Source organism: Microchirus variegatus (genome assembly GCF_963457635.1).
Source record: "Microchirus variegatus genome assembly, chromosome: 19".
NCBI lineage: Eukaryota > Metazoa > Chordata > Actinopteri > Pleuronectiformes > Soleidae > Microchirus > Microchirus variegatus.
Window position 1 is genome coordinate 3279657 of NC_139820.1, and position 71273 is coordinate 3350929.

The window sequence follows — 71273 nt, forward strand, 5'->3', positions numbered from 1 at the left end:
AACCCTTTATTCGGGAAAGGTGTTTTAAAGGGTTCTCTGGATCAAAATGGTTCTTACTGGAACCATTAGTGTGACCAAGAACCCTTGAAAAACCCTTTCTTTGGCAGTAAAGGTTCGGTGTTTTATTTGACATACTTCCTCTACACTCTAATAAATAAAAGTGCTAAGGAGAACCGCGTAAGGTTCCTCGGCTTGTCCTCATAGAAGAACCCTTTTTGGCTCCAGGTAGAACCTTTATAAAAAAGTTCTACCTGGAATCCTTTTAAAACCCTTTATTCAGGAAGGGGGTTTTTAAAGGGTTCTTTGGATCAAAATGGTTCTTACTGGAATCATTAGTGTTACCAAGAACCCTTGAAAACCCCTTTTCAGAAGCAAAAGGTTCCAGGTAGAACCTCAGCCCTTGTAGAAGAACCCTTATTCCTAAGAGTGTACCAGAGTGAATCATTGCGTTTTAACTGTGACACATTTCACTTTTGAGGTCATTCACCGTCTCACTTTACCACCACAACCCTTCGTTCTCTTAACATTTCTTTCCTCCCGATCCCTTCTCTCTGACAGCGCCCCCCCCCCCCCCCTCTCCCCCCCGCCCGCCCTTTTTTTCCCACAATCCCTTGCACCAACACAAAGTCAACACAGGAACCTCTTGACTTCTTCTCCTCGCTGTAATTCCTCACCATCAGCGGAGCAACAAAATCCCACCCCCTCGCCGCCGTCGTAAGACGTCTTGTTACGGTTAAAAGTTAAAGTTAAAAGAGGAAGGAGGACAAGGCCAAGATCAGAGCATGGAGTCAAACTTTCTTTCTTTCTTTCTTTCTTTCTTTCTTTCTTTCTTTCTTTACAGCCCTCTTTCATTCCCTCAGCTCTGTCATCCAGACCTAAAACACACAAACACATGCGCTTCACATTCCTACGTGCAGAGCAGATTCACCCAATTTGTTTCCACTCTCTCTCTCTCTCTCTGTGTGTGTGTGTGTGCGTGTGCGTGTGCGTGTGCGTGTGCGTGTGTGTGTGTGCGTGTGTGTGTGCGTGCACGCCAAGTCAGTAAATAATAACCAATCCCAGCTGGACCGTAGGCCGGTTCCTCTCATTCTCCGTGTGGAGAAACAAAGAGGGAAAAGAAACAGAGAAAAAAAAGACCTCCATCAAATGACTGTAGAGTAATGAGCTGGAAAAAAAGCCAGAGGAGAATCAGTGACAATTACAACAACAACAACAACAACAACAACAACAACAACAATAATAATGCACGTGATCAATGCATCACTCACTTGTGAGGACGCACGATATTGGACTTTTTGACCATATCGGATATTTAAGGAGCGCTTGACAGAGTTGTTATATTTAGTGAACTGAAATAAAAAATAAGACAATTTAAGAAATAAAAAATAATAATAACAGAGATAAATTCAGCTTCGTGTTCCCTTTTTTTTCCAAAATTTGAAGTTTTACTTTTGAGTTTAAAGAACAAAATGAAAGGATTTGATAATCCAACCTTCTGAAAATGTAATACCTTCAGCAAACATACGGTAAATTTAAAACATTTTAAGACGTTTGAGCGGAACCCACTCGAACGTTCAGTGGGTGGATGGATAGATGGGTACCGATATTTTACCCGAATATAGGCCCCCACGCCAAGTAGAACCATATAAGGTTCTTGTCCTCACACACTCTTAGAATGAAGGGTTCAAAAAGGGTCCTTCTACAAGGGCTGAGGTTCTACCTTTGCTTCTGAAAAAGCCTTTTCCCAAAGAAAAGGGTTTTTCAAGGGTTCTTGGTAACACTAAGGGTTCCAGTAAGAACCATTTTTCATCCAGAGAACCCTTTAAAACCCCTTTCATGGATAACGGATGGCTGAATGGTTCCAGGTAGAACCTCAGCCCTTGTAGAAGAACCCTTATTTGTAAGAGTGTAAACTCTACACACGTGTGTGTGTGTGTGTGTGTGTGTGTGTGTGTGTGTGTGTGTGTGTGTGTGTGTGTGTGTGTGTGTGTGTGTGTGTGTGTGTGTGTGTGTGTGACGCAGAGAGAGTGGAAGCATATATGGCTAGGTTAACTAGGTGCTTACTAGCATTTATAAGTTGCATACTAGCCCTTTATCAGTAACCATTAAGCGCCTTATTTTTACACAACCCTATTCTACCTCTATTACAACTTGAATTAAGATTTTACCTAGATAAGGTGTGAATACGTGCTTAATATTTACTTTTTTAAAAAAGGGCTAGCATGCTATGCTAGTACATACATAATTAATTAAAGTAAAGGAAAAATAATTTCTTTGCCTGTTTTATTCACTTGATGATAGCAATAACGACAATCAAAATTATATATTTTTTTAAATTAGACCCTACAATACTTTACCAAAACCGTTTGGTACAGTCCTCTACCAAACGGTTGAGATGTCTCTTCATAATAAAAGTGCGACATTCGGAGAAGTCGCATTAAGTGCAATTTCTCAATCAATAAATTAATCATTTTAACAACACTAACCCTTTTCCCGCTAATTTTAGCAACATAAGCTAGCTTCGCTACCTTTTACCATAACATGACAAGTCAACCGTTTGGTAGAGCATGTTTTGGAAACATGATTTGACCTTTATATAAGACTTGTTTTTGTTGAATTAAGTTACAAAATTATGTACAACAACTCCTCCGGAACGATAATACGTCATCGTAAAGTCGGTAAAGTGTTAGCGAGATGTTTAGCCAAACAAAATGTTTACATCATTTTTTTTGCTATAGAACAACAACAACAAATCAGATTTGATTAAAGGTGCAACAACGGTACAGCCAAAATATTTGCATAAAAAATATATTTTGCAGACTGCAAATCATGTTTTATGTTTTTGAAATCATGTTTTTGGCATCAGGTGGCGCCACCTACCGCCGTCTACCAATCATTGCAGTCAGTAGAGTCTCAGCTGCCGAGCAACCCGCGGGTTGCCAGTTACGTCATAAAAAACGAAATTTGAATTTTGATGTAGTAACCGTTTTTGGCCACATTCGTACATATGGCGCCCTTTAAATGACAGACCCGAGCTATTCTCTCTCTCTCACATACGCAGTTGATTCAGGGTTAATATAAAAACACTGATTCAGCTTTAAAATATGTTAATGCTTTTCGTCCCTCCCAATAAAGGGGGGGGTTGGTTTGATTTATGATTAAAACCAGATTAAAACCTCATGCTCCTCCTGAAACGGCCGTGGTTTCAACCGCAGAGAGAGACAACTGTAAACGTGCTTTTCAAACGGGGTTTTTGATATACTGTGACTATACGTGGTCGACTTCAGCCTGCAGCTACGCAGGGATAAAGTGGTATGAGGTGGGTTTATCCTTTATTACAGTCACGGACGATCTTGTTTCCATCTGATTTCCAAATATTCCGTCTCCTGTCCTCTGTTTCTCTGGACTTCCCTCTATTATCATCGACGTCCAAAACACTCTTAAAGGTCATTTTCATCTCCATTTACTCAGTTAATTACGGTAACCGGTGTTTTTTATATATATACACAAAACGGCGCTGTTTGCCAATTTCTGTCGACTGGCCTCATGTGCGCTGCAGCTCAGTTTCCCAACATTTTCCAACATGGCACTGAGAGTTGTGTCTGAACTCGTTCCACTCTGAAACTCTGGAGAAGAAATAGTTTTGGGGTTTTTTTTTTTTTTTTTTTGCAGAAAGCTCGGACTCTAATTGCAAATCGAGCCTGCGGAGCTTCTCCTTCTTCTCGGACAAAGACAAACGAGACAAGGAGATTGAAAAATTGGCGTGTTAACCATGCTAACTAGTAGTATGCTCAAGGGACTGGGCGATAGCACGCTAATGCTATATATATCGCGATATATCGTTGATGCAAAAACAAGGCGCGCTCGATAAAACTTTGATTATTTTTTAGTGCCGGGCGCTCACGCTAACAGCGTGACGCGTTTCCGCGACGACTGACCGGGAAAAAGACGCGCGTGATGTCATGTTTGCGTGACTCCCGATTTGTTAAAATGAGTCTCTAAAGCTAACGCTAAAAACAGAGGCACACATACGCAGTACACAGGTGCGCTGGTTATTTGTAGCGCTGCTCTTTTTCGTTTAATAAACGGACCCCTCCCAGTTCGACTGTAGGCTCGCTAACCGGCGCTAAAGGAGCTAACGCAGCTAACGGGGCTAACCGGTAAACGGTGCCTGGACTCTGGTGCCACAGCACTTAAAAACACATACGCTGGCTATTTGTAGCGCTGCTCTTTCTTTTTTTTTAATAAACAGACCGCTCCAGTTCGGCTGCAGGCGCGCTAACCGGCGCTAAAGGTGCTAACGGAGCTAACTGGTAAACGGTGCCTGGACTCCGGTGCCACTGCAGGTAAAAACATGGCGGTTGCGCGCGGCTTTTTTCGGTCAGTCGTCATGGAAACGTGTCATGCGTTGACGTTAGCGCCGTCGACGTTAACGCGTGGCGCGTTTCCATGACGACAAAGCGGAAAAAGACGCTCAACGCCGCCGTGTTTACCTGACTCCAGCTTGTTTAAATGAGTCTTTAAAGTTATTGGTTATGGTTATTTGTAGCACTGCTCTTTTTTCTGTTTCATAAACAGACCGCTCCAGTTCGACTGTAGGCGCGCTAACCAGGGCTAAAGGAGCTAACGCAGCCAACAGAGCTAACTAGTAAACAGGTAAAAACATGACGTTTTTACCTACCGTCAACGTTAACGCGTGGCGGCGCGTTTCCATGACGACTGAGCGGAAAAAGACGCGCAACGCCTCCATGTTTGCCTGACTCCAGATTGTAAGCAGTACACAGGTGCGCTGGCTATTTGTAGCGCTGCTCTTTTTCGTTTCATAAACAGACCGCTCCAATTCGACTGTAGGCACGCTAACCGGCGCTAACGGGGCTAACTGGTAAACGGGGCCTGGACTCGTAACATGAAGTCACGGCACGTGTCATGCATTAACGTCGATGCCGCTAACGTTGACCGTTAGCGCCTTGCCCAGCACTAATTATTGAGTTTTAGTAGTTGTTTTTTTTGCTAATAATTAAAGCTAGCTTTCTGGTTTTTCTGGTTTCGTGGCTTCGTTTTGACGAAGAAATCATTAAAACTTTTTATGGACCAAACGAAAATTATGTTGCCGTGTGTGTGATGGCGCGCCATCCTAAATGTTTTACATTTTTAAACTTAGCCTCCACAGAAACATCCATACATTTTTACGCCGTTTTGTCGCGAACGCTACCGTTAAGAGACCCTTCAAAGTCGTCTGAGGATGTGAAATGAGTTTAATGATGTACAGAGTCTGGAAAGAACCCTTCTCTTGCAAGTAAAAGAGTGAAATAATCCCCGTTCTGAGAGATTACTCGCCCACTCCTCCTCCCCTGACAGCTGCCACCACTCCCCTCCTAAGTGGTTAAGACGCCAGTGTTTTTCGGTGCAGGAGGCGCTGCAGGCTCGGGCTGTGCAGCCAGATTGCAGCCGCGCGCTGCAGAGTTGCATCACTTTGCGTCGCGAGAATAATTGAGAATAAGTGCTCGTTCGTTTCACCGCCTCCTCGTATGATGCCATTCTTTTCTTCTTGTTTGTTCCACCCGAGGAGGGGAAACGACGATGCTGACACGGATCACAGCCGACGTCGTGTAAAACAGTGTTTTTTCGACGATGAATCCCCCCTTTTGCGGTGACGGAAAAGTGCGGCGGTCGAAACGCGATAGATGTCAATAGGGACGGAGAGGAACTCTGGAAGAATCCGATCCCGTGTCCTCAGGATCCCTGGATGTGTTTTCCCCCTCTCTCTCTCTCTCGAGGAGGTGTCCACTTTCAGCCGATTCCAGACGTTTTCCCACGAATGCACCTCAACCCCCCCCCCCCCACCCCCCCTCGCACTTATACAGTACAAGCTTCTTTACGTTAAAAAAAAAAAGGCCATCTTCTCCACCAGGAGTATTATTGCGTGACCAGAGGCGCAGGCAACTGTTTGGGGGCCCCCCCGAGCCGATAGGGCCCCCCCCCCCCCCCCCCGAAACTCGGAGCCTGAGGGCTGTTTTTTACTGAAATGTGCAGTGACCAGCCGCCCTTAAAAAACAATGGGCGATTTGCAATGACATCTCAGTAGGAAACCCCCCCCTTAAGGGGCCCCACCGCAAATGGAGAGGATTATTTACAGTGTAATGCATCTTTTTTTGCGCAGTTTATATATGGTTTCTTTTTCAGTTGTTCTATATATTTATATTGTTTTATAATGTGGGTTTCTTTACCGTGTAATTTTTTTACTAAGTTTACATCGTTTTTTAAAAGCTATCTACTGTATTTTATCGTTCTTCACATTTATATTTTCACATACTTTTTAATTACAAGGTTTCTCCACGTTATTTCATTCATTTTGAAAATTTGAAAATTTTTCGTTGATGAACACTGGTTGGAAGGAAGGCCCCCCCCCCGGGGGATTTTTGCTCAGGGCCCCTACAGACTCTAGAACCGCCTCTGGGCGTGATGCCTTATAAGGAACGATGGGAAGATCAAAGCATCGTAACCCCTTAAAAAACAAGGAGTGATGGAGTGCCTTGTCTCGCTCCTCCCTTCCTTTAGATGTTTTATTTTCTTGCTCACTTACACCATACAATACAGACTTTTTTTTTAAAAGCATCTCCAGTTTCTGCGTTTATTTCGCTTCGCGCCGCGCGCAAATCTCCTGACATGGATAAGGAAAAACAGAAGAAGAAGTAAAGGGGGGAGGAGTTTGAGGCAGAGGAGAGCGGGAGAGGTATGCTCTGCTGGAGGACTGGGAGAGGAAAACCACAGGAAGGAGTGAGAGGGAGTTTTAAAAAATAATAATAATGACGAAAATACAGGGAGAAAGAGGCCAGATCAGGGCGCTGTGGACGTTTATATACAGTATATTAAACTATATATGCTTAGATTTAGTTCTTTTCTTTTTTGAGTATTTGGTGCCAGGTGCAAAAAAAACCAATCATTGCAGTCGGTAGAGTCTCAGCTGCCGAGCAACCACGGGGTTGCCATTTACGTCAGACAACGAAACCTTAAAAGACCTCGGTATTTTGAATTTAAAGTGCAGTAACCGTTTATGGCCACATTCTTACATACGGCGCCTTTAATTAAAGGCAAACCTAAAAGACAAAATGAATAAAATATCGTAAGCCTAATAGCATAATTGCCTAAATCTTTTTTTTTAACACGTAATGTATCAGTAAACATGGGTCAAAGGTCAAAAATTCTTTAACTTTCGTTGTAGCGCCGGGCACGTTAGCGCGCGGCGCGTTTCCGTGACGAGGCGCGTGACTTCACGTTTACGCGATTTGTTAAAATGTGTCTCTAAAGTAACGCTAAACTTTTTAAAACAGAGGCACACATACGCAGTAACACAGGTACGCCGGTTATTTGTAGCGCTGCTCTTTTTCGTTTCATAAACAGACCGCTCCGGTTCGACTGTAGGTGCGCTAACCGACGCTAACGCTAGCTAATGGAGCTAACTGGTAAACGGTGCCGCGGCCAAGAATAGAAGTTTTCGCAGACTTCGAAACGCAAATATGGTCGTTTGGGTTTTGAACGCGAGCCTCGCTCACATTCTGTCAATAAGGACGAAGAGGAACTCTAGAAGAATTTGTAGAAGTTTGTGTAGCACTCTGTGCTGCACTGTGGAGCCAAGAATAGAACTTTTCGCAGACTTCGAAACGCGATACGGTCGCCATACAGGCTCTAGCAGGCACATTGCCGTCATATGTGACATGTATCCAACTGGACAGATAAATCCTCTGAGGCTGGAAGTTTGTGTAGCACTCTGTGCTGCACTGTGGAGCCAAGAATATAACTTTTCGCTCACGGCTCTGGTTTTCGGATACCGCTATACCCTCGCCAGCACTCACGCGTTTTTTTACAGACAAAGCGGAGTGCATTGTGACCTGATGTCCTGTACTTAGAGCGAGGGCGGACCACAAAAACGAGGATTGAAATGATTAAAAAAGTCGATTTTGCATCATATGTCCCCTTTCAGTAATGCATTTACTGCGCTCACAAACAGAGAAAACGTGAGTCTATGCACGTCTGCGTGTGCACAAAGCACATATCTTGGTGCGTAAAGTGTGTGAAAAGTCAGGGTAAATGTGTTGTTTTAGGCAGGAGGGGGGGGGGGGGGATCCATACGAGGGTCTGGGAACCCGGCCAAAAACTCAGGTCATCGAGGGAAAAGCAGCTCCTGGAGGGGAGGCTCACGTGTGGTTACGAGTTCCTGACTCCGTGCCTCCGATGCATATGGTCCAGTGTGTGCATGCCTTCACAATACCTCCAAATAGCAGAGTGTGTGTGTGTGTGTGTGTGTGTGTGTGTGTGTGTGTGTGTGTGTGTGTGTGTGTGTGTGTGTGTGTGTGTGAGAGAAGTCAATGGGTTTGCTGTGGAATGTGAAACCAGTGTGGTGAGGTAGCTGGCAGCGTGGCAGAGGGACCTAAACACTGACTTCATTGTGGTTTTAGCTTCTGCCTCATATTATGTCGAGGGATCCTGACGGTGACGGCGGAAGAATTTGTGGCGACAGCAAGTTTAGAACCGTCGAGGAGGTGTACGTGCAGCTGGAAGGCTGCCGGGGGTTTGAATCCCAGTCAGTGCGAGTCAATTAAGAATTTCTTTTTTTTCCCCTGTCAGCTATCATTAAAGGGCAAAGCGGCGTAGAGATTCTGCAGTCGTCACAAAATCGACTCGCAGCCCACGCCCGGCGCCGTTTCGGAAGTCTAAATACGTCACTGTTTGTTTTTATAAAATACTTAAAAAACACCTGAGGATGTGGTTTGTACCTCACGTGTGAAAAATCTCCAAGACTTTAGATTTATTTCTGGACTTGAGTCAAACAAATAGTCAGACATTTTTGGTCGGAAATGTGTTTGTCTGCTTTGTGTCCGAGATTCACAGCTGCACCAAGCAGACAACTAGCATAGCTTAGCTTATAGCTGCACAAAGGAGAAACTATCTTAGCTTAGCTCATAACGGCACCAAGGAGACAACTAGCTTAGCTTAGTTTATAACTACACCAAGGAGACGACTATCTTAGCTTATCTCATAACGGCACCAAGTAGACACTAGTTTAGCTTGGCTGATAACGGCACCACGGAGACAACTAGCTTAGCTAAGCTCACGACGGCACCAAGGAGACAACCAGCCTAGCTTAGTTCATAACTGCACCAAGGGGACAACTAGCTTAGCTCATAACTGCACCAAGGGGACAACTATCTTAGCTTAGCTCAGCTCACAACAGCACCAAGGAGACAACTAGCCTAGCTTAGTTCATAACTGCACCAAGGAGACAACTAGCTTAGCTCACAACGGCACCAAGGAGACAACTGGCTTAGCATATGACTGCACCAAGCAGACAACTAGCTAAGCTTAGCTTATAGCTGCACAAAGGAGACAACTATCTTAGCTTAGCTCATAACGGCACTAAGGAGACAATTAGCATTGCTTAGCTCATAACGGCACCAAGGAGACAATTAGCTAAGCTTAGCTTATAACTGCACCAAGGAGACAACTATCTTAGCTTATCTCATAATGGCACTAAGCAGACAATTAGCTTAGCTTAGATCATAACGGCACCAAGGACACAACTATCTTAGCTTATCTCATAATGGCACTATGGAGACATTTAGCTTAGCTTAGCTCATAACGGCACCAAGGAGACAATTAGCTAAGCTTAGCTTATAACGGCACCAAGGAGACAACTATCTTAGCTTATCTCATAATGGCACTAAGCAGACAATTAGCTTAGCTTAGATCATAACGGCACCAAGGAGACAACTATCTTAGCTTATCTCATTATGGCACTAAGGAGACAATTAGCTTAGCTTAGCTCATAAATGCTCATAAATTGTGAACCTGTCAGTCCAACTTCTAATTGTTGCAGATCTGACAAATGCAAATTCAAGAATCTAGATGTTCCAGGCAGCTTTCAGATGTTAAAAAATACAATATTTTTTTATTTTCCCTCTTTTCATGTGCGTCTTGAGTGACTCCGTCTAACAAGAACTCTGTGGAGTGGAGTCAGAGACCTGAGTAGCTTCATCCTAGAGTACGGTTATCGCTATGGGTGGAAAACTACTGCAGAAAAGCTTGGTCAGGCCCCGCGGTGCACGCAGACCACAGAAATGTAGAGGATCACAATAACAAGCCCACACCATAATGCTTCTCAGAGGGTTTTTTTTTTCCCTCAGGAACAGAGCGAGCAACCGAAACTGGAATTCACGGCACAGCATTCGACGATCCCATTATTCTCAAATTGGCTAAATGGGTTTCTTTGTATATTGGATTTCAGCGGAATCTAAGTCGACATTTTTATATATTATTTTTTTTTCATGTGTATTTCAATCGATATGTTCACCGAAAGGAAAATGTGCACGTGGTGGAAAGTCGTTTGAGGGCTGTGTGTCCATGTGATTTGATAGAATATGTCACAGTTTGGGCTTTTTCATGGTCGGAAAAGCACATATGTTACTAATAATGCGAGGGTTCCAGTAAGACATGACAGTGAGCCAGCGCGATCAACGCCAGGACCCTGGAACTGTAGGGAATTCGGCCGTCATCTGTTTTATTATTAGCACTTGTCCTTTTTTTCCCTACAGGAACATACATTCCTGACATTTAACTGCATAACGTTGATGAACATTGTGTATTTTTTGGTGGACGCTGAAACAATTACTCGATTTTCCGAAGAATTACGTTCCTTGAAATGTGAATATTTTCCGTATTCGCTGCTCCGTGTTTACAAAGAAACCGTTCAAACTGAGTCGTTTCCAGATTTGAGATACATTGATACAGGTTTTGCGTTCAAAATTTTGGGGTCACCTATACAATTTTTTGGTGTTTTCCATTAAAAGTCACACTTTTATTCATCAAAAGTAGTGCTGTGCAATAGGTTAACGTTAGCGCTAACGCACAACACATAACTGCACCACGGAGACAACTAGCTTAGCTTAGCTCACAACTGCACCAAGGGGACAACTAGCTTAGCTTAGCTCACAATGGCACCAAGGAGACGACTAGCTTAGCACATAACTGCACTAAGGGGACAACTAGCTTAGCTTAGCTCACAACAGCACCAAGGAGACAACTAGCTTAGCTCACAACAGCACCAAGGAGACAACTAGCTTAGCTCACAACAGCACCAAGGAGACAACTAGCTTAGCACATAACTGCACCAAGGGGACAACTAGCTTAGCTTAGCTCACAACGGCACCAAGGAGACAACTAGCTTAGCTCACAACAGCACCAAGGAGATAACTAGCTTAGCACATAACTGCACCAAGGAGACAACTAGCTTAGCTTAGCTCATAGCTGCACAAAGGAGACAACTATCTTAGCTTAGCTCACAGCGGCACCAAGGAGACAACTAGCTAGTTTGACAGCAATAATCAAAAGAGTTGCAAAATAGATAGAAAATATCGTTAAGACATTGACAAGATTAGAAATAATGTTTTTTATTCCAAATAAAACTGTTTTCAGCTGTGCTAACATCATTGCACAAGGGTTTTCTAATCAACCAATAGCCTGCTAACGCCATTAGCAAACACAATGTAACCAGATGTTTGGTAGCGTACTTAAAAACCAATGCCATAGAATGGGATATTCTCTTAGCAATTAGCTTTAGCTGGGCAAAAAGCTTTTAAAATAAATGTCACAGTTTTGTTTGCTTACGAACCTGCTTCTCTTCCCCCAGGTGGGCAGCGGTCGCCAGCAACCATGCTGTCATTGGACGAGCCACTCGACCTGAAGCTTCCCTCCGGGCGGCCAGATGGTCCAGTCCGGTTAGGAAAGAGGGCGTGTCCTTCCTCCATCTGTGCCCCTCTCAGCGCCATTCGGCCACGCCTCCTTTACGCAACCTTTCCTTCACCACCCTCCTCCCCAGGTAAAGAATGAACTCGCTTCCTCTTAAACACGAGCACGCGCTTCCACGTCGCCATAACTGTGCTAATGCAATAGCATCATAAGTGGGTTAACCGCTCTCACTTTCCCAGTAACTTAATATTGTGAATCCAATGAATGAATGAATGAATGAGTGACTGGTGGCTCTTTTCTCTCCTCAAACATAGACATACATTGTCCCAGTGTGTCCGATAACAAGAGTAGTGTGACGGTGACACAAAGTCAAGCACAAAAACAAGCGCAACGCGGCCCCTGTGACTGTGTCCTCCTGCGTCGACCGTCATATTTTTTAAGTAAAAAAAAAGTTGTGAAAGACAACGTTCAGTCCTTGTCCTCACATGCGAGAGCACTTGGGTGCAGCTAACAGCTAAGCTAATGGATTTTTTTAGTATAACATCACTTGTCTTATTTTGCACAAGTAGACCTAAGGCCGCGCTGCGCTCGCGGCGCCCTCTGCTGAAACTTGCGGAGCTAATTTCAGACCGTCTGCTGCGCTTCTAGGCTGTGAATATTTCAACTCAAACATGTTATTATCCCGTTAGTTCAAACAGATATCCGTACTTCAGATCACCTACTGCTACGGGGTAACATGAATGGAGGCTAACATACGGTGGCACTGAGGTGCAAAACACAACACAAACGCAAAAAACACATACATTTTGCGCTTGTGATTTGCGTTTGTGTTTTTTGTTTTGCGCTTGTGTTTTTTGTTTTGCATTTGTGTTATTTGTTTTGTTTGTGTTTTTTATTTGTGTTTGTGATTTGCGTGTTTTTTTTGCTTTTGCGCTTGTGTTTTGTGATTTGCATTTGCGTTTTTTGTTTTGCGTTCGTGTTTTTTGATTTGTGTCTCTTGATTTGCGTTTGTATTTTTTGTTTTGCGTTTTTTGTTTTGCGTTTGTGTTTCTTGATTTGCGTTTGTTTTTTGTTTTGCATTTGTGTTTTTTGTTTTGCGTTTGTGTTGTTTGATTTGCGTTTGTGTTTTTTGTTTTGCGCTTGTGTTTTTTGTTTTGCGTTTTTTGTTTTTTGATTTGCGCTTGTGTTTTTTGTTTTGCGCTTGTGTTTTTTGATTTGCGTTCTTTGTTTTGCGTTTGTGTTTCTTGATTTGCGTTTGTGTTTTTTGATTTGCGTTTGTGTTCTTTGTTTTGCATTTGTGTTTTTGTTGTTAAGGACACCCGAACCTTAAGTCACGACAAATTTCTCCGTCTCTCGTGCAGATTCCCGGTCTCCCTCTCAAGAACGACCCAGGTCCTGCTTCACTCCTCCGGCCATGGACCTCAGCCTGTCCCCGTCCTCCCGCCACGCCTCCTCCCTCTCCCCGTCCCCTTCGTCCCGCTCCTCCCCGTCTCCTTCCTCGCCTCTGGAGTCCCCGCGCAGCAGCCGCAGCCCGCAGCCGCACATCTTCTCTCGGGTGAGTCGGATTTCAACCATGTGGGAAACTGTGTCCAATGATGTCTCTGTTTCTGTGATTGTGTACAACGTAGTGTATATACTAGAGATCTGCATTGACAGAAATCAACGCTGACCGCCACAAATTAACGTTAATAGGGTCACACTGCCGTTCAAAAGTTTGGGGTCACTTAGAAATGTCCTTATTCTTGAAGGAAAAGCACTTTTTTTTCAATCAATATAACATTAAATGAATCATAAATACACTCTATACATTGTTAATGTGACTATTCCTGCTGCAAACGTCTGGTTTTTAATGGAATATGTACATAGGTGTATAGAGGCCCATTTCAAGTGTTCTAATGGAACATTGTGTTTGCTAATGGCGTTAGAAGGCTATTGGATGATGAGAAAACCCTTGTTAGCACAGCTGAGAACAGTTTTATTTGGAATAAAAATCATTATTTCTAATCTTGGCAATATTTTCTATTTATTTTGCAACTCTTTTGAGGAATAAAAGTCTGACTTTTAATGGAAAACACGACAAAAATTGTATAGGTGAGCCCGAACTTTTGAACTGTAGTGTAGTTCGTTATCACTAGATTGTTTTTGTGTTTTACACAATGGCAGTTTAAGTTTTTCAGATTTTATCTCAAAAATCTCTTAGAATTACCAAGTCTCGTAGACAATTTGTACATAAAAACGTTGCTGCGGTTGTCGTCGAACCCCGTGTGTCGCTTTCACTTTCATATAACTTGCGTTTTTTTTTCTTAAAATCACCAAAACGTCTTCATTAAAACCGTCAATTCTCTGTCTATTCACAGCCGTTTCTCACAAATGTAAACGTGGGAGTTCCTGAAAGCCTCCCGGCGCTGACAAACCAGAAATTTTTGGAAGTGAGGGGGGGGGGGGGGGCTCGTACAACCCGTAAAAAAAAGTTAGTCTGTTAGGCCTGCTCGGGATTAGACCAACGCCACGTCACGATGCGATGGGAATTTCCAGTATCTCCGATTCTCGTTGTGCAATCGCTTCATCTTTTGTGTCGGCTATGGCGGCAGACTCTCTCCGAATAATCCGCCCAGGGAGCCTCCTCTTCTGCGGCGCTGAATTGAATTGGGATTGCGGGATTGAGCGGGATCTGATTCCGCTCAATCGCGGCCAGATCAAATCGAAGCCACGATTAAACGGTAAAACATCAAACACACAGGCCTCTTTGTCGGAGCGCAAACCATTTCCTCCTCGCCCAGACTCATCTTTTAGCTCTTAAGCGTTAAACGTGGGCTGCGAGGCACATTTTCTTTTTTATCATCCTTCACATTTATAGTTATTCAGACGTGTCTTTACAACTGCGGCCTTTTAAATTGGGCTGATGTATAACTGAGCGACAATTGTCGTCACCAAAATCACATCGATTTGACTTGAAGAGAGTTTCGGACTTTATTGGGGGGGGGGCTTCCTGTTATTCTGTCTCGGAAACTGGGAACGCGCTATTCCAAGAATGTTCTCCGGGAATGCCTGTGGTCGCAATTATCCCGGACAACATTTTAGTTGTGGTTCTTGTTGTTTTTCGCGCATACTTGCAGCGGTTAAATTACAAGCAAAAATCAGATGCAAAGACCGACCGCGTGTGGGGGGGGGTCGGTCTTTGTCGGGTTAGGGTTTTTCGGTCCTGGAGACGCACGTAATTTCCCGAGGCGGTGTCGTCATCAGAGTCATCTGTATGTCTGTCTGTATTTCTAAATCATTTAACACAACATATAGGCCCCGTCCCAAGACCCCCCCCCCCCCCCCCTTAAAATTTCCACTTGGTTTGGACTGCCCTCGTTGGGGGAAGTGGCTTCCCTATGGAATTGGGACACCACTATAGCCAAAATTAGCGTAGCACACATGTAGCGCTACATGACGGGCATACTCTCTCGAAGCACTCGGCAAATAGCCGCTAGTTGGCTAGTTAGCTAGTTAGCTAGTTAGCTAGCTGCTTTCATAAATCGTCAGTTATTTTCTGACATTAGAGTTCAAAGCTCTATTCCAACACATTTCGACATTGTAACGTGCTTATTCGAGACAATATATTACAACGAAATTGTTCCTCGTCAGATTTGGCCGCCATCTTTGTTGGAAAAAAATCAGCCGGCTCGCTGAATTCGTAAAGCATCATGGGTAATTTCATCTTCCACTTCGCTTTAAGCCCGCATCAGAGCTCACTACATGTTGAGGGTTGATTATAAGGGCAAAATCGCACTCCGCCTTGGTGACACTAATGGTTCCAGTAAGAACCATTTTTGATCCAGAGAACCCTTTAAAACCCCTTTAAATGGTTTTTACAAGGGTTCTTGGTGGAACCTTCCAAAAGGGTTCCAGGTGGAACCTTTATAAAAAAAGGTTCTACCCGGAGCAATTGATTTTTTTTAATTCAGAAATCATTCACGCCGGCACTTTCTAACGACACCCCGTTTTTCCCCCGTCCCTCGTCGGCTCTCCCAGGAAGCGGCTCGTCACCTGGGCGTGGAGGGCGGGGCGTCGCCGCAGGGTTTCCCCTTCTATTTGCCGATGGCGAGTCCGCCGAGGGCCTACAGCTTCCCGTCGTCCATGTTCATCGGCCACGGCCGGGAGAAGCAAGCGTCGCCCGAGCCCTCGCTGGACGGTCAGCTGGCCTGCCGGTGGATGAAGGTGAACACGGATTATATATTTGTTTTATAGTTTGACTGATGTGCATTATTAGTATTACTACTATGTTTAGTACAGTATTGTTGTGACATAGTGGGTGACCTCGCCCTCCTTCTCCCGTCCTGCAGTGCCACCTGCTGTTCGACTCGCTGCAGGACTTGGTGGATCACATCAACGACTTTCACGTCAAACCTGAAAAGGATTCTGGGTACTGCTGCCAGTGGGAGGGCTGCGCTCGGAACGGACGAGGCTTTAACGCCAGGTATGAGGTTTGACGCGCCGACTGTGGGTCTCCGTGGGGACTTTTGACCGTTTTTTTGTTGTTGTCGTGTTGCTTTTGTCTCTCACGAATGAAACGCACAAACTGACTCGATCGTGTCCTTGTGTCTCAGATATAAAATGCTGATCCACATCCGCACGCACACCAACGAGAAGCCGCATCACTGTCCCACCTGCAACAAGAGCTTCTCGCGCCTGGAGAACCTGAAGATTCACACTCGCTCGCACACAGGTGAGGTCGTTTTGCTTCTACAGTGTTCTTACATTTGAGCTTACCCATGGCGGCACCATTGGATCAATGAGTCCTTGTTGTGAAAATGCTGATTTCCTGTTGTTCTCCAGGAGAGAAACCCTACGTCTGCCCGTACGAAGGCTGCAGCAAGCGCTACTCCAACTCCAGCGACCGCTTCAAGCACACGCGCACCCACTACGTCGACAAGCCGTACTACTGCAAGATGGCGGGCTGCTTGAAGCGCTACACCGATCCCAGCTCGCTGCGCAAGCACATCAAGGCGCACGGGCACTTTGTCGCGCAGGAGCAAAGTGGCGCTCCGAGCCGACTGGGCGTGCCCGGGCAACAGAAGGCCCCAGAGCTGCCCCCCGCAGGCGGCGCCCACATCATCATCCCCGGCGCTGCCGCGGCTCTTCTTGGGGGTCTTGGGGCGTCTTTGCCGCTCTCCGCTTTCTGCCATGCCAGAGCCCTGGGCCACCACGGGGCCCCGCTGTTCTCCGCCGGAGGAGGCGGCGGCGGCGGCATGGGGCCACTCGGCCTCTCAGACTCCCCTCTGTTACACTTTGGACTGTCCGCCGCTTCCGTGTTGGGGTTGGGAGCTCTGGGAGGTCTGCGGCGGTTGGTGGGGATGGAGACGGAGGGCGAGGACGAGGAGGAAGAAGGCGCTGAGGGCGGGGCGTTGAACCTGTCGGCAGGGGTGGCGCCCAGACGCAGCGACCACCCCGTGTCCTGGGTGGTCGTTCCCCCGAGGGCGCTCCTCCTCAAGCCGGCTGTCGTCAGCTAGGCCGCGCACTTTGGCGGAGCGGAGAGACGATGGTTTTTTTGTTGTTTTCTTTGTCTGTGTTTGCGGAGATCACAGCGTGGCAGTGTAATAGGGCGTGTGTGCATATATGCACAAGAGCAACAATAATCACACGCGGTTTGTCATTCCAGTTTGAGACGTCAGCTGGATCTTTTAAATGTTTGCTAGCACCACGATCTGAAAATATAAAGGGCGACTTCAGCCAAGATGAATATAAACATGTGTGCAGTTTGCAGCAGATGCATTGAGCCATGCATTTATATCTGATGAGGTTTTGAGAAAAATTCTACTTCCTCTGTTTAGTAATAATTAGCATAATGTTAGCACGCTAACATGCTGCATAACCGTCACTGTATGCAATCTGATTTAAAGGGATAGTTGGGAATTTTGGACATAAGACCTATTTTCCAACTCAGCCGGTGCAATGGAGACGTCTGGAGACCTTTTCAAGAAATTTCATTCAGTTCTTCTAGTTGCCGAGCTCGCTGTTGCTATGGCTAGCGCAAGTCAATGGTACACGCTAGCATGGCATTGGGAACACTCAGGTTGGTTTTATTTCAAACATTCTATCAACATATGTACATCGATAGTCTGCCGTTACAATTGATTTGCCTCGGGTGCACTGTGGAGTCGGTATGAGTGTTTCTAATGCCATGCTAGCTCGTACCATTGACTTGCGCTAGCCATAGCACCAGCAAACTCGGCAACTAGAAGAACTGAATGAAATTTCTTGAAAAGATCTCCAGACGTCTCCATCGCACCGGCTGAATTGGAAAATAGGTTTTATGTTCAAAATTCCCCAACTATCCCTTTAAGTTAGCATTTAGCTCAAAGTAGCTTCTATGTCTGCAGTCTTTGTTTGTTCTTAAATCAAACAAACGACCTGCATCTGTTGACTTGAACGATTCTCTGGAAGGGATTTTTTCCCGCTCGCCAACAGCTAACGACTGAAGACGACCGTAAAAAAACTACGACAACTCAATTACTCATAAACTTCAGCTTTTTGCGGCGTTTTTTTTTTCCCCCAAACAAGCCCTAAACGCCAATTTGGAAGTTAAGATATCTCAAAACCTCAGAGGAGAAATAATATCTCCATGCATGGCTTGATGAGTATGTTTGTTTGGGCTGAACCGACCCGTCTATATTCCCGGTCACCCCTCGCCCTTTTATCTACACGTCTGACCTCTGGGTCAGTTTACGGCAAGACAATCGCCTGGAGTCTGGACCAGGGGTCACGAAAGAGAGCAGATGCACTTCTGGTTTTTTGCTGTTGACAACCCCCGCCGACTGCTTCCGCACGCCCACGCTGAAGCAGAAACGACGGCGGGGCGCCATGGGGAATACAGTCCCTGCCAAGCCAAGTTCACCGATACACGAATACGTTAAAAACGTCGTCGCGATCTGTGTAATGCTACTTACTCCCGTTTTCTATTATTGTGCAATCATTGAGGAGCTGAATGTCAAATGAGACAATTTGACATTTTGTGAGGATAACGACAGAGTTTCTGTCTGTTTACAGAGATTCAAGCACTTAACCCTTTAAGGTACGCACCAAGGAAAAAGGAAAAGGAAAAATTTTTTCTTTGCATTTTTTTTTTTTTTTCACTTACAATAACAATAATGACAATCAATACATATATATATATATATATTTTTTTTTTTCTTTTTTTTTTTTAAATAGACCCTACAGCACACGTGTCAAACTCAAGGCCCGGGGGCCAGATGTGGCCCGCCACCTCATTTTATGTGGCCCCGCGAGTGATTAATTGGTCTTAAAAATCCTTGTTAAAACAGGTCTATGCTGCTTGAAGACGTGCTTCGACCATAAACTACATTTCCCACAATGCATGGCGATTGCGTCACCCGCAAAGTGGCGGCATCCCGCCACTCGATTGGAAATTGAATAAGAAGTAATAAATACAGAAAGGTATTTTGCAATATTTTACGGAGCAGTTACCTTTATTTGACATTATATTTGGTTACATTTAGTTACATCTGGCCCTTTGAGGGTAACATTATGCTGATGTGACACCCCTGTCCTACAGTATATCAGATACAGGCCTCTACCAAACGGTTGAGACGTCTGTTCCTAACAAACCTGGTTTGCATAATTCATAAGGTACAACATTCCGAACGAGTCACGTTCATTTAGTGTTGGCTTGAGTTCAGCCTCGATGCGTTTTTCAATGAGATACAGTGACTTAAAGCGCGCTCGACCAAACGGTTGAGCCGTACCTTAAAGGGTTAACGTCGTTTTCGCTTACTTTGACGCGGAACTGTCCAGGGTTCTGAACCTCGTTTTTTGCGCAACGCTACGACGTGTGACATAATGATTGTGCACACAGAGATAAACGTTTGACCATGTGATTTTCTTCAAGTCGCAAGAACAACAACAACAACAACAACAACAACAAAAAAGACTGTATTGACGTAACTGAATGTAGGTTTGACTTTGGTCTTTCTCTCGCGGTTTATTTTTGTTATGCTTTTGTTTGCTCTGTTTTTTTTATCAGTTCCGATGACAAAGATCTCGATCAGATCGGCCACGTGCTTTACAAACGAGTGTGTATTCGCAGTACTGCGCACACGTCGGCTATGACGATATTTGTACACAAACAATGTTGGGAGAGGTGACGATTGTTTTTATTTGTTTGTTTGTTTGTCTTTCCAAAGAGGAAAAATGCTTGACAATGGCCACACCATGGGCCTGTATCTGTGTCGTTGTGTCTTGTACTCTTGTTTGCACAGTGATTAGTATTTTTTTTTCGAAAAAAAAAAAGTGCCTTTCAAATGAAATGTATCACCCACTTTATATATATACATATATATATATATATGTATATATATATAAATATTTACGCAAATGTAAATTGTATAAATCTACCTTTTATTAAGATTTTAGAAAGCAGAATTTCAATAACTCGACAACAGGTGTGATTTGCACATCGAGGCCACGGCGAACACAATCTGAGGACGTCACTATTGTTGACCAGGACTCTGAAAATAAACACAAATATTTAAAAAACAACACAACTTCTCTGCTTTGTGTGTCCTTTTTATTATTATTTTGTTGGAGGATTTACTCCAGTTCATCCAGTTAGTTAGTTTAGGGTTAGTTTGGGTGGTTGGTGCAGGAGTTGTGGTCCTATCTATCTATCTATCTATCTATCTATCTATCTATCTATCTATCTATCTATCTATCTATCTATCTATCTATCTATCTATCTATCTATCTATCTATCTATCTATCTATCTATCTATCTATCTATCTATCTATCTATCTATCCATCCATCCATCCATCCATCCATCCATCCATCCATCCAGGGCCGGCATAAGCGAACTTAGGGTCCCGTGACCACTAGGGGGCCCCCAAGAGTAATTAATTAAAAATAAATAAATAAATAAACGTTTGGATTGCTGTAGTTTATTTAGAATTTTCTCCCCATTTTTACCAAAGCTTTTTCACAGTTTTTTACATAGTTGTCAGATGTGATTATTTAACTTACCTTTATTTTATTTATAAACCATTTTTATTACCTTGTTCCAGATTTACATTATTATTGAAATATCTGTTTGATATATATTTGTTTATTTTATTTAATGCTGTGGGGGGGTTTTTTTACATATAAAAGTCAAATCTTTATATTACAGGAGTGTATTTTGTCTATTTTCAGACCTTAACAATCTTAATATTTTATGTATTGTTTCTATGTGTCGCCAGTAGGGGGAGTTGCTGGGCTTGCCAAATATTAATCGAAATATTTTTCTTTAAGTTTGCAAATCTGGTGTCAAATAAATCTAAAATAAAAAAAATTAAAAAATAAATAAAAAAAATCTATCGCCACACTTCTTACCGCCCGGTGGCGCTAGTGATCAAAACGCCGTTTGCCATCTGCGAACAAAGCTTCTCACGAGCAAGAGAAGAAAGGGGGCGGGGGCATGAGGGAAATAAGCCGCACGAACGTGACGTCACTGCCTGTACGGGTGTAACCACTGCTGCTGAGCAGAGACGATCACATTTGTCCGAACACAGCATTGAACGATCATGCATCGAGGCTACGGCTCTGGTAAATACTCCCTGGAAAACTGATAAATGTGCCTGCGTTGCGGACATGGTTTTGCCCGCCCCCCCCCTGTGTTTGTCATTAGCCATGAGCGTAGTTTCCGCTGTTAGCTAACCTGCTTTGTCCAACGTTGGTTCAACAATGTACGTTAGCTCTTGTTAGCGTGTTCACATTTAGCTCACAGCGACACCGTGTCGAAAAACAACCAAAAGACGCGTAATGTTTCCAGTGTTTAGTGTTCATATTTAAATATATATACAAATTAATTGAACTAGCGTTGACGTAACGTGGCTTGCTAGGCTAGCACATTTTTTTTTTGCTAGCATGATGCTAACATAGCGAGTTGAGTGGCCCGTTCCATTGTTGCTCTTTGCTAAGGCTAGCTAGCGCGCTAATTCTGTTAAAATGGACTCTTGCAATACGATATTTGTAAAATGATAGTCGTGAAAATGGCCTCCTCGGTATATAGATGTCTTTATCATATATATTTCTGACATTATCGTCAGACAGTGATTTTGCTGTGGTGTGGCTGCTTCGCCATTGTCACAGAGACAGTGAAAGGGCTTAATTCTCTATTTTTTTTTCCACCGTCAAATTATTCTGATCTAGTCATTGTTTGGCGATTTATTTACTTCTTACGTATGCTTGTTAAATTCTTCTCCAGGGAACTCGAGTTGGGGAGGTGGAGGAGGAGGAGGAGGAGGATCAGGCAACAGAGGTATGGAAATACGTCCCTGCATTGTGTATATTTTTTTTAATTCTGTTTATCATCAAAAAATGTAGGGCTTATATCTAATTTGTATGAGTGTTTTTAATTAACTCAATCAAATTCTCTGATTTCTCAGCTTCGTTTTCAGTTTAAGTGTGTTTAAATGCAATGCTATATTGACCATTCAGTTTGGGAACGCACCCAGAGGATAGGGGAAATGCCTATGCTGTTAAAAGTACAACATTATTATTATTATTTAAATTAATAGCCTTCACAGGTATGAAGAAGTGTGTGTAACCTACACTTAAGCCCAATTTATACTCCTGCGTGAAGTGCTCTACGTCGCCGGAGAGCCTCTCCGTCGTCTCCGGCTGCACAAAATATTTTAGTGTCCGTCACTCCATCAAGGGACAACTATAATATAATATATATGTGGTATCTTAATACACAAACCACACGTTAAGACTCTAAATGGCTAATTTCTCGCCTCAAATGATCTCAAAACTGCGAAAAGACCACTGTTTCAATGTTATTCAGCTACAACAACAACAACAGTCTTTCTCCCTCGGACTCCATTGCTCTCTGTAGCCAGAAGCACAACAATTTTGCGTAGCGACCCCTACTAATCGGGCGCAAAATTGCGTTGCGTATCCGGCACCGCGACAGAGAATTACGGAGGCTCAAGGGGTCTCCGTGGTTACGCAGTTGGATAACGCAGTGGAAGCCTAATTCATAGTATCGGTAAAACTGGTGTTTGTGCAATTTCATTCCGAAGAGTATCTGCTGTGCAAAAGATCTATTATGCACCGTTTATTCATGAGCGCTACAGATAGCTTGCAGATGTATGATACCAATTTTAAGACAACAGTGATCTCAGAATGTGACAGATAAAGGCGGTGATAGATGTCTCGCTAATTGATTGCTTTTCCTCCGTGTCAGCCTCTGGCTTTGATCTGTATGGAGGATCTTATAAGGACTCGATGTCTGGCCTTGGCGGCTATGGTGGAGGTGGTGGAGGGGGAGGCGGCGGCGGCAGCGGAGGAGGAGGAGGTCATATGAAGAGAGGTCTATCCGGATCGTCCCTGCTCTCGTCCTCGGGCGCACACGCAGACGCAGTCATCGCCAAGATCAACCAGCGCCTGGACATGCTCACTCAGTTGGAGGGCGGGTTGAAGGTGACCCGGAGTAACAGGTAAAAAAAAAACAAGCTTCCTCGTCCTTATTCATGAGTCGAGTGCCACCGCACATCCATGGCTGTGATAAGTGTTTTTGTCATGGTGGTGTTAACATCCGGCCACGTTATCCCATTACTGACGGACAGTGTTTAGTACAGTTTTGAATGCACCCGTTCAATGCGTTTTTGGACCCAATCTTTGTAATTCCATAGCATGAACGTACAAACTCGGTGCTGTCCACTTGTTTTTCGCTTGAATCTCGGGACAGATGTTAATACTTGGTCTCAAAGGGGTCTTTTCTTATTTTTAGACTGGTCTGGAAAAGGTTTAGGAAAATTGACTTGATGGAAATAATTTTTTTGACAAGTTTCGGACAACATGTATGATATTTGGACAAACTTTGGACTTTCTTTACTATTTTTTACACGTTTTGGACAACATACTTCTTTTGTTGACTTCTTTTCAAGTTTTGGACGACATACCCGGCATGACTTTTTTTCACACACTTTTTTTACTTGTTTTGGTCACATTTCGAACAGCATACATCAGTATGACATTTTTTTTCAAATTTTGGACAATATTTTTTTGTCAGCTTTTGGACGACATACCACGATTTGACTTACAGCGAGCCTATGACTAACACTTAAGCCTCGTAATGCTGTTGGCAATTTATAAGTCAAACGCGTTTGTCCTTGTTTGGGTTCCAGTTGAAGAGCGTTTCTGTGAAATATATCACAATTGCCAAGTCAACACAGTTAGAAACGGTCTTAATATGATAACGTTGCTCCACTAAATATGGCTGTTTTAGTCTTTAATCCAAGAAGGCGTTTACTTATATTTTACACTCAGTTTTGTTTGGGATCAGGAAGCAGTGATTGCTTGCGTTGTTGTTTGTCGGAGTGCTGGGAAGAAACGATATCCCTCTGAGCCACAGATGTTGTGAAAATGCATGCCCCCCCTCCCCACCTGCTGGAGACTGACATTCTTGCACATGACACCAGTTCCATCTTTATGTAGCTCTCCATGGACGTTAGTTTTGTCTCGATTTTACACTTTCATCCTCCATGTGACCTAACCATTTGTCCTGGCTTTAGGTTGCACACGTTGATGAGTTTTCAAGTCGTGCTTGATATTGTTTTGTCAAGCTGAATGTTGCTCGCTGTGTTTACAAAAAGAAATGACCATAGTCCTCGTTTTATCCCCTCTCTGAATATGTATGATCAGTCGATGTCTAGGATCTTGTCTCAGGGCATCACTGGTTCTGATGGAGCACGTTCACGCCTGTTCACGGCCCATCCTTCAACAAGGAATCTGTGTTTAAGGAACTGCATTTCTTTAATCTGCAGCATACTGTTTGAAACTCCCAACAGAAAATGTGGTTGGATGAAACTGAACAAAAATGATAATGAGAAAATTATTGATGAAGTCATAAAAAAAAAAAAAGACCACAATCGGTGAAATAACTTGTTTTGGATCATTGCATTCTGATCTAATGTGGTTCATGGAATAAAGCTGGGAAGTGACAAGAAACGCACACACAAAAAATGGGAGAAAGCAAGACGATAGAGGTGAAGGAATAGCAGGTGGAGAAATCCAAACCTGACTGCCCTCCCTGCCTCCCTTGCTCTCTGCTTTTCTCTATCAATCCTCTCCCTCCCTCCCCGCAGGTTTGACCAGTACGAGTCATTCGACTCGCGTACGTCCTCTCTGGCCTCCTCCCGAGATCTCTACAGATCTGGCGGCAGTAGCTATGGTTATGGTGATGACCGTGGGGACAACCTGCTCATGGGTCAGCGAGGAGGCTCCGGCTTCGGAATGGGGCTTGGGGGAGGAGGAGGAGGCTTTGACAGCCTGTCCTCTTCCTATGGAGTCGCTAAAATGCGACAGAATATGAGGGAGTCCTTCGGCAGTGGCCAGGGAGGTGTCTCCGGAGGTGGAGGATGGGCCGGAGCAGGCCGACGTTCCCCCAGAAGGGGTGGAAATGCCGGGGGGCGAGGAGCTGGACGAGGGTTTGGAAGCCACAGGTCTGATCCCGCTCCGTTAGGCGGTGGCAGGGGAAGTGGTAGTGGCGGTGGCCAGTCCCACCGCGGCCACTCTCCAGGAGGTGGAGGTGGTAGAGGCAAGCTCCCATCTCTTCTATCCAACCGCATGTACCCCGAGAGTGGGGGCTTCCATCAAGGTTCCGCACAGGGGCCTCACGACTTTCCTGGGAGGCATTTTGGAGGGGGCCCACGAGCTGGCCGCCAGCGAGGCCGCAAAAGACCCCTCAACAAAGTAAGTACGTCCAGCCAGATCAGACCCCCCCCCCCCAGACACGGGGCAAAAGTTAAGCCCTTTTTGATTCTTTTTGTATCCTCGACCTACTGGCAAATCAGCTTTAAGTGCTAGTGCCTGCTACGTGCCATCTGAAAGAATGGGCCCCAGTATAAACCCCCATCGTTACACTTTTGACACATGAGTTTTTTTATATATATAAACTCCTCCCAAGTTACTGCCCTGTTTGTCCACAAAAGGCAAGCGACATTTCCCTCTGCCCAGTTAGCGGATGTCGATTTCTCCTGCACACGTTTCATTTTTATTCGTCCCAGTCCGAGGTGGTCGGTTTTAAATAGGGACGAGTGTCTGTATCGGTCTGCCTCTGGTCAAAATCTGATTATAGTCGTTTCAAAACAAAATTAAAAAATGCTATCTCATGCTTCAATAACTGTAAAACACGTTTTAATTGAGTTACACTGGAGCATTTTGTTTTTGAAATGGCTCGTAGAAATGCGGCGTTTACGGCTTTAGTAGTTTAAGAGATTTAAAGTGACTGTATCTGACTGATATCGGTATTGCTAGCTACTCGAGGTATATTGGTATATCGCATCAAGCCGTCCCTAGTGTTAATTTAAGGCAAACACCACTGAGGAAATTTGCAGAGAAGAAGGTAGATGGATGGAGTTTGCTCATAGGCTTACATTTAGATTTCAGTGATGTTGTTTTTTTTTTTTATTGCCAGAAAGTGTATTTTATTTTTTAACCGCTTGTAGCAGGTGAAGCCGCAGCGCGACGTCCAGAAGAAGAGGAAGCAGATGCTCACAGAGGCCGACGAACCCGAGTCGAAGATGAATAGGACGGAGAGGGCGGGGTCAGAGGTCCCTCAAGGTATTCGTCCTGGAAACGAACCGCGTTATTTCGCAGGTTACGCGTCTGTTTTTGCTCCGTCTCGACGTTTGTTTGCTCTGTCTTCGTAGAGCAAGGCGAGAAAAACGGCGACGCCATTGAACCGCAGGCTGAAGCCGAGGTGAGTCCGAGTTTCGGGAGTGCTGGAGTTGACGACGTGAACGCGTAAACCTGCGTGGTATAACTTCCTCCTGTGTTTTCTTTACAGGAGACGCAGCCTGCTAACGAGGGAGAGAAAGGTGAGCTTTGCTTCCTCGTCGATTTTGTATTTTTCGACGCCAGCTTCCTCCTCACGCGTTCTAACGCCTGCTCTTTTGTTCTCTTGTTCAGCTGCAACCAAACAGGAGCAGAAGAAAAAGCCGCAGGGCAAACAGAGCCCAGTGCAGGCTCAAGACAAGCACCCGAAAATGAGAAAGAGAAGGGGCTTCCTTGAAAGGTAAGACGGCAACGTAAACAACATGTTTGTTTGTTTTTCCCTCTGTGCATCACCTCGCTGAAATCTATCCTCATTTCCTCACGATTTCAGGATGATGTTCGCCTGCTCGGTCTGCAAGTTCCGCTCTTTCTACAAGGACGAAATGGAAACTCACCTCGAGAGTCGCTTCCACAAGGACCACTTCAAGTTCCTCTCAGGACAGCTGTCCAAGCCCACCACAGATTTCTTACAGGTGACTCCAGATCGATCGTACGGCGTATGACAGTGCCAAGCTTTTAGGGAGTGGGGTTTACCACAGAGTCACACTGTGCATGGACATGATTACTCGAGATTAATCTGGAATTCTGGATTTTACGACCTGAGATTTTCACCCCATTACGGAAGAGGATTAGGACCACACAGGAAAAAAATATTTGAGTTCTGAGTTTCAAAGTCCGAATTCTGCGTTTCAAAGTCCGAATTCTGAGAATAAACTCCTTGAAACTCAGAATTTGAACTTTGAAACTCAGAATTCGGACTTTGAAACTCAGATTTCAGACTTTGAACTCTAAATTCAGACTTTATTCTCAGAATTCTGACTTTAAACTCTGAATTTGGACTTGAAAATTTGAAAATCGGACTTTGAACTCAGAATTCAGACTTCATTATCAGAATTTGAACTTTGAAACTCAGAATTCTGTCTTTGAAACTCAGAATTTGGACTTGAAACTTAGAATTCAGACTGAAACTCAGAATTCAGACTTTAAACTCAGAATTCGGACTTTGAAACTCAGGATTTGGACTTAAAAACTCGGAATTTGGACTTTGAAACTTGGAATTCAGACTTTATTCTCAGAATTCTGACTTTATTCTAAGAACTCTGAGTTTTAAAGTGAGAACTCAAATATCTTTTTTCCTGTGTGGTCCTAATCCTCTTCCGTAACGCATAAATGGGCAAAAAAAAAATTGAAATGTGTGTGGAATTAACGACCACATGACGTCTTTATTTTAGTTTTCTCCACACCCTTTGTGCTGAATAGTAACCCTAGCAGCTGGGTGTTCCCATTCCACTCGATGTAAACGCGGCGTAATGAATAAGAGAAGTCACAAACCAATCAAAAAAAAACATTTGTCTTTGTAGGAGTACTTGCAGAACAAGTTTACGAAAACGGATCAAAGAGTGAGCCAGCTGGAAAACCACAATGCTGCCATCTGCCAGGTGTATAAAGAGCAGGACCTCACCAGAGGTTTGTGTGTGTTTGTATTCATTCACCTGAGACGGCACGGGTGTCGGTAAAGGCTCACTTCAGACGTTTCCTCGCGTTTATCTGCAGATCTCGGTATGGAGCACTTCATGAGGAAGGTGGAAGCGGCGCACTGTGCAGCGTGTGACCTCTTCATCCCCATGCAGCAACACCTGATACAGAAACACGTCAAGTCTGCCGACCACAACTACAACCGCAAGGTATGTCCGATAATCCCCCCCCCCCCCCCCCTCCAAGTGGATCATTCCTTCATACCAACAACAATACCAAGACTTCATTCTCAGAATTCAAACTCTGAAACTCAGAATTTAGGCTTCATTCTCAGAATTCTGACTTTATTCTCAGATTTCAGACTTTGAAACTCAGAATTCTGACTTTCAAACTCAGAATTCTGACTTAATTCTCAGAATTCTGACTTTAAACTTATAAATTAGACTTCATTCTCAGAATTCGGACTTTAAACTCAGAATTCAGACTTTAAACTCAGAATTCGGACTTTAAACTCAGAATTCAGACTTTACTCTCTGATTTCAGACTTTAAACTTATAAATTAGACTTTATTCTCAGAATTCAGACTTTAAACTTATAAATTAGACTTCATTCTCAGAATTCAGACTTTAAACTCAGAATTCGGACTTTAAACTCAGAATTCAGACTTTATTCTCTGATTTCAGACTTTATTCTCTGATTTCAGACTTTATTCTCTGAATTTGGACTTAATTCTCAGAATTCAGACTTTAAACTTAGAATCTAGACTTCATTCTCAGAATTCAATCTTTGAAGCTCAGAATTTAGACTTTATTCTCAGAATTTGGACTTTAAACTCAGAATTCAAACTTTATTCTCTGAATTCGGCGATATTCTCAGAATTCGGACTTTAAATAAACTTATAATTTACACTTCATTCTCATTCAAACTTTGAAACTCAGAATTTAGACTTCATTCTCAGAATTCGGACTTGAAACTCAGAATTCAGATTTATTCTCAGAATTCGGACTTTAAAATTAGAATTTAGACTTCATTCTCAGAATTCAAACTTTGAAACTCAGAATTTAGACTTCGTTTCTCAGAATTCGGACTTTGAACTCGATATTTGGACTTGAAACTCAGAATTCAGACTTTTAACTCAAGACAATTAAAAATAAGACAATTTTAGCTGAGTCATGTTTGGCCTGTTCATGTTTGGCTGGAAATCTGAACCTTTTAATTGTAAATGCAAATGTTTCTTTTATTCTAGGCGATGATGGAGCAGGCCAAGAGGGCCAGTCTCTCGGTCGCCCGAAGCATCCTTAACCACAAGCTCATTGGCAAGAAGCTGGAAAGTTACCTCAAGGTACGTGAATCGTTTCTGCAGCACGCTAGCTAGCCGCGGTGTGTTACAGCTTAGCATAGCAGCGGAGAAAACTAAGCCGAATTCCAAGTTCAACGATTTATGGCTCCAATTCTCCTTCATGTCTTTAGTACTTTTTTGCCAGTATGGATTTTAAATGGGTCTTAAATTGTATTCATTATGGTCTTAAAAAAGTCTTTAAAAAATCTTAAATTTGACTTGTTGAAACCTGCATAGAGTTTCCCCTTAAAACCACTCTCGTCTTTTGCAGGGTGAAAACCCTTTCCTCGGTAACCAGGACGACCAGGATCAAGAGGACTGCATGTTGATGGACGTGTCGGAGTTGGAGTTGACCAGCGAGACGGCAGACGGGCAGACTGACGCAGAGCAAACCGCTGAGGAGCCGGCGGCGGTGGCGGCGGCAGAGGTGGAGCCAGAGGGAGACCCGAGCCAAGAGGTGGCTAAGGAGGAAGAAGAAGAAGCACCGATAGCAACACCACCAACAACACCAACAACGACAACAACGACAACAGAAGCAACAGTGAAGAAAGAACAAGAGGAAGAGGAGGTGAAGATGGAGGAGGAGCAAGAAATGTGTGCAGAGGAGGAAGGCTTTGAGGTGGGCGAAGAAGAAGAAGAGGAGGAGGAGGAGGAGACGTACGTGGTACACGATGAGGTCGGGGAAGAGGAATTACAGTGCGACGACGCGGAGGAGGAGGACGACAACGACGAAGGAGTGCAAGCGACAGAAGTGGAGGACAAGGACAAAGACAAGAGTCAGGAATGACTCGGGGATTCCGTGGGTGCTGATTTCTTGACCCGTGATATCTGATTGGACCATGCAACCTCATTAAGAAATACACACACCATGCGCTCACGCCGTTTTTCACTAATTCAGTGTCATTTTTTTTGTTGTTGTTGTTGTTGTTATTAAGGGAACAGTTTTTGCATTTTGAGAAATCAATTTTTTTTTGCTGATTTAATTAGGGTACAGTGTTGTGGTATTAGGAGTTCAGTCACACGTTGGTGTCGTCTCTCCCCCAGGATGGGATACACTTCTCGGGGGTTAGCGTAGAACATTTCAGACCTGGTGCATGTCTCGTGGAAGATTAGAGGTAGAGCTGTTACCACATGTACTCTTATCACATTTTCTTAAGCCAGGGTCTGTCATTTGTTATTGAGCTAATATATATATTTTTTTTTTTAAATCTCATTTGTTGAATTTTTTTTTTTTTAAGGTATATCATTAACATCCCCGTGACTGTTGCTTCTGATATATCGTTATAAATGAAAGGTATCGTTCAAAATCTGTCGAAATCCAACCTGACTTACTGTGCACACCTTGAAGCACAAACGATAGTAAGATCAGAGAAAGTGCAGATTTCAGACTCTATAACTTAGAATTCTGACTTTAAAACTCAGAATTCTGACTTTGAAACTCAGAATTTGGACATTATTCTCAGAATTCAGACATTATTCTCAGAATTCTGTCTTACAACTCCGAATTTGGACTTTGAACCTCAGAATTCTGAGTTTCAAAGTCTGAATTCGTACTTTGAAACTCAGAATTCAGATTTTGAAACTAAGAATTCGGACTTTGAAACTCAAGAGTTCGGATTTTTAAACTCAGAATTTGCACTTTATTCTCAGAATTCAGACTTTATTCTTAGAATTCGCACTTAATTCTCAGAATTTGGACTTAATTCTCGGAATTCTGTCTTAAAACTCAGAAACGCGGACTTTATTCTTCAGGATGCTTCAGGTTGTGACTTCCTGTGCATACCCTGAAGCACAAACGATAGTAAGAACATCAGAGAAAGTGCATAATTCGGACCTTGAAACTCAGAATTCGGATTTTGAAACTCAGAATTCGGACTTTATTCTTCACAGACGATAGTAAGAACATTAGAAAAAGTGCAGCTAAAATTAACTGTTTCACAACAGACGGATACTTAATTTTGAGGATGCAGCTTTGGCAGCTTTTGTTTCTTTTCTCCAAAATGTAGCCTGCGATTGCTAGGATTTCCAGATTTAAAGACCCTAGCTTGAAACCCCCAGAAAGAAAGCAAAAATCTGTATTATTTAAAAAAAAGACAAACTCTCCCTTATTCTGTTGTGCCTTTTTGGTTTGAAAGTATTCTTTATCTCGGTTTATTAAGTGACGATTGCTGTAAATTTGAGACGCGGCGTCGCGGCGTATCTGCTCGTTTACAGTATTCACGGTGAATAGATGTCGCTTTTGCGTTCTTTTGCTCAAATGTTAGGACGTGGAGGCTTCTTTTTTTCTTTTTTCCGAATACTTGACTGTGGACTCCACTGTCAAAATGTATATCGGACGTTTTGTTTCACTGCGAGTAAGAAATAAATTTGTCGAATAAACCTGACTTGTTTTGTCTTGCATCTCTGGCAACTCGATGCTCTGTTAATTCACATTGATTTATCAGTGTTTAGTGTATATGCACTATACTTTGACATCATTAAAGCACAAATTAAGGCTCATTAAGGGTGCTTCATTTCAATTTTATGGCATTCTCAGAGTTGTAGTAATCGTCCCTTTCCACCAGATGGAGCCATCGCTACCTAAAAAACAAACAATAGTGCATTTAATATATGGGAAGAATGAATAATATTAAAATATAGACTTAATATTTGATTGTCTTTGTATAGAAATACCGTACAAGGGTTAAAGTGTAGTGTTTAATACAAATAAAAAAAAAAAACATTGGGTGAAAAACGCACCACAAATCAGTGCAAAAATGAGCAAAAAAACCAAAACAACACTGCAAATAGACACGCAATTAAATGAAAACTGACCACAAAAACAATGCATGACACTGAAGAAATGAATGGAAAACTTGCCACAAATGAGCAGAATTTGTTTATTTTATTTAATGCTGTGTTTTTTTTTATATAAAAATATTTGTATAACAGGAGTGTATTTTGAATTTTTACATTTTCAGACCTTAATATGTTAATATCTTATTTATAAACCCTTTGGTTTTATGCATTGATTCTCTGTGTCGCCAGTAGGGGGAGTTGCTGATTTTGCCAAATATTACTTGAACGCAAAATCTGGTGTCAAACAAAAAGTTATCACATTTATTTTGACAGGCGTATTTGTGACAGAGTAGAATAAGTAGAATACATTTAGTATAGTAGGTGTGTGAATTATCAAAAATCATTATTATTGGCAGCCACAGAGGGGCCCCAAAATCAAATTTTGCTTCGGGCCCCATGGGGGCTTGGGCCGGCCCTGTGTGGACCACATAAGACACGAAACCTCTAAAGTGAACCAAAAACACAAGACGACATTGTATATTTGGGCAAATTAATGTCTTCCTGGCTCTTTTAATGACGGAAATAATTGCAGGTTATTGCATGATGTTGCCCCGGAGGGAGGCGGGCAGTAGGCGGGGCTGTGGGCGGGGTTGTCGGGAGTGCGGGGCGGGCTGCGGTGTGGTGACATTCCGCCTGCCCCTCTGCGTCTGACGTCACCGACGTCAAACGGGACTGTTTGTTCTGGATTTGGGGCGAGGAAGGTCTGCGAGCGCTGACACCCGACTGAACAAGGTAAAAGCGGGCATTTGCTGTGTTTTTGTGACCGCCGGTGGCTTACCGAAGGACCGCTCGGAGCCCGTGTAATTCGGGGAGACGTCCGCGGCGGCCGTCGGTGGCGTACTTGGCGCGCTGTCAGTGTGCGATACGCGCAAGCGGGGCATGAGCTGCCCTCGCAGGCCTTGCGCCGGCTCGGGCACACGCGACAGACGCGATTTTTTTTAGTCTTTTACGTTCGCCCGATGTCCTTATTGTGGATATTTCGTGTCGTATCCGTGTCCCGTCGCCGCCCGTGTTACGGCCGTTCCCGCGGCGTGGGATGCTCCGCGCTGTCAGTGTGCACGTTAGCTGCGGGTCGCTATCATGCTAGCCTGCTAGCTTGCTAGGCTGTTTGTTTGTAGCCCCGTAGGCCGTATTCGTGACACAAGCTACGCCAAAAACGGCGGCGTAGTTTACGCGCGGTGGCGCAGACTCTCCATGTGAATTGTGACGTACGTCACTTCGAGAATATCATATCCCCCGAGTTCGAGTTGTATGTTCTGAAATGCTGTGTACGTGCGGAGCTGTCACTATCACGTCACGGCGGAGTTTAGCTAAGCGAGCGCTAAAGCTAACCGTAAAAAAACAGTGTCCTTGCGCTAAAGGACAGGCATTTAACTATAACGTTGTTCGGTTTTCGTCGGCTTTTTAAGCTGTTTTCACGGAATCAGTCGGCCTGAGTGACGTAACCTAATGGAGGTGTTCGAATTATTTAAAGGAAAGGGCTTCATTAGCTTCCTTTTACGTCTCCTTTTAGCATAGCAGGGTTCACTGTAGCGTCCTTTGCTAGACGAAAGTTGATTATGCTGCCTCACAAGTAATAGTAATATATATATGTGTATACAGTAATATTTAGCAACGTAAAATTACTACTACCAGTCATTATTAATAACTTTGTGTGTGTGTGAAGTATTTAAGTGTATAAATCATGTAAATATAGGTGGTTTCACTTTAGATTTTCCCTTCTTATTGTTGTTGTCCTACCTCAGAACATGGTTTTGTCCGTGCAGAACTACAATATTCAAGCTTCAGGCCCATCAGCTCCACACAACAGTCTCTCTATTATGTTCTTTTCATGTTTTTTTTTGCTCTGCACGCACATGTATAGATTTATTTTGCACCATACATTTGTTTATAGTGACGTGCACATCATTCCATATATTAAAAAAAAGCTTTAATTTCGATATCAGGATGGAATATTGTGTGTGTTTTCTAATTTTCTCAAATGTAGTTTATGGTCAAAGCAGCGTAGACCTATTATAACACAGATTTTTAAGACCAATTAATCACTTGCGGGCCACATAAAATGACGTGGCGGGCCACATCTGGCCCACGGGCCTTGAGTTTGACACACATGCTCTAGACCAGTCAGAGGTGTCAAACTCATTTTTGTTCAGGGGCCACATGCAGCGCAATTTGATCTCAAATGGGCCGGACCAATAAAATAATAGCATAATAACATATGAACAATGAGAACTCTTGAGTTTTTTCCCTTTTGTTTTACATTTAATGAAATGCCTTTTTGACAAAATATGAGAAAATAACGCTAAATTTACAATTTACACATCACAAAGGTAGTTTTGTATAGTATTTCAACAACAAACTAATCCTGCGGGCCGGATTAGACCCTCTGGCGGGCCGGTTCTGGCCCACGGGCCGTATGTTTGACACCCCTGCTCTAGACTAAACCCCTCTTGACCAGACTAGGTCCTCATTGGCCCCCAGGTCATTTCAGTTGGACACCCGTGAAATTGCTTTCTATAATATACTGTAGTATTTGCGGTGAATTATTCGATAACAATGCCACGTTACGGAATGTTATGCACGTCCAGCGAAGCACAGGACACCACCGCATGTTATCATGAAGACGTAGACGTACGCTAACACAGGCAACTCTTCTGCTGTCCTCATTCAGACACCCTTCACCGGCTCGAAGTAATCTCGGAACTCGAGGCTCGAGGTCAGGGTCCGTTGTATTTCGTCCCAGTAAATGGTGAAAAACGCTCTCACACAGTCAATCTTCAGAGAAGATAAGATAACGTGCAAAACATTGCCCAAAAACAACACATTATACTGCGCATAATGGCAGCTCATTTCCATATTAATTGACTCTGATTGTTGGTGAATCGAAATGCCACTTTCTTTTATTCACTTGCTGTTAAGTTTCACTCCGAGAAGGGGGGGGGGGGGGGGGGGGTGGTGAGAGGGAAAGCTCCGCTAAAGCACAGCAGTGGTGCAAACAGCTATGTCGTAATAACAATTCATACCATTATTACTGTCGTTTAGGGTCCGCCACACACGCCGAGTCAATTATTAATCCATTACTAAATGAATCATGATATTGATAATTGATTTTTTCAGCTTCGTAAATGCGGATATCTTCTGGTTTCTTTGCTCCATATAAGAAAGAAACCGTTAAAACGGAACAATTTTGCTTTGTGGACAAAACGTGTTTTTTTAGAAAATGGTCATTCCTTTAAAATAATGTGTGAACTCTTACCTGGTAGCGTGTTTTCATGTCTCCATCACAGGTGTTGACAGTTTCCTTGCCCCCACAAACCCACCCCTCCACGGTGGTTCACTGTTCACCGACAAACCTCGACGGTTACCGCAGGAAATCGCCGCCTCACCAACTGAGCTATGATCTCGCAATTAAAATAGACCACAGCTGCACGGCTACAAACATGTAAGTCTACCGGAAAAGGATGGTCATCATTTTTTTGATATTTTATCATGATACAATACCGATTTGTTATAAATGAGTCTCTAAAGTAACGCTAAAACAGAGGCACACATACGCAATGCACGGGTACGCTGGTTATTTGTAGCGCTGCTCTTTTCGTTCCGCTCCAGTTCGACCGTAGACGCGCTAAAGGAGCTAACGCAGCTAACTGGTAAACAGTGCCTGCACCCCCCGCGACGAGCGCGACGTCCCGGTCATTCGTCATGGAAACGCGTCATGTGTTAACGTTGACGCCGTTAGCGCGCTAATGTTCCCAGCACTAGTATAAATATGGAGATTTCAGCCAACACATCATCATTCTTATTTCTATATCGCCTTCCCCTAAAGTGCTTACGTGTCCGCTCCAGTTCGACTGTAGGCGCGCTAACGACGCTAAAGGAGCTAACGGAAGGTAACTGGTAAACGGTGCCTCGACTCCGGGGGCCGCTGCACGTAAACAGCGGTATGTGCGTTTAACGTTGCCGACGTTAACCGCCGTTAGCTCGTTTGAGCAATTTATCCACGTACTTTTTTCTTTTCACGCCATTTTTGGAGCTGCGTTGTTGTTGTTTTCAAGTTCCTTTCAGCTATAAACTGGCTACTAGTCTGATTGTAATAAATACTATATAGTGTATGAAGTAATTGAGTTAGGGTTATACTACTTTAAGTCTTCATGATCGGCTGCAATTAACGGCTTATTCCAAGAGATTCACATCTGTCATATTGTTGTCTGTCCAGAACGCATTTTTTTTCTTCAAACAGAAACGTCCTTGATGCAGCGTCTCTATTTTAAGACAAACAAAAAAAGAGAAAGTAAGACATTAAATATTCAAATCCTGTCTGAGCGGTCTTGAAAACCTCCACCTCGCCCAGGTTTGTCCAACTCGCCCATGCCAGTGCCTTTGAAGCTGAAGTGACCTTATTCAATAGCAACGAGACGGAAAAGATAATTGACGAGTTCGCGAGGAAACCGCCCCTTGTTGAGTGGACGTGATAGCGATGTGGTTCCCACAGAGTTGGATTCCATTTGTGGCAGCGGCCAACATGGGTGAGGCTGTTCTTGCATAAAAAAAGAAATTATGTAATGTGCTCTGCTGCAAATGCCATGCATTTTTTTGGACAAATTAAAAAAGCCAGTCGTATGATATTGACTCTTACTGGAGCTGGTGTAGTTCCACCCTGACCATACTGTACCATTGTACCCCAAGGGATGCTTTGGCCTGGTTATTTTGCCAATGTTTTGGCTGAAATCTCCCTATTTGTAAAAAAAAAAACGCTAACGACGTTAACGTACACTAACGCATGATGCATTTCCATGAAGACTGATCGGAAAAGACGCAATTTTTACGTGTCGCGGCACCGGACCCCAGGCTCTGTTTACCAGTTAGCTCCGTTAGCTCCGTTAGCTCCTTTAGCGCGCCTACAGTTGAACGAGCAATGTGCCTGCGAGAGCCTGCAACTTTTCCAAATGCTAACTGCTGTTAGCTCCCAGTAGCCTCTTTGGCTGGTGTCATTTCCTGTCCCTTAAGTTTCGTTGTCCTTTTTTTTTTTTAAGGTGGACTTGCAGACATGCCACTAAACCGAGCGTTCTGAACAGGGCTGTTTTGGCAGGGTGCTTGAACTGCTGTGGTGCTTCATCCTTACGCAGAAAAAAAAATGAAATGAAGCGCAATGGTTAGATTACGTAAATAGTTATCGTTAGCTGTGTCGCGTGCGGTCAACGTTCTCAAATGTGGCCTGAGCTGCGCTCGAGATCACGCCGTAGCAAACGCCGCACTCGCAACAACAACATCGATAGTGTCTGTATTTCTCCTCGGTCCTTCCAGAGAGTCCAGTGAGGAGTGTAATGGCCTGAGGGGGCTCCCCCCTGTCCCACCTGCCCCTGCCAGGTCCAGTCTGCCTAAACTGTCGGCTCAGTCACTGCGACCCGCCACTGCGATGGGGGACGGACTGGAGGCAGGCAGCAGCCAGAACCCTCCCTCTGCCCCACCGCCTCTTCCCTTCAGCCCTCCACCTCCTGCAATGTGCGGCTCCTCCAGACCCAAACGACAGACCAACCAACTACAGGTTTGTTCTTATACTCTTTATACGCATAATTTTTCTACACGGCCGTTCAAAGGTTTGGGGTCACCCATGCAAATTTCAGTTTAAAAGTCAGACTTTTATTCATCAAAAGAGTTGCAAAATAGTCAAGACTTTGACCATTAAGAACCAGCAAAACTGTTTTCAGCTGTGCTAACATCATTGCACAAGGGTTTTCTAATCATCCAATAGCCTTCTAACGCAGTTAGCGAACACAATGTACCATTAGAACACTGGAAATGCAGCTAAAATAGTCGCAGTTAAAATAGTCGTTTACTACATTAACAATGTATAGTTGTTAAGAGTGCATTTCTGATTAATTTAATGTTATATTCATAAAAAAATGATGTTCATTCAAAAATGAGGACATTAAAAAAAAAAAAAAATTCTCAAAATTTCAAAAAAAAAAAAAATCTCAAATTTTCCCAAAAACATTTTTTTCTCAAAATTTCAAAAAAAAATCTCAAAATTTTTACAAAAAAATTCTCAAAATTTCACATTTTTATTTTTTTTTCTCAACATTTCAAAAAAAAAAAATTCTAAAAAAAAATAGAGGCTTTCCTTCAAAAATAAGGCCATTTCTAAGTGACTCCAAACGTTTGAACGGTACTGTTTGCATTTGGACTTGGAATTTCATTGACTTTTTTTTTATTATTATTATTTGTTGGATTCTGCTCTTTTTCCAGTACTTGAATAAAGTGGTGCTAAAGACATTATGGAAGCACCACTTTGCCTGGCCCTTCCAGTCTCCCGTAGACGCCATCAAACTCGGTTTGCCAGTAAGTCCCGCGTCGTCTGTTTTGTGTCTTTTCATCAGTGGTGATTATCCACACATTTGCACACAAACGGCATTGTGACAGTGGCTGTTGTGTGCTGATAAAGCACGAGCGGGAATCTCAAGGTGCCTCGTGATTCAATCGGGTTACGACTCTGGAAGCTGTGATTGGATTATAAATGGATGCGTCAGAATTTTCTCTCCTGAATTCGATTTGTTCCAGTTCAGTATCGATTCATTTGCAGATTTTTTCATATTCCGTACCAATTGTGCTTGGTTATGAAAGAGAACCGATACTGTAAATCAGAGATTTTAGGTTTCCTCTATGGTCCTCAATTGTTATTTTCAGCTCGAGATTAAATCCACACCTCAGATTCATTTAATGTGGGGGTGCTACTAATGTCTTACACGCCTCAAGCTTACATTACAGATGGCAAATGACGCGTTCAAGCTGTTTGTTTCGCTGTTTCCTTCATTTTGCTTCATCCGCGCGACGATTGCTCCTTTAACGATCCGTCTCCACCTGCCTTTCCTTCAAGGACTACTATAAGATCATCAAGACGCCCATGGACATGGGCACGATAAAAAAGCGCCTGGAGAGCAACTACTACTGGAACGCCCAGGAGTGTATCCATGACTTCAACACGATGTTCACAAACTGCTACATATACAACAAGGTCGGTCAACATCGGCCACATTGATGACTCCAAATAAACCTGATGGCTTCTAGACCTGTTTACATGTTTTTGTTGATCCGTCTCATCTTTAGCCGGGGGATGACATTGTCCTGATGGCGGAGGCCTTGGAAAAGCTCTTTCTCCAGAAGATCACGGAGATGCCGCAGGAGGAGCAGGAGATCGCTGTGGTGTCCAAGGGACGCCGCGGTGCACAGCGGGAGAGCGGTACGAGTCTTTAAATGCCGTCTATCAATTGAAACCTTGTTTTATTAACAGTAACGCAGACTCAAGTTGGACTCATTTTCATCCTTGACTTAAAAATGTGTCTCTCTTTTTCTTTTTAATTTCTCTCCAGCTCTGATAATTCACTCAGATTCAGGCCAAGAGTCGTCGTCCCCCCTTCAGGTCCAGCCCATGTCCCATCCAATATCCCATCCGATATCCCATCCTGTATCCCATCCTGTATCCCATCCTGTATCCCATCCTATATCCCATCCTATATCCCATCCTATATCCCATCCGATATCCCATCCGATATCCCATCCGATATCCCATCCGATATCCCAGCCTCAGCCTCCCCCACGCGTGCCCCCCACGCCCACCTCCCACACCCACCTGGGAAACCCATTCCCCGTCTCGACTCCGGATGTCCTGGCCCAAGCTTTGACCTCGGTTCCTCCTCCAGCCCTGACACACCCGGGCCTCCACACTGTCCCGATGCTACAGAGCTCCCCTGCCCTCATTAAGGTAAGGAATCAAACTGTCATGGTTACGACTCGAGGTAATCAATTGTTTTAGCTGAATATCCGATAGGACAGGGCTGTCAAACTCTGAGGGCCACATCAGCTTAATGGTTACCCTCAAAGGGGCCAGGTGTAACTGTCATACAGAATAAATGTAACCAAATATAATGTAAAAAGGGAACTACTCCGTAACATATTTGCTAAATAACTTTCTGTATTTATTACTTATTCAAGTTACAAACATGATGCATTATAGATGTAACCTGGTCGTGCATTGTGGGAAATGTAGTTTGTGGTCAACGCACGCCCGTAAAGCAGCATAGACCTATTTTAACACAGATTTTTAAGACCGATCAATCACTCGCGGGCCACATAAAATGACGTGGCGTGCCACATCTGGCCCCCGGGCCTTGAGTTTGACATATGTGGACCCTGACTATGCATGATGGGTTAGCAGCACGCTAAGTACACATTTTGCCTATAATTTCCTCAATTAGAGACAATGATTCATAACAAAGCTGTCAAAGAAAGAAACAATGCAGAACACACAGAGTCGAGCTTAGAGGTGCATTCAGTGAACCTTGTAAATTCCATTACTAGTGCAAGCACACGTGCATGCTTGTTAGTTATCACTTCATGATCACAACTAACGATTATTTTCAAATTGAGTAACCTGTTGATTATTTTCTAGATTAATTGTTTGGTCCATAAAATGTAAAAAAAAAAAAAAAACGTTATTCTGTGTTTGTCAAACCTGGAAAGGACGATGTTCTCGAATGTCTCGTTATGTTATGTCCACAAACCAAAACGGTTCCGTTTGTTACGTGGCGCAGACAATATTCACGTTGAAGAAGCCGAAACAATCGGAAATCAATCGGTTTCAAACCGATTATCAAAATAGCTGACGATTAATTTAGTAATCGATTAATAATCCATTCATCGGTTAATCGTTTCAGCTCAAGCTTAGAGGTGCATTCAGTGAACCTTGTAAATACCGTTACTTATGCAAGCACACATGCAGGCTTGTTAGTTGTTATCACATTATTATCACAGCTAGAGCCGCAACTAACGATTATTTTCGTAATCTACAAATTAATCTGTAAGATTAATCGATTGGTCCATAAAATGTAAAAAAAACCGTTATTCTGTGTTTGTCAAACCTGGAAATGATGTCTCGTTATGTGTCACAAACCAAAACGATTCAATTCTAATGATTTCTTTGTTACGTGGCGCAAAATATTAAAATTTAAGAAGCTGAAACAATCAAAAATCAATCAGCTTCAAACAGATTAATAGATTATCAAAATATTCATTTAGTAATTGATTAATAATCCATTAATTGATTAATCGTTTCAGCTCTAATCACAATGCAAAACGCTTTATGGGTTAGGGTTAAAAATGAATTGCCTGACGGCTTGTGTGAGCATTGCAGCGCCAAGCTTAGAGGTGCATTCAGTGAACCTCGTAAATGTCATTACTTGTTGATTGTTATCACTTCATTATTATCACAACCCCTGTGCTAAGAGATGTGCGTTTCTGTGTCGTGTTCCTCCCGCCGATGCTCCCAACAGCAAAGGAAAAGCCAGAAGAGGAAAGCAGACACCACCACGCCGACGGCCAACGACCAGCTCAGCGAATCGTCGCCCGTGTCCGCGGAGGCTCGGCCGCGTCGGGAGAACAACAACCGTCCGCCGAAGCTCCCCAAAAGGGACGTATCGCAGCCGGACTCCCAGCAGCATCACCTCGTGGCCGGCCTGGAGACGGGAGGAGGCCTGGCGACGCCGAAGCGCCAGGACCACCTGCGCTTCTGCGCTCGCCTCGTCCGAGAGATGCTGTCCAAGAAGCACGTGGCGCACGCCTGGCCTTTTTACAAACCCGTCGACACGAAGGCGCTCGGTCTGCACGACTACCACGACATCATCAAACATCCCATGGATCTCAGCACCATCAAGGTGACCTTTTTTCTTAGGATCAAGGATGCATTTGGATTTATTTGGTGATTTGGCTCAATTTGAGGTTTGTTTGTCTCCTCCTTCAGAAAAAGCTGGACAACAAACAGTACAGAGACGCTCAGGAGTTTGCGGCCGACGTCCGGTTGATGTTCTCCAACTGTTACAAGTACAATCCTCCGGACCATGATGTCGTTGGCATGGCGCGCAAATTACAGGTCAGCAACCAATCTATCACCGTGATTAAGAGACGTAAGCAGCAGATTAGAGCCATTAATCCGTCTATCGTTTTCTCCATGAATCGTTTTGGTCCATAAAATGTCATCAAATTAAAAAACCTGGAAATGAACGTCTTGTTTTTGTCCACACAAACCAAAATTATTCAGTTTTAATGATTTCTTTGTTATGTGGAGCAAAGAAAATATTCACATTTAAGAAGCTAAAACAATCAGAAATCTTGTTTCAATCCGATTAATCGATTATCAAAATAGTTGACAATTAATTTAGTAATCGATTAATCGTTTCAGCTCAGCTCTTACATGATTATAGCGCTAAAACAAATCAGTTATGAATCTATTACTAAATAAATTGTTAACTATTTTGATAATCGATTCGTCGGTTTGAATCTTTTTTCATGATTAAAACAAGATTTCTGATTGTTTAAGCTTCTTAAATGTGAATATTTTAGTGCTGGGCGCAATAGCAGATAGCAGCGGATAATGGCGTCAACGTTAGCGTTAGCGATTGTCAAAATCAGTCTCTCAAGTAACGCTAAACTTTAAAAAACAGAGGCACACATACGCAGTAACACAGGTACGCTAACATTTTCTGTAGCGTTGCTATTTTCGTTTTATAAACAGACCGCTCCAGTTCCACTGTAGGCTCGCTAACCGACGCTAAACAAGCTAATGGAGCTAACTGGTAAACGGTGCCTGACCTCGTTTCAGCTCTTACGTGATTATAGCGCTAAAACAAATCAATTATTAATCTAGTACTTAATAAATTGTTAATTATTTTGATAATCGATTCGTCGGTTTGAATCTTTTTTCATGATTAAAACAAGATTTCTGATTGTTGTAGCTTCTTAAATGTGAATATTTCAGTGCTGGCCACGCTAACGCGATAGCAGCGGATAATGGCGTCAACGTTAGAGCGTGACGCGATTCTATGACGACTGACCGGAAGGAGACGCGCGGTGATTGTTAAAATGAGTCTCTAAAGTAACGCTAAACTTTAAAAAACAGAGGCACACATACGCAGTAACACGGGTACGTACCATCAACGTTTTCTGTAGCGCTGCTATTTTCGTTTAATAAACAGACCGCTCCAGTTCCACTGTAGGCAGTGCTAACGGCGCTAAACGGGCTAATGGATCTAACTGGTAAACGGTGCCTGGATTCCGGTGTCGCGGCACGTAAACACGACGTCACGCGCGACTTTTCCCGGTCAGTCGTCATGGAAACGCGTCATGCGTTAAGCTAGTGCCCAGCACTAGAATATTTTCCTCGTTTCTTTGCTCCACATAACGAAAGAAATCATTCAAACTGAATAGTTTAGGTTTAGGTTATGTTTTTTTAACATTTTCTGGACCAAACGATTAATGGAGAAAATAATCGTCAGATTAATTCGATTACGAAAATAATCGTTAGTAGCAGCTCTGCATGATAACAATATCTCTGGTTGACAGCGTCTCCTGCCTTTGACCTTTTCCCCTCGACAGGACGTGTTTGAAATGCGCTTTGCGAAAATGCCCGACGAGCCAGAGGAGACCACTCCTGTTCCCACCCCGTCGTCGGCCCTCCACCCTGCCCCCTCCACGCGACAAGCCCCGCCTCCTCCCGCTGTCTCGGAGGACGAGAGCTCCAGCTCCTCCGAGTCCGAGTCCTCGGGCGGACACTCGGACCACGAGCGGACGCAGCGACTGGCCGAGTTACAGGAACAGGTTAGAGGATGGAAAATGAAGGGGGAGGGAGGCTTATGAGACACAACAGGTGGGTGGGCCATGCAGAGCAGCTTTACCGAACGTTGGGTAACTGCTGAGACACAGAGAAGCAACATCGTCCCGCCTCTCGTTTTTCCTCTCTTAACATCACAATTGTGTGTGTGCTTTCTCTCCGTCTCGTCCTCTAGCTAAAAGCTGTCCACGAGCAGCTGGCAGCGCTGTCCCAGCCACCGGCCAGCAAGCCCAAGAAGAAAGAGCGGGAGCGGGAGAAGGAGAGGGAGCGGGAGAGGGAGAAGGAGAAGAAAGAGAAGGAGAAGGAGAAGAAGAAAGAGAAGCACAAGAAGAGGCTGGGAGTCGAGGACGCGGCGGAGGCCCCGTCGCCCGCGCTGCTGCTGCTGCAGACTCCCAAGAAGAGCAAGAGCGGCAAGGAGCTGGTCAGCGTGAAGAAGGAGAGGAAAAAGCCCAGGTGAGGTTTCCGCGGCAACGCGCCGATAACGCCCTTATCGAGTCTCATCTCGTTTATCGTCGTGGCTTTGTCTGAGCGCTAATCGCACGATTTTGTCAACCGCAGCAAGAAAGACGGGGTGAAAAACAGCCGCCCGGCTGCGCCGCCTGCGCCCGGGCCCACACCGCTGGTCCCTTCAGCCTCCCTGGAAGCAGAGGATGAAACGGGTACGCGCACGAGATACGAGTCGGGCGTACTTTTTTGTGTGTGTGGACAAGTTTGGGGTCACCGGTTGCAATCAAAAGAGTTGGAAAATGAATAGAAAATATAGTCAAGACATTGAAAATATTAGAAATAAGGATTTTTATTCCAAATAAAACTGTTTTCAGCTGTGCTAACATCATTGCACAAGGGTTTTCTAACCATCCAATAGCCTTCTAACACCATTAGCCAAATGGGCCTCTATACACCTATGTACATATTCCATTAAAAACCAGCAGCTAGAATAGTCGTTTACCACGTTAACAATGAATAGAGTGTATTTATGATTCATTTAATGTTATATTCATTGAAAAAAAGAGCTTTTATTCAAAAATAAGGACATTTCTTGAGCCCAAACTTGCGTACGTCTTCAAACTCCTCCGTCTGCCGTCCCCTAACAGATGTTTTCGGGGGCCTGTCCGTGGAAAGAGGCAAGCCGATGTCGTACGAGGAGAAGCGCCAGCTCAGCCTGGACATCAACAAGCTGCCCGGCGACAAACTGGGCCGCGTGGTGCACATCATCCAAACGCGCGAGCCGTCGCTGAAGAACTCCAACCCGGACGAGATCGAGATCGACTTCGAGACGCTGAAGCCCTCCACGCTGCGGGAGCTGGAGAAGTACGTGTCCAGCTGCCTGAAGAAGAAGAAGAAACAGTCAGGTACGCTCGCTGCTTGTTTGTTTTTTGAAATGCTTTTGTCTCGGGGACTTTTTCGTGTCAAGGTCTTGTTTTTAGCGCTCGGTGACTTCCTGTCTGTGGGTTTGAAGGCAAGTTGCTCCTGTTTTTCAGCTTCTGTTGTAATCAAAGAAAAAAAGAGAGTGCTGTCATCACTTCTCAATGGAGAGATTAATCATGCTTTAAAAGGCCTTTGTGCGACAGATTACAGTTATTAATAATTCTACTTTAGCACTGTGCAGCTGGTCTCCTTGAGGAGGTTTCCATGGTTACCGTCTTTGTTGTCTCTTTTGACCACAAATTAGACTGGAAAGCAACGGATACACATTTATGTATGTGTATGTATATGTATATGTATGTATATATATGTGTCTATACTATATATACAGTATTTATATGTAAAAATGTATGTGTATATATGTGTGTGTGTATACGTGTATATATATATATATATGTGTATACGTGTATATATATTTATATACGTATATATGTGTGTATACGTATATATGTGTAGATATGTATGTATACGCACATACGTGACGTGTAGATATGTGTATATACGTGTGTGTGTATACATGTATATATGTATGTGTACGTATATATGTATGTGTATGTATGTATGTGTACATATGTATGTATGTGTACATATATGTATGTATGTGTACATATATGTATGTATGTGTACATATATGTATGTATGTGTACATATATGTATGTATGTGTACATATATGTATGTATGTGTACATATATGTATGTATATGTATGCATACGTATACACACCTGTATGCATGTATACGTATACACACGTGTATGTATATGTATACACACGTGTGTGTATGTATATGTATACACACGTGCGTGTATGTATATGTATACACACGTGCGTGTATGTATATGTATACACACGTGCGTGTATGTATATGTATACACACGTGCGTGTATGTATATGTATACACACGTGCATGTGTGTATGTTATGTATACACACGTGCATGTGTGTATGTATATGTATACACACGTGTATATATGTATGTATACGTATACATATGTGTGTTTAATTTCCCTGGACACCATCAGCACATTCATTTTCTGAACGTTTCCACGTGTGTGTTACAGTCGATCGGCCTCTGGAAATGACAAATGTGACAAAGGTGAAGACGGGATCTTCGTCCTCGGGCAGCAGCGACTCCTCGGATAATGAAGACTCTGAGAACGGCGAGAATGGTAAACGCGTACACTCGCACAACGTGAAACGGCTGCCGAGGTTTTAAGCTTTATTATTATTATAATATCCAATTTGTTTTTGTATACTTTAATCTACGCAGGGCTGGTTCCCAAACAGAAGAAGAACACGTCTATTAAAGAACCCAAGAGACCACACCACCAGTCCCTCATCACCGCCGTCGGCCTCGTCCCCCCTCACCCTCAGATCCAGCATCAGCCGCAGATTCAGATTCAGATTCAGCCCCAGCCTCTGCCGCCGCCTCAGCTTCAACCTCAAGTCGTCCAGTGTAAACCCACGTTTGCGCCGCCTCCCTCTGTACCCGTCGCCGCGCCCTCCCTGGACGCCTCGCAGCTGCTGAACTCGGGATTCGACCCTCTGGCGCACTTCATGAACCCGCACCTGACGCAGTCCAACGCCGAGCCCAACCCGCCCATGACTACTGCTGGTGTCCCTGTGGCCTCTGTCCACCTCAACACCAACCCCCCCAGCAGCCAGACGCCTGCTGAGACGCACCCTTTCCTCAACCAACATCCCGTCATACCCTCCCCAGGTATGTTCTCTTCAGGTTTTTTCTGATTATTTAGTGTCCGTGCACCGTTTTAACCCGTCGTTGTCTTCCTGCTTTGCAGCGATCCACATCGCCCTTCCCCAGCAACCGTCGAGACCTAGCAACCGCGCCGCACCGCTTCCTCCCAAACCCTTGCAGCCGCCGCCGCCACCGCCGTCCTCGCTCCCCTCCCTGCCGCCGTCCCCCGCGCCGCAGCTGCAACCCTCGCTGCCCCTCGCGCTGCCGCAGCCCGTGCCGCGCCCCCGCGTCCCCTCGCCTCCCTCCCACGGCATCCTGGGCACCCTCTCGGCTCAGCCTCCGCAGGCCCTGCTGGAGGACGACGAGGAGCCGACGGCGGCGGCCAGCTCGGAGACCCCGCCCCTCAGCCAGGTGCACACCTTCCTGCAGTCTCTGCAGCCGCGGCCCATCACAACACAGACCCTGCCGATGCACACGCACTCGCCCGCGCCGCTGGTGCCGACGCTGCACGTGCAGGCCATGGCGACGTCGTCCGCCCCCGCCGCCGCCGCCCTGGCGCAGAGACACAGCAGCTCGGGCCACGCGCTCATGCAGCAGCCGTTCCCGCACACGTTGACGCCGCAGCAGCAGCAGAAGGGTGTGACGCTGCAGCAGAAGGTTCAGCAGATGCAGCAGCAGCACCAACAGATGCAGCAACATCAACATCAACATCAACAGCAGCAGCAGCAGCAGCAGCCGTCGCCGCAGAGTAAAGCGGAGTCTTTCCCAGCAGGTGAGATAAAGAGTAAACATGCTAGGTGTTTTTCTCCAACGTTGTGCTCATTTTTTCCATTAAAATGCGATAATGGCATAGGGTGTGAACCTGTTCTTATCCCCAGAGCTCTTTAGTGCCCCCAGAAGTCGGGTCATGGTCAGACAAAAGTCGTATTGGGCTTACTACAAAGTTTCATGAGGAATTTTTGGTAAATTTGACGCGAGAGTAGGTGGCCAAAATTGCGTTATGGCTCTGCCGCAACCAGAAGTCGGTCATTTTGGAAAAAACAAAAATGACTAGTATACGCATTTGAAAGAACTCATCCTAGCACGTTTGAGCTAGCCGCGTCGATCTTGGTCCATTTGTTCTAGGCAAGTCAATAAATAAAAGTTGTCGGGATGAAATTTGGTAAGTGTGTTGGGTTTACTCCAAAGTTTCAAAGTTTTGGGAATATTTGACGCGAGAGAAAGTGGCCAAAATTGCGTTAAATGCTAAAGGTTGGAAAAAAAATTCCTATCGTGTCTAAGTTGCACATGGTTGTTCCGATTTTAACCAAACTTGGTGCACTTGTTGCTCTCAAATCCCAAATAAATTCCTAACATACTTCCATTAGCTCCGCCCACCCAGAAGTCGGCCATTTTGAAAAACAAAAACGGCTAGTCTACACATTTGAACAAACTCGTCGTAGCACGGTTGAGCTAGCCGCTTCGATATCGGTCCGTTTGTTCTCGACAAGTTAATGAATAAATGTTGTCAAAGGATTTTCTCTACGTCAAAAGGCGTGCCCTCAGACAAGTTTGACGTTAAAATGGCAGGAAAACTACGTTAAAATTCTGCTTTGTCAAAACCTTGTCAGGTCGGGACGAAATTTGGTAGGTGTGTTCGGCTAACTCCAAAGTTTCCAAGTTTTGGGAATTTTTGACGCCAGACAAAGTGGCCAAAATTGTGTTAAATGCTAAATTTAAACAAAACAAACTATTTCCTAACATACTTCCATTAGCTCCGCCCACCCGGAAGTCGGCCATTTTTGAAAAAAAAAAAAAGTCTACTAGTCTAGTCTACGCATTTGAACAAACTCGTTGAGCTATCCACTTCAATATCGGTCCATTTGTTCTCGACAAGTTAATGAATAAATGGTGTCACAAGATTTTCTCTACGTCAAAACATGTGGCTTCAGCGCCCTGACAAATTTGACGTAAACATAAAATTTCTCACGCTCTAAACGAGAGACAAAACAAAGTACTGAAACTCACTCCTTGAAACCGACTATGATTCTATGATGTGTCATACCTGTGTTTGGCCTTGAGGTGGTGCTAGGTATCCTTTTTTCCCCTCAAGCCTCCAGGATGAGTTCCGTCAGTCATGGCTGAAACATTTACTCCCCGTGCTTCGTTGTAGGTATCCTGCGTGAGAGCCCCTCTCCTCTGATGATGCATTCTCCTCAGATGCCTCAGTTCCACTCGGTGGGACAGCACTCGCCTCCACAGGCCAAGAAACACGTGAGTGAAGCGCTTTAACGGGAAAGAAGCTGGGAAAACATGCAGGCTGCTTATCGATGACCGAGGTGTGTTTCTAATGCAGGAGCAGAGGTCCAACCTGGTGGCGGTCAAAGAAGAGAAACTTCCTCAGTCGCCCGTTCTGCCGCCGTCGCCCTTCGCGCCCGTCATGCGTCAGGATTCACACAAACAGGACAACAAACACAGTGAGTGTGACGCTACTTTTGCCTCTTGTCAGGTACCTCCAGGGTCACCGCCTGGCAGTACTTGACCTCTACGAGTGCAACGCCCGGTTTATGCTCGGTGTCGTGCTTCAGGCGCGTGCCAGACGTGACATAATCCCGGCAGCACGGTGGACGTCTGAGGGCAAACTGGCTCAGCACGGTTGGTTTTATAAGCAGCAACAAGAGATAATCACAGGGTGTTAAATCCTTTAAATGTGTGCTTTTATAGCAGCGTGAGGGGGAAAAAAAAGCTGCAAAGTGTGTAAAAACCAAACTGTGTGAAAAGGTTACAGTGTTTTCACAATCCAGATTGACTTATCTGTAACTAACGGTTATTTTTAGAATTGTGTAATCTGTCGATTAATCGAGTTTTCTGTTGTCTGTTGATTAGAAAATATTCGCATTCAGAGATTAAAAAATTTTCACATTCTGAGATTAGAAAATGTTCATATTCTGAGATTAGAAAAGTTTAGGTTCATAGATTAGAAAAGTTTACATTCCAAGATTAGAAAATGTTCACATTCAGAGATTAGAAAAGTTTACATTCATAGATTAGAGAATGTTCACATTGAGAGATTAGAAAATATTCACATTCAGAGATTTAAAAATGTTCACATTCTGAGATTAGAAAATGTTTACATTCCGAGATTAGAAAAGTTTAGATTCATAGATTAGAAAAGTTTACATTCATAGATTAGAGAATGTTCACATTCAGAGATTAGAAAAGTTTACATTCATAGATTAGAAAAGTTTACATTCATAGATTAGAGAATGTTCACATTCTGAGATTAGAAATTGGTCACATTGAGAGATTAGAAAATATTCACATTCTCAGAGATGAGAAAATTGTCACATTCCAAGATTAGAAAAGTTTAGATTCATAGATTAGAAAAGTTTAGATTCCAAGATTAGAAAATGTTCACAATAAAAGATTAGAAAATGTTCACATTCAGAGATTAGAAAATGTTCATATTCCGGGATTAAAAAAGTTTAGATTCATAGATTAGAAAATGTTCCCATTCAGAGATTAGAAAAAAAACAACTTTTTTTTTTTTGAAAATGTGCAAAAAAGCACATGGTTCTTTTTCTCCTGAACGTATCAGCAGCCGTTTGACAGCAACATTATTGTTTATAAGCCCCAGTCCAGGAAGTGAAGGTGTGTAATGTAAGCGTTAATGATTATCGTTTTTTTTTTTTTTTTTGTCCCTCTCAGGATTAGATGTGAAGCCACTGGATGGTTCTCGTCCTGGTCCTCGCCTTCTAGACTCGCCGGCGCCGCCGCCCTGCTCTCAGCAAGACGTCAAAATCAAACAAGAACCCAAAACGCCCATCGCTCCTAAGAAGACCCAGGTGTGTGTGTGTGTGTGTGTGTGTGTGTGTGTGTGTGTGTGTGTGTGTGTGTGTGTGTGTGTGTGTGTGTGTGTGTGTGTGTGTGTGTGTGTGTGTGTGTGTGTGTGTGTGTGTGTGTGTGTGTGTGTGTGTGTGTGTGTGTGTGTGTGTGTGTGGTTCAATCGCGTCTTCGCCTCTTTCACTGCTCCTCAACCCCCCGCGTTCTTTCTCGTCTTCCCAGGACGTGAAGTTAAAGAACAGGGGTTCCTGGGCCAGCCTGGCTCAGCGGTCGCAGTCCACGCCGGCGTCCGCCGTGCGCTCGTCCAGCGACAGCTTCGAGCAGTTCAGACGGGCGGCGCGCGAGAAGGAGGAGCGCGAGCGGCAGCTGAAAGCACAAGCCGAGCAGGCGAGGAGAGAGCAAGGGAAGCTACGGTAGGTTCGCGCAGGAAGTGGAGGGTTTTCTCGTCCGTTTCAACTTCCTCCCCGACGCACAAAAGTGACTTTTTATTCTTCTTTTCTCCGTCGCCGTAGCCGCGACGACGACGATCCGATGGAGCACACGCGCAGAGCGCAGGACGACACCCGCCGCCGCCAGGAGCAGCAGCAGCCGCAGCCGCAGCAGCAGCAGCAGCAGCAGCAACAGCAGCAGCAGCAGCCGCCGCTCGCTCCCACGCCTCCGGCCTCTACCCCGCCCGCTCACTCTCCGCAGGCTCCGCCGCCGCAGCCTCAAGCCCCGCCTCCTCCTCCTCCCTCTGCCTCTGCCGCCGCAGCTGCACAGAACGCCCTCGACCAGCAGAGGGAGATGGCGCGTCGCCGGGAGCAGGAGCGGCGCAGGAGAGAGGCGGTATAAAACAAACTTAAAGCTAATTTTTTTTTAAATAGCGCCAGCTACGTTAACGTCGTCAACCCACGACATGTTTCCGTGACGACTGACCGGAAGAAGATGTTAGAAAACGTTCACATTCAGAGATTAGAAATTGGTCACATTGAGAGATTAGAAAATATTCATTCTCAGAGATTAGAAAAATGTCACATTCTGAGATTAAAAAATGTTCACATTCCGAGATTAGAAAATGTTCACATTCTGAGGGATTAGAAAATGTTCACATTCCGAGATTAGAAAATGGTCACATTCCTAGATTAGAAAACGTTCACATTCTGAGATTAGAAAATGGTCACATTTGAGAGATTAGAAAATATTCACATTCTCAGAGATTAGAAAATATTTACATTCTCAGAGATTAGAAAATATTCACATTCCAAGATTAGAAAACATTCACATTCAGAGATTAGAAAATTTTCACATTCTGAGGGATTAGAAAATATTCACATTCCAAGATTAGAAAACGTTCACATTCAGACATTAGAAATGTTCACATTCTGAGATTAGAAAATGTTCACATTCTGAGATTAGAAAATGTTCACATTCTCAGAGATTAGAAAATATTCACATTCTGAGATTAGAAAACGTTCACATTCCAAGTTTAGAAAACGTTCACATACAGAGATTAGAAAATGTTCACATTCTGAGATTAGAAAATGTTCACATTCAGAGATTAGGCACCTTTTACCAGTTAGCCGCGTTAGCGCGCCTACAGTCGAACTGGAGCGGTCTGTCTATTAAACGAAAAGAGCAGCGCTACAAATAGCTAGCGTACCTGTGTACTGCGTATGTGTGCCTCTGTTTTTAAAGTTTAGCGTTACTTTTAGTGCTAAACCCGTTTTACACAATCGAGCGTTATTTTTCCGGTCAGTCGTCACGTAAACGCGTCGTGCGCTAACGTGCGTTAGTGTTGATGCCTTTAACGCGCTGACGTGCCCAGCACTACTCAAAAATAGACTTTTCTTTATTATTATTTTCAACCTTTAACACTTGTTTGTTTTTTAACTCCACAGACCGACACCATCGACATCAACTTCCAGAGTGACCTGATGGCCATTTTTGAAGAGAACCTGTTCTGAGAGGACGACGGGAAGTGAGAGACAGACAGACAGTCAGACAGACAGACCCCTATAGACTTATATAAGAAAATATACACAATGCATAATATAGACCTCAAAGCTCTGATATTCACGGTCGCTGCTCATATGAATGCAAACACACGTACACTTCGTAGTATCTGTCCCCTTTTTTCCCCTCGAGTCGTACAAAGAGCTGGTTTGTGTCCTGTGATGGAGAAAGTGGAGGAGGTTTGAGTGACAGGGAAAGAAAGAAAGAAAGAAAAAAACACCCTTTTCCTGCAGCCTTAGATACGTTTTGGTGTCTGGTGTTTTGTGGTCACCGCTTCTGGGTCATGAAAATAATGACGAGGGAAAGAAAAGGGGGCGGCAACTTGACTCTTTTACATGAAAAATGAACAATAATAATAATGATGATGATGATGATGATGAGGTTTTGGGTTATAATTTACGTGAAAGAGAGAAGAAACGAACCACAGATTACGATTTTCTTCTAATCGTGTTTTATTTGACGTTTTTCTAAAATGTTAGCGGGCAGGGGGGGGTTTGTCGTCGGTGGTTTTTTTTCTCAGGACGCGGTGGATGATCTAATAACAGCCACGCCGTACCTGCTGCCATCACACACACACACACATTCTTGTACTTGCTACATAGTGAGGACCGGGTATGAGTGCCGATAAAGTGAGGACCAGCATTTCCACTTTATAAATCAACACAATTCCAAATATCTACTTCACGAATGACATCTGGGTGCAGTACCATTAAAATATCTGTAGGCGGAGCCCCAGAGCAAAACGTGTGTGAAACACCACGGCCTGGAAAACGGGTTTTTGTAAAAACAAGAGTAAAGCGTGTTTCTTAGCAACCTAAGGAAGTGATTTCAACGTAAACAAAGTGAGGACCGGTAAAAAAAATGTCCCCACTTCGTAAAAAGGACCTCGCCTTGTTGGTCAAAAACCCTCACTGGTCCTCGGTAAGCTGCAAGTACAAGAAATCACACACACACACACACACTTTCCCACTGGGCGTGTGACGATTTAAAAAAATACAAATAAATAGAAGTTTTTCAGAGTGCGTCCTTTGCCTTAGCGCGCTAGCCTGTAAGCTAACAATCCCCTCCACCCCCTGCCCTCTTTTCAAATTATACATATTATACACACACACATAAATATATATATATATATGAAAGAAAAAAAAAACTAATAGATACATGAATATATATGTATATATAAATGATATATATATATATATATACACACACACAAGGAAATGTCAAGGATAAAGTACACGAGAGGGACTCGGATTGCGCGGAGCAAAGCTCGTCTTTGTGTTTTTGATTTTGTAGAATTTACTGTAAAAAAGAAGAAGAAGAAGAAGAAGAAAAAAAAACAAACAAACAAAACAAAAAAAACTTTTTTATGATTCTCTCTCTTCTCTTTCTCCGATCCTCTCTCTCTTTTTCCTCGACTCTATGCCAAAACCAATCTTACCGAGTGCTGACAAGTTCATTCGTTCATTCGATATTTTTTTTTTTCTATTTTTTTTATTTACATGTAAAATGCATCTTCTTTTCACTTTATATTAAAGGCTACGTTTTTTTTTAATTGCTATTTAATTTTTATTTTCTCCCTGTTTTAAAATCCCGACATTATGCAGACGAGTCATCCCTCCACCCCCCCCCCCCCCACATCAGTGTGTAGTTGTCCTATGAATCTGCACTTAAACGTTTCTTTTTTTTTATTATCATCTTTATTCTTCTCCTGTCGTTGTCGTCGTCTCCACAGTTTGTACAATAGTTTTTATTTGTCGAGTTCATAGTTTTGTTTCTTCTTATTTTAAATGTTCCTGTTGCCCACGGTATCTGTTTTGGGATGTCGTGCGCCATCGTGGTTTTTCCCCGGCAGTGGGAGGAGGGTTTTCCCCCCCCCCCAGTTTTTGGTAGTTTTTTGACCCAGATATCTGAGTGTTTTCAGTTATATAATCACTTTTTTTTTTTTATGTTTGTTTCATCGATTTCTCCCCCCCCCCTCCCTCCGCCCTTTTCATATTTGATTGTTTTGCGTTTATTTCTCTCGTTTGATTTCTTTTACCCAGGACAACCTGTTGGTTTGTTGGTGACTGAGGCATTGAGGTCAAATAGATTCATCTTGTTCAGAGTACAACTTTTTTTTTTTTTTTTTTTAAGAAAAAGTATTAAAATAATGTTTTAAAAAAAAAAACCTTAACTTTTGTTGTTAATTGCTTTTTTTTTCTTGCCCAGTGTCGGCCATGGGATGGCGCTGTCGTCGTGAGATTTATTATTGGCATCTCATTCACTCCCATTCATATTATGGCTCCAGTTACAACTTAAAACTGGGGTATGCCACATATTTTGCGATCAATAAACGTATAAGTAACCGCACAAATACAATGTATTTGTAATTTAAGTGTTAGCTAAACGTCTACACCTTACTGTGTGGTCTACGTCAAGAAATGCGTACGATTATTGTTTGGTAACAAAATAAATCGATCGGGTCGTGCAACTATTTGTGATTACGTTAAAAAAAAAAAAGAAGACTTGATCTGTCCTTACGAGGTTCCTTGAATGCATCTTTTGCATCACTTCTACCTGTTTTCTTAGAGTGGATTAGCAAAATTAGCAAACTTTCATGGCCTTGACTGCTTAGATAGATAGATAGATAACTTTAAGCTAATATATATATATATAGATAGATAGATAGATAACTTTAAGCTAATATATAGATAGATATATAACTTGAAGCTAACTGATAGATAACTAAGCTAATAGATAAATAACTTTAAGCTAACAGATAGATAGAAAGATAACTTTAAGCTAACTGATAGACAACTTTAAGCTGATAGATAACTTTAAGCTAACTGATAGGCGACTTTAAGCTAATAGATAACTTTAAGCTAACTGATAGACAACTTTAAGCTCATAGATAGATAGATAGATAGATAGATAGATAGATAGATAGATAGATAGATAGATAGATAGATAGATAACTTTAAGAATTAAATCAAATTTTTAATGTTTAAAATCGAGTTGGATTTGAGTGGCGGGCCTTACACCGTGGAATGGTGTCGTGAACGATTGTAATCCGTAGAACTATTGTCATAATCTGATGAAAACCTGGATTTTGCCGTCCCTGAAAACATCATTGATCAACTTGAATGCTTTTCACAGGCTTGTCGAATATTTTCTGAGTCCTTTTATAGCGAATAACAGAGGAGTTAAGTGTTTTAGAGACGGTGAATGATCAAATATAAATGCGGAGAGGGTGCGTTTTTTGACGTTTTTGCGCCTTATACACTTATCAGTGTCAGTGTTCTAACAACAAAGACGTGTCCTCTGTAATTGGATAGCTGTGCAGGATGTACTTTTACAACGGAGAGGATGTTGTGGTTGAGAACCAGTTCAAACCAGACAAAGCACAAGCGGCGAGAAGCGGCCGTTTGGACTCGGGACGCCGTCGGCTACCTGATGTTCAGAGATTCCAGAGGAAGTTCAGATCCGCCCGCTCGGCGCCCGAGCCTTGACCCTGGAGTCGTCCGAAGTCTTGACAAAGTTATTTACACTGTATTCTAAACCGCGTCTCCTGTGGCCTTGAGCGGGCGGCTGATAGTTGTTCCCTGAGAACGCGCTGATAAAGAGGTTTCACTTCTCCGTCTTTGACTTCCAAATGAGCGTCTTTGTGGCTTTGCATAGCATTTGACTCGCTTAAAAGACGACCTGGAAGTGAGATTTAAGGAAAAAGGGGGAAGCGGGTTAATGAATGTCCAAGTGAAAAAAACGTGTGGTCCAGGACTCTCTGAGGACGAGAAGTGAATGAATAACGGAGAAAGAATGAGTTGCTGACGCACGTGGCGACAGATACTCGACAGTTGGCCGAGTCGTGAAGGACGAGGAGTCACGTGATCGTCTTCTGGAGGCAGAGAAGCGTGACCTCGAGGGTGTTTTTCACAAAAAAACACGTCCTACGTGAACAGATGTATCTCTGTTATTGTCGCGCAGCTATCGCTGATCTAGAGCCGCGGTAGCTCAAGCTGAGGTCGGTGTACCGCCAGTGGTACGGTTCAAGAAAACAACTCTTTTTTTGGGTGAATTCCAATTCCTTGCTTAACCCTTAATCTCAAAAATGCGCGCTAACGCTAGCGCAAGTGCCGTCCCGATTCTCAGAAAAATTGGGGTCGTGCCTATGTTCCCCGGGTCCTATGTTCCCCGTTTTCCCAAAAAAGGTCCTATGTTCCCCACTTTGTATGTGACAAGGGAACAAGGGACCCTTTTTTGGAAAAAGGGTAGGGTTAGGGTTAGGGTTAGGGTTAGAGAAAGGGTCCTATGTTCCCCGGTCACATACAAAGCGGGGAACATAGGACCCGGGGAACATAGATACGGTCCCGAAAAATTAAGTTAAGGGCTAAGTTTAAGGGCTGTATCGCCCTCAATATTGAGATTTTCCCGAGACCACCCTTGGGAGCAAGGGCTACCCAGAATGCATTGCGCGCCAACAAAGATGGCGCAGAAAGCAGCGAAACTAGTACGCTACAGTACAGTAAAGTATTTTCTCTGTTAATAGAGATATAAACATTATGAAAACCATCTTAGTTTAGGCCCGTATTATGGATTATTTACATCCTTGTTGCGTAACATTTTTTTTAATTGTGCGATCTTTAGCCAGAACGCTAAATTTGAGAAGCAAAACTGCCTCGCGGTGCATTTTTTTCGGGAAAGCACTTTCTCTGCCGTATCCCTGCCGATTGCGATTCGCCCGCTCAACCTCTAGCTATCCTTGTGAAGACTCCTTGCGATTTTCCGGTACGAAAGCCAGGTACCGGGTGGACTTCCACCCCACCAGTAGGTGGAGTATTAAGCCCCCCCCCGCTCGACAACAGAAGAAGCAGCTGCCAAGGATAGTCATCCAGACCTGGCAACCCTCGAACCCGGCTGAGACCCCCGACTCCGCTGCCTTTCAGACGGGCCTTTCAGCTGTAAACCAGACATCGCTCTCTTCTTCTTAAGTAGCAACGCGTCCTATTCCCTGCGTCCAGACTTGCACTGCCACCCGATGGTGAAGTGGGATACTACAGGTACCCTAAAACACGAGTATACCAGGGTCCAGGCAACCCATTAACAACAGATCGAAGCCGTTGGAGATCGATGAAGGTGTTAGCGTGGAAGGTTTGAGTTCAAAGGTGGAAGAAAAGTCTTTATAAAAACATTTATTCAATGTGCTAGATTTGTAAAAAAAAAAAAAAAGGCCATCTTTTTGTTCCTGTCTTTATAGAGAGAAAGAAAACGCAGTAGTGGTTGAGAGAGAGACCGAAGAAAGCAGTCAATCACAAAGGCACAAACTTCATTTAAAGATCTGAAGCAGGAGTCAGGCCACCGGGAAAAGGTTTTAGTGTAAATACAGACGCGACGAGCCAAGTGCTATTTACTGTGCGGCTTTAAAAAAAAAAGGCGCTCTCCTGACACGTCCGTGCCCGCAGCTCTCTTTACACAGTCAACAAACCCGATCCCAAGCCTGACTGGATAACGCCGCGTAGACACCGATAACATCACAAATATGGACAAGTCAAAACTCTTGATGCAGCGCCGCCCTCGAGGCGAGGAGGGGAATGCATTATTCAAAAGATAGATAGATAGATAGATAGATAGATAGATAGATAGATAGATAGATAGATAGATAGATAGATAGATAGATAGATAGATAGATAGATAGATAGATAGATAGATAGATAGATAGCTAGCTTTAAGCTAACTGATAGATAGATAGATAGATAGATAGATAGATAGATAGATCACTTTAAGCTAACTAATAGATAAATTTAAGCAGATAGATAGATAGATCAAGATAACTTTAAGCTAACTGAGAGACATCTTTTAGCTAACAGATAGATAGATAGATAGATAGATAGATAGATAGATAGATAGATAGATAGATAGATAGATAGATAGATCACTTTAAGCTAACTAATAGATAAATTTAAGCAGATAGATAGATAGATAGATAGATAGATAGATAGATAGATAGATAGATAGATAGATAGATAGATAGATAGATAGATAGATAGATAGATAGAGTGCTGCTATTTCTATATATATATTTCTTTATATAGATATTTCTGTAAGTTATGTCTGCGTTCATGAACAGGGGATAGTAGTCGGGGAGAAGGACTCGGTCATTTCAGGAAGAGCAGAAGTGATTTATGTTGTCGAGGGCATGGACGTTTTTGGCAAACGACAGCCAGATCACCTCCTACCACGTGCACGCCGTAAAAAACCAGCGTGAGAGTGTGCAGCGCTGCGTCACGCGGGGGTCTCCGTCTTGTGCAATGACTGTTGTGTGTTTGCGTAAATCACACATGGAGCCACTTTTCGTCATCTGGCACTGATTTCGGGTTTTAGGGGCCTTGATGTTTCAATGACCCCCCCCCCCACCCCCCCTCCATCATCATCACTGATTTCCAGCACTTGCCCGCCCTTTACTGCCATTAACGGGAATTTGGTTCTTACTTAGTCTGACGTGCATCAGTCTAACTGATAGATAACTTTAATCTAACAGATGGGTAACGTTAAGCTAACTTATTGATAACTTTAAGCTAACTGATTGATAACTTTAAGCTAACTGATGGGTAACTTTAAGCTAACAGATCGATAACTTTAAGCTGATAGATAGATAGATAGATAGATAGATAGATAGATAGATAGATAGATAACTTTAAGCTAACTGATGGGTAGCTTTAAGCTAACTGATGGGTAGCTTTAAGCTAACTGATGGGTAGCTTTAAGCTAACTGATGGGTAGCTTTAAGCTAACTGATAGATAGATAGATAGATAGATAGATAGATAGATAGATAGATAGATAGATAGATAGATAGATAGATAGATAGATAGATAGATAGATAGATAGATAGATAGATAGATAGATAGATAGATAGCTTTAAGCTAACTGCGGTGCCAGATGATGATGATGATGGTATTTCACTTCGAAACATCGCAGATGTTTTTGGTCTTCATCTAAAATGGATGGACGTTTTCATTGGCAGGGTAAAGGAGTGTCTTCTTTTAAAAGTATGAAGTATATAGTCGTGAAAGCTCCCAGTAATCGTTAAGTCTTTGGTGCATTTTAGTGTCTTTTAGTTCATCATTTTGGGTTTTTTTCTTCTTGGATTTGGTTCACTTCCAACGGCTGCTCTGCACCACGCCAACCACACCACAGGGCTGGAGAGACGAGCTGGTGAACACAGAGAAAGCGTTGAGCAGCTGAACAGCCAGATGTTTCTCTCTTAAATCAGGGGTTTGTGGAGGCCAAAGTAAATCAAAGTCAAAGAGGGAACATGTAAGAACGAACTAGGGTTCAACAAAGCAACGTTTTAAAGGTGATCGTCAATAACGTATTGACACAAATCAACCAAAGAAGTTCAGAAACAGACGTGTGTGTGTGTGTGTGTGTGTGTGTGTGTGTGTGTGTGTGTGTGTGTGTGTGTGTGTGTGTGTGTGTGTGTGTGTGTGTGTGTGTGTGTGTGTGTGTGTGTGTGTGTGTGTGTGTGTGTGTGTCTGTGTGTCTGTGTGTGTCTGTGTCGCAACCCGTTTCAGAGGTTCTGGAGATGATTCACTTGATAAAAATGAAGACAAAAGTACCGTCTTTTAGCTTTTAAGCTGATAGATAGATAGATAGATAGATAGATAGATAGATAGATAGATAGATAGATAGATAGATAGATAGATAGATAGATAGATAGATAGATAGATAGATAGATAGATAGATAGATAAGCTAACTGATGGGTAACTTTAAGCTAACTGATGGATAACTTTAAGCTAACTGATGGGTAACTAAAAGCTAACTGATGGGTAACTTTAAGCTAACTGATGATAACTTTAAGCTAACTGATGGATAACTTTAAGCTAACTGATGGATAAATTTAAGCTAACTGATGGGTTACTAAAAGCTAACTGATGGGTAACTTTAAGCTAACTGATGGGTAACTTTAAGCTAACCGATTGTTAACTTTAAGCTAACCGATTGTTAACTTTAAGCTAACCGATAGATAACTTTAAGCTAACCGATGGGTAACTTTAAGCTAACCGATGGGTAACTTTAAGCTAACCGATGGGTAACTTTAAGCTAACCGATTGATAACTTTACGCTAACCGATAGATAACTTTAAGCTAACTGATGGATAAATTTAAGCTAACTGATGGGTAACTTTAAGCTAACTGATTGATAACTTTACGCTAACTGATAGATAACTTTAAGCTAACTGATGGGTAACTTTAAGCTAACTGATAGATGATTTTAAGCTGATAGATAGATATAAACCAAAATCAAGGACGTATCTGTTCAATCCAGACTTGTATATCGGCATAAAAGTAAGACGTCTTCAGTTAATTGACACAGAAAAACTTGCCAAACGAGCAGGAAAAGGGTGAGTGTGCATCAGTCATGTGTCAGTTAGTGACTAACGTCCTGAGTCACTGAGAGAGATTTAACGTTTTTCATCCACAAACTTTTGAGCTCCTTGTGTTTCCATTCTCCCACGAATCAAATCTCGTAGACGGAGGTGCCGGACGATGGGGCATAAATTCACAGGAAATACGACGCGGAAACGCAATTCAGAGCGCGACAATACGAGATTTGCAGCTCACAATCCAATAGCGAGCCTCTGTGGTCGGGGGGCATTTACGCCACCTAATGTGAGCGATGTGCGGCGTGGGCGACCAGGTGCGGAGGCCACGGATGGCGATCACCGGCCGCCGCCGCCGCCGCCGCCCATGACGCTAAGAGGAAATAAAGGCCTCAAACTGGAAACTATGAGACTCGTATTGGCTTCACACGGCGACACAACGGTCGACCTAATAAGGGAAACAGATTGTGCACACGCTGGACAAACACTCGCTCTCGCACATCTAACCGTCCACACACACTCCAGCGCTCGTGTAAACAGGAAAGACGTTTTCCTCGCCCTCCTCCTCTCTCCTCTCCTACTAATTCTCTTTATGAGACAGTTTGCTCCTCTGGAGATCCATAAACCTTATTGCAGCTCAACTGCACAAACACTCCGTCTCCGGGACGGATGATCACCTTTGTTTGGTTTTTTTCCGCGTACATCTTCATTACTGTTGTTGCTGAGATTCTGCCTCGCTCTCTTTGTGGCGGCGGCGGCGGCGGCGGTTGGCGAGCAGCGCTGCTGCTTGTGCTTGAACTTGTGAATAAAAGATGAGGCTGACAGCTCATTGTTGCTGGAGGTTGGTGGTGTTTTTTTTTGTCTTCCTTTCTGTGGCTGTCTTTGTCTCCACAAGGCCCTGGGAATGAAATCCTTTTTTTTTTTTTTTTTTACAGGATTCTGTCAATTATTACGTCGATTTGTGTGTTGCATCATGATTTTCCTATGTCCATTTTTGTGGGCGAGTGTTTCTCAATCCTGGTCCTTGGGACCCTACAGTCTTGGTACGATGGGGGACTCGATTGGGGGTCGCAACGTTCAGCTGCTCCGAGTTTCCTTAGTGAAACGAACCCAAACCTTTTCCATCCATACATTTTCGCGGGGCCCGATCTCAGCCGACATAGGGCGATAGGCGCAGGGTCAATCTCAGTTGACGTAGGGCAATCAGTGCAGGGTCGATCTCGGCTAACATTGGGCGATCGGCACAGGGTCGATCTCAGTTGACGTAGGGTGATAGGTGCAGGGTCGATCTCAGTTGACATAGGGCGATCAGCGCATGGTTGATCTCGGCTAACATAGGGCGATAGGCGCGGGGTCGATCTCAGCTGACGTAGGGCGATAAGCGTAGGGTCGATCTCAGTTGACGTAGGGCGATAAGCGTAGGGTCGATCTCAGTTGACGTAGGGCGATCGGCGCAGGGTCGATCTCAGCTGACGTAGGGCGATAAGCGTAGGGTCGATCTCAGTTGACGTAGGGCGATAAGCGTAGGGTCGATCTCAGTTGACGTAGGGCAATAGGCGCAGGGTCAATCTCAGCTGACATGGGGGGCCATTGCGGCTGGCCCGATCTCAGCTGACATAGGGCGATCGGCGCAGGGTCGATCTCAGTTGACGTAGGGCGATCGGCGCAGGGTCGATCTCAGCTGATGTAGGGCGATCGGCGCAGGGTCGATCTCAGCTGACGTAGGGCGATAAGCGCAGGGTCTATCTCAGTTGACGTAGGGCGATCGGCGCAGGGTCGATCTCAGTTGACGTAGGGCGATAGGCGTAGGGTCGATCTCAGTTGACGTAGGGCGATAGGCGCAGGGTCGATCTCAGTTGACGTAGGGCGATAGGCGCAGGGTCGATCTCAGTTGACGTAGGGCGATAAGCGTAGGGTCGATCTCAGTTGACGTAGGGCGATAGGCGTAGGGTCGATCTCAGTTGACGTAGGGCGATAGGCGCAGGGTCGATCTCAGTTGACGTAGGGCGATAGGCGCAGGGTCGATCTCAGTTGACGTAGGGCGATAGGCGTAGGGTCGATCTCAGTTGACGTAGGGCGATAGGCACAGGGTCGATCTCAGTTGACGTAGGGCGATAGGCACAGGGTCGATCTCAGTTGACGTAGGGCGATAGGCACAGGGTCGATCTCAGTTGACGTAGGGCGATAGGCGTAGGGTCGATCTCAGTTGACGTAGGGCGATAGGCACAGGGTCGATCTCAGTTGACGTAGGGCGATAAGCGCAGGGTCAATCATAGCTGACGTAGGGCGATAAACGCGGGGCCGATCTCAGTTGACGTAGAGCGATCAGCGCAGGGTGGAACCCAGCTGACGTAGGGCGGCGATCGGCGCTGGGTCGATCTCAGCTGACATAGGGCTATAGGCGCAGGGTCGATCTCAGTTGACGTAGGGCGATAAGCGCCGGGTCGATCTCAGCAGACATTGGGCGAAATTCGGTAGCCAATCAGCAGGCAGCTTCCTAAGGCCCCGCCCATTGTCCGAATCGCAAACAAAAAAAACAACTGAGGGGACACAAATGCCAAAAGTCGGAGTCAACAAAAGTGTATTTTCCAAACAGATACATTTGAATTTGTATGATTAAATCTGTAATTTATTTGCAATTTGCATGAATGTATTGACACAAATCTGAATTCCATAATAACCGAACCTAGTATTGTCAATTCAAGTAACTATATCATGGTAAATTATATCATAATGCTTTCCTGTCCTGTTTACTTTTGTTTTTTATCGTTTCATTTATTCAGGTGGACGTGCCCCCCACCCCCCCCCCCCCGCAGCCCCCCAAAACCCTTGAAACACCCCTGCACATTCCAAATGAAAATCCCCATTTCTTTCATGTCTTTTATGTCTTTTATTTGCAACACCATTCCCTCAAAACCCTCAACAATCAATAATTCATGTCTCACACTATAATTTAAATCTCCCCCCACCACACACACACTCTACTACACACACACACGCACACACCCTGCAGCTGCTCTGTGATTGGCTGTCCCGCCTCCTCCACAGGGGGAGCGGTTATCGAGGCGGACACCCAGCGCTCAGGTTGGGGCAGAGAGCAGCTCCGACGCCCGGAGAAGCAGCAGCAGCAGCAGCAACAGCAGCAGCAGTAGTAGTACGGCACGGTGCCGCGCCCTATACCGGGGAAGACACAGTGCGCGCGCGCTCAGCCACCAGGTTAGCTAACCGGAAGCGGGATGAATTAGTCCGCGCGCGCACACACAGGTGACCGAGACAAAGTTTGTGCGGCGTTCGTGTTTAGACAACACAAACTTCATTTTTCGCGTGTGTGTTGTTTTGTTTGTTTGTTTGTTTGTTGTTGTTGTTTCACCTCGCGCCCACACGCACAGGACGTTGACGGTAAAAACATTAAAACAATCAAACAAACTCGACGAAGAGTGGATTTACCTGACGAACGAGTTCGGACCTGCGCGAGGAAAAAAGGAAAAAAGGTGAGTTCAATTGAAATCTTTCCTCTTTTTCTCTGTGTGTGTGTTTTTTTGTTTTAATTTAGTGTTTAAAGCACAGTTTCTCCACTGGGAGTTTGATAGTTGTTGGTTTCACTGAGGTGAAGAGGAGTTTGTTGTTGTTGTTTTGTTGTTTTGTTTGGGCGCTTTTGATTGTTCTTCCTGGACGCACGCGCACGGTGTTTCAAACAGCTGGAAGGAACATCCTCAGCTCTGCTTACGTCATATCTGTATATATATATAAGTACTATAATTAACCAGTATTTAAATACATGATATGCACTGTTTTATTAGTCGTTTGAGCTGCTGCTGCTCACACTAACGCGCTCCTGTGGTGAGCACGTGAACGCAACACGCGATCGGACTACCTTTCATCTTCGAATCAACTTTGTTTTCAAAATGTTGATTTTTTTTTTTTTTACTGAAAAGTTCATTGCGATATTATTTTGATTAAGTGTATCACTTTTTTTTGTGTCCGATACAATCGCAAATATCGACCGGTCCGATATTAGTCCGATTTATGAACATACAACTACTGCTACAACTGACCGATACCGACTCCTGTCGCTAAAAACAGATTGGATGACTTTGTTCATCCCCTAAAGGGAAATGAAGTTGTCATAGCAGCGTGGAAACAAACACTCGTCGATTACAGGATTACATTTTAATTTACAATGAACAGAAGGTGCATCAAAATGGAAAGATTAATAATGTGTACAGTTGAAAATATCAGTCATTTAAAACCTGGGTCTATGTCCAATAATAAGTCTATGTAATAATATCAACCATAGTAGTAGTAGTAGTAGTAGTAATAGTTATTATAGTAATATAGTATATATATGAGATAGTAAGTTATTTATAGTATCGTATACAGAACACTATACTATATATATTTTGTTGATTTCCTTTGTTTATTTGGCTTATATATGCACATATATGTATATATATATGTATTTAGAGCATGTTTGCTGTTTGTTTTCTGATTTGCCTCATCACCATTGTCTGTTATCTCTCGTTTCACTTAAGATAAACGTAGAGGTTATAAAAGCTTCGTGGACGCATGAACGGTTTACTCCGTGTGTGTGTGTGTGTGTGTGTGATCCGCTACCACAGCTGTAAACCCGGGGGTCACCGCGAAGGTCGCGTCGTTCCCAGTCGCGTTGACACCGAGCGTGTCACTGCGTCCGCCACGGACCGTTCCATTTCTTTACACGTATATAACGTATCCAGAGGCTGATTGTGGGTTTTTTTCCGAGAGCCTGAATTTGTTTTTCGTATTTGTCTAAATCACCAAGACGGTGAACTTTCACAGTTATACGCACAATTGGCGTGTATATTTAATTTACCGTAATGTAGCGCAAAGTGTGACTCGGTATTTACGGACTGCGGAAAGTAGCAACATTTAGCTTCGAAGGTTTGTACGGGTCGCGCCAGAAATGTTGACTTTACTGTGGCTTTTCTGTGAATAAGAAACTGAAAGTAGTTTGTTAAAATAGTTGAAATGTGGCCAATTAGAACGAACCAGGAAGTGAATGCAGCGGAAAAAAACCTCCCCAGAGTTTTCAAACGAATAATAGTCATTAAAACGTCATTGTTTGCGTGGCTCGAAAAAACACTAGTAGAGTAGTTTGGAGTTTTGCGGCGGATGTAGCCTTCGTTTCCCAGAGGCTTTGCTGCCAATAAAGTTCTTAAATACTGTTTTGCGATATCTAGGACGTTCGGAAGCGCTAGGGGGCGATGGACTACGTCGGGTTCCGATTCCCGAATCTTCTTTTTTTTATAACATTTCAGGTTTTCGGGAAACATTTTTTCAACCTTTTCGGCCATCGAGTGCTTTGATTTCTCAAATAATATAATTAACGGCGCTAACGCGCATTTACGCGTGGCGCGTTTCCACGACGGTCGACGTGTTGTCTATTTGCTTCGGCACCGTAGTTCAGGCATCGCTTACCAGTTAGCTGCGTTAGCTACTTTTAGCGCCGTTATCGCGCATACGGTGGAACTGGAGCGGTCTGTCAACCGGGAGTCGCGCAAACACGACGTCGCGCGCGTCTTTTTCCGGGCCGTCGTCCTCGAAACGCGTCATGCATTAACGTTGATGCCGCTAACCGCCGTTAGCGTGCCCAGCACTGTGTGAGCAAGATAACTCGGAAAGTCGCAGTCGGATTTGGCTGAAATTTTCAGGAAATGACCGCAACGGGAGCCAAAACAAGCGATTACGTTTTGGCCGTGATCCGTAGACGCTATCACTATTTTTATCGCTATTTTGTGGCGGAGGTTTATATTCTAGTTTATATTTGTATTCGTATTGCGCGGCAACAACAGGGTCGGCGTTTCATCGTCTTCTACCTAGATGGACGTACGACCGCGTCAGTTTCCCCTAATCCAATCAGGAAAGACGTGTCTGCGCGATTAAGCCGCCGCGGGGGATCGTCGCGCGTCACGACACCCGGCTATGCATCCGTCCGTCACAGCTGGACGGAGACGCTTTACAAGACGAGGCCGATAATTGCAGTCGACGCTCCCTGAAGGACGTGAGCTTGAACTTTACCTGGAACCGGAGGCCACGGCTGTGCAATCAATCACCGACGCCCTGTGAAAGTGTTGGTTTCACTTCCTCTTGTGTGTGTGTGTGTGTGTAAATCTGTCTTATGCAAAACAATCGCAGGCCTTAGTCGATGTCCCGAAGAGAAAGAAGAAGCTGGAGGAGGAGAAAAAAAAAGACACGGGTGTGGCTCCTCCGGGTAATGACCGGGTTCGCGTTCAAACTGGTGTTTACTGATTCAGCCCAATTCATTCACACAAACACACACACACACATGCACGCACACACACACACACACACGTGATGCGTGAAAACACACAGTCATGCAAATTCAAGCCCCGGCGGTACGACAGTATACAGGACTCGCAGAGGAGCGACTCGTCGTGTGTGTTTTAGCTCGTTTTACGTCATATTTGAATGATTATCGTGTCACTTGGACTAAAGCCAGACTTGCAATACGCGTAAACAATGTGTAAGCGTCGCTGAAAGTGAAAGACGGTGAAAGAACACGGAGTATTTAGGCTGCTTTTTTATTCCAGTACTATGTTAAAATGTATACAGAGACTGTAAGAATATAGAGTATCTTATATTCCAGCACAACCTATAGACAATCTGATCATCATGATTTTTATGTCCATTTTCACCGACTTTATAAACAAACCTGAGCAAAAAGTACTCGCATATTTAAAAAAACAACAACAAAAAAACATATTGAATTTGTCACATTTCATTAAGGTTTGTTTGGCTCGTTTTTATGACCAAAATTAGAAGAAAAATTGTCTATTTTGTCTGTTTTTCTGCACAATTATCACTACTCCCCTTTCGCATTCCTCCAATAGACAAAGACTCTACCTTTCCAGGCAGTGTGCGTTTTCACGCCTCTTTGTCCACTGGAGGTATCGGGGGAGCCGACTCCCTGCGGATGCTGCAGGAAGGTGCAAGTTGCAGGCCAGGCATGCTAAGTACACAATGCACAAAAGAACCCGGGCAGGTATAGGGTGATGGGCAGTTGTAGCTCCGAGTCAGAGAAATTGAGGCTGTAGTTTTTGGTTTAGTCCTCTAAGCATGTACAGCAAAGCACCTGGAGTACTTCTGGACTGGTTTCTGGAAACGTACTTTTAATTACTTTAATAGTCAGTGCTGCACATTTGAGCCTGAAATTACTCATCCCCCCCCCCCACACACTGTGTATAAACCGTGTCTTTTTAATACTTACAATGACACATCCTCGTTTCTGCAGAATCATCAGAAGCGATGCACGCGCACACGTCGACTCGATTCCGGTCGGCTGCGGCTTTGATCTGTCGGCGCTGCAGTTTTAGCGCTCGATTGACAGGACGTGGTGTTTTGAGAACCACCTGGTCGTCTCGCGGACGTCATAGACGCGGTTAGAAGTTTTTTTTTGTTCTTTCCCACGTCGTTGCCGCACGTGTTTTGCGTTTCACATTGCTGAACTTAATGAGATCCTTGTTGTCCCACAGCGTTTTTTATTCTTTCCGTTGTTGTCGTTGATTCCGTCGTTTCGCTCTCTCTCCTCACATCCCCTTTGTGAGAGAGTGGGTCACTGAGGTTCCTTCCCTGTGTGTGTGTGTGTGTGTGTGTGTGTGTTTGGATTAAGATTGAGTTACATAGCTGGATTGTGTAATTGTGAGGTGTGTCTCTCTCTGCTGCAGGGAGACTCTCGGCGTCGTTTCCATTGTGGAGAGAGACGAGCTTGTCCACGGGGCAGTTTTGTGTCGCTGCGAGGGAAAAGCGTTGCGTTGTTGACTCAAAACTCAAAACGCGCGGCCCCTGCGAGTTTACTGTAAATAGACGACTGGAGCGCGTTGTGACTTGGAACAGCTGGCGTTGGAAGGTCCGCAGTAGAGCTGGAACTATTAATGAAGCTTTTTTTAAATGATTAAAACAAGATTTCTGATCGTCTTAGCTTCTTAAATGTGAATATTTTCTCCATTTCTTTGCTCCACATGACAAAGAAATCATTAAAAACTGAATGGTTTTGGTTTGTGGACAAAATGGATCATTTCCCGAATTTCAAAAATTCATTAAAATTATTCCTTATGAGGTTTGCGAATATTTTCAACAGATCCTTGTTCAGGGCGATGCCGACTATGATGATGGTAAATTTCAAATCATTCCGAGATACTTTTTGTTTTTGAGAAGAAAGTCAGCTCACTGTCAAAGTGCATCAGGGAAAATGGATCATTTCCCGAATTTCAAAAAGTCATAAAAATTATTCCTTAAGAGGTTTGCGAATATTTTCAACGGATCCTTGTTCAGTGCGATGCCGACTATTATGATGGCAAATTTCAAGTCATTCCGAGATACTTTTTGTTTTTGAGACTAAAGTCAGCTCACTGTCAAATGGATCATTTCCCGAATTTCAAAAATTCATCAAAATTATTCCTTAAGAGGTTTGCGAATATTTTCAACGGATCCTTGTTCAGGGCGATGCCGACTATCGCTCAAGCTCAAATCAGGACAATTGATGATCACAATAGTTGGTAGTTATTAAGTCAAGTTGGCCTTAGCTGCTCGTGTGAGTTCATTTTATGTGTATTTCTGTCTTTTATCATTTATTTGGGTCATATATAAAATCATATTTCGCTTCCCTTGAACATTGTTCTGTCTTTTCTCTCAGACTTCTCTCTTTTGGGGCCGTTAAAGAATGGAGAATACGTTTCCTGACGCGCCGAAAAGTTCCAATTTGACACTTTGTTGCTGTGCTTTGCGGAACGGCTGTGCCCGATACATTTATTTTATTACACTGTGTGTTTGTGTTGCATGCTTCATATCTGTGTGTGGGTGTGTGTGTGTACGTGTATCGTCTGAGTCTTTATTATTTGTGCACTTTCCCTTTCCATGCAAATCCATTAAAAGTAAACCTGTATTTCCAGTTTAGACATTTGCGTTCAGGCCATTTTGGAAAAACCAACCTGTAAATTAACACAGGTGGATATTATAATAAGATTATGTTAAAAAACCAAAAATCGACAGACAGAAAATGTGCTTATTTCAGTGAACCGACTTCCACTAAGTGGATGGAAGGTTTAAATTTCAAACAAAAACCACACTTGAACTAATAATTAGCGTCTCCACAGGTTGTCAACGCACCTCCGGCTGATGGAACGCTGACGTCCAAACCCACCAGCGATGGCGCCGTAGTCCTTTCCGTCCGCCTACCTCCGTCTTGCTCTGTCCTCGCCGGCCAACCCCCCCCCGCCCCCCCCAGCTCCTCCGTGATCGCCGCCAACGTCATCGCCATCGCCATGGATACGCTCACCGACGACACAGAGGGATGCTACTACAACCGCACGGTCAAGTTCTTCTACACGGAGAGCGGCAAGAACATCAGCGCCCACTGGCGCCCGCGTGACTATGTGATCGTGACCATGGGCATGACGGTCTGCTTCATCGTCATCTTTTCCAACCTCTTGGTCATCGGGGCCATTTTGAAAAACCGACGCTTCCACTTCCCCATCTACTACCTGCTGGGAAACCTGGCGTGCGCCGATCTTTTCTCAGGTACGGACCTTTTTTATTTTATTTTATATCCTTTTCAACATATTTAAACTGTTTAAACTAAACTGTTCTTGCCAGACTGAGCACTGGCAAGAACGCTGAGCTTCCCTTGTTTTTATGCCTTTGCACTGTAGCAGGAAGCATTTTTCAAAATGGCTGACTTCCTGTTGAGTTGAGGCCATGGTTCCGGTCAACTTTTATGTTCGTTTTGGTCTATAACATCTTCCCACCGAGTTTCAGGAAATTCGGTGGAATTCAATTTTGGCTCTGTTTTCACCTTAGGGGGCGCTATTGAGCCCTTGAGTAACACACTGGTCTGGGCAATATGCCAATATCGCATTTTCGCCAGATCTGACCACGGAAAAAAAAATAACAACATATGGACCGAGTTTGACGCGGCTAGCTCAAAAGTGCGAGGAGGAGTTTGTCTTGGTCTATTACATCTTCCCACCAAGTTTCGGGAAATTTGGTGGAGCTCAATTTTCACCTTAGGGGGCGCTTTAGAGCCCTTGAGCTACACACAGGTCTGGGCAATAT

The 71273-nt window shown here is 43.9% G+C and overlaps 4 protein-coding genes across 5 annotated transcripts in view; all 4 read left to right on the forward strand.

Moving 5' to 3' along the window:
* Positions 1-11706: 11706 nt before the first annotated feature.
* On the forward strand, positions 11707-17237 carry LOC310940688 (zinc finger protein GLIS2-like; the record flags this gene model as incomplete). The annotated part of the gene is made up of 6 exons (XM_083905677.1): positions 11707-11872; positions 13104-13297; positions 15760-15945; positions 16071-16204; positions 16335-16453; positions 16564-17237. 6 exons carry the CDS (start codon positions 11707-11709, stop codon positions 17235-17237), a joined length of 1473 nt encoding a protein of 490 aa, XP_083761803.1.
* Positions 17238-23072: 5835 nt separating this feature from the next.
* On the forward strand, positions 23073-31719 carry LOC310940740 (uncharacterized protein). Of its 2 annotated transcripts, none has more exons than XM_083905733.1 (11): positions 23073-23221; positions 24872-25478; positions 26234-26348; positions 26438-26487; positions 26575-26605; positions 26697-26802; positions 26893-27034; positions 27923-28028; positions 28116-28246; positions 29284-29379; positions 29648-31719. In XM_083905733.1, exons 1-11 carry the CDS (start codon positions 23085-23087, stop codon positions 30161-30163), a joined length of 2037 nt encoding a protein of 678 aa, XP_083761859.1. In that variant the 5' UTR covers positions 23073-23084; the 3' UTR covers positions 30164-31719. The 2 variants fall into 2 exon arrangements, with proteins under 2 accessions (XP_083761859.1, XP_083761860.1); XM_083905734.1 differs by having other exon boundaries at positions 26237-26348.
* Positions 31720-35529: 3810 nt separating this feature from the next.
* On the forward strand, positions 35530-54870 carry LOC310940822 (bromodomain-containing protein 4-like). The gene is made up of 21 exons (XM_083905841.1): positions 35530-35656; positions 37519-37759; positions 38461-38553; positions 39089-39226; positions 39319-39451; positions 39582-39973; positions 41541-41921; positions 42008-42136; positions 43639-43860; positions 44049-44326; positions 44432-44532; positions 44968-45225; positions 46357-46464; positions 46566-47015; positions 47095-47763; positions 49144-49244; positions 49327-49447; positions 50679-50815; positions 51036-51226; positions 51326-51638; positions 52691-54870. The coding sequence occupies exons 2-21, from the start codon at positions 37631-37633 to the stop codon at positions 52754-52756; spliced, it is 4410 nt and encodes a 1469-aa protein (XP_083761967.1). The 5' UTR covers positions 35530-35656; positions 37519-37630; the 3' UTR covers positions 52757-54870.
* Positions 54871-70483: 15613 nt separating this feature from the next.
* The window catches only part of lpar2b (lysophosphatidic acid receptor 2b), a gene marked incomplete at both ends in the record, with an annotated part of 11810 nt that continues 11020 nt past the window's right edge, over positions 70484-71273 (forward strand). Inside the window, one exon of the mRNA XM_083905604.1 lies at positions 70484-70739. Coding sequence (XP_083761730.1) covers positions 70484-70739 — 256 coding nt within the window. The remainder of the gene's footprint in view (positions 70740-71273) is intronic.

Bases quoted from the DNA above. Each gene is read 5' to 3' on its own strand.
- LOC310940822 (XM_083905841.1), top strand. From the start codon at position 37,631: ATGGGGGACGGACTGGAGGCAGGCAGCAGCCAGAACCCTCCCTCTGCC. The intron at 47,016-47,094 runs GTATGTTCTCTT...CCTGCTTTGCAG, and splicing joins TCCCGTCATACCCTCCCCAG to CGATCCACATCGCCCTTCCC. The intron at 51,639-52,690 runs GTATAAAACAAA...TTAACTCCACAG, and splicing joins AGCGGCGCAGGAGAGAGGCG to ACCGACACCATCGACATCAA.
- LOC310940740 (XM_083905733.1), top strand. From the start codon at position 23,085: ATGAAGAGAGGTCTATCCGGATCGTCCCTGCTCTCGTCCTCGGGCGCA. The intron at 27,035-27,922 runs GTGACTCCAGAT...TTGTCTTTGTAG, and splicing joins CCACCACAGATTTCTTACAG to GAGTACTTGCAGAACAAGTT. The intron at 28,029-28,115 runs GTTTGTGTGTGT...GTTTATCTGCAG, and splicing joins AGAGCAGGACCTCACCAGAG to ATCTCGGTATGGAGCACTTC.